The sequence below is a fragment of the Zea mays genome, chromosome 3 (assembly GCF_902167145.1).
Source record: "Zea mays cultivar B73 chromosome 3, Zm-B73-REFERENCE-NAM-5.0, whole genome shotgun sequence".
Lineage (NCBI taxonomy): Eukaryota > Viridiplantae > Streptophyta > Magnoliopsida > Poales > Poaceae > Zea > Zea mays.
The window spans coordinates 388,065-460,153 of NC_050098.1; the positions used below are offsets into that span (position 1 = coordinate 388,065).

At 47.0% G+C, this 72,089-nt stretch overlaps 1 protein-coding gene across 7 annotated transcripts; it reads right to left on the minus strand.

The window, feature by feature from the left end:
* Nucleotides 1-36,148: 36,148 nt before the first annotated feature.
* On the minus strand, nt 36,149-44,271 carry LOC100193471 (uncharacterized). Of its 7 annotated transcripts, XR_002265961.3 has the most exons (16): nt 43,799-44,232; nt 43,392-43,454; nt 43,216-43,287; nt 42,634-42,741; nt 42,478-42,552; nt 42,348-42,401; nt 41,637-41,762; nt 41,112-41,201; nt 39,922-40,044; nt 38,295-38,408; nt 37,481-37,597; nt 37,109-37,165; nt 36,943-37,017; nt 36,772-36,863; nt 36,601-36,689; nt 36,149-36,508 (listed from the first exon to the last, which is right to left on the minus strand). XR_002265961.3 is itself a non-coding variant. In XM_020546177.3 (15 exons), the coding sequence occupies exons 1-15, from the start codon at nt 43,976-43,978 to the stop codon at nt 36,496-36,498; spliced, it is 1,356 nt and encodes a 451-aa protein (XP_020401766.1). In that variant the 5' UTR covers nt 43,979-44,271; the 3' UTR covers nt 36,149-36,495. The 7 variants fall into 7 exon arrangements, 5 of the variants coding, with proteins under 5 accessions (XP_020401766.1, XP_020401767.1, XP_020401768.1 ...); XM_020546177.3 differs by lacking the exon at nt 36,772-36,863 and having other exon boundaries at nt 43,799-44,271; XM_020546178.3 differs by lacking the exons at nt 36,772-36,863; nt 39,922-40,044 and having other exon boundaries at nt 43,799-44,229.
* Nucleotides 44,272-72,089: the final 27,818 nt, after the last annotated feature.

Genomic DNA, 72,089 nt, shown 5'->3' on the forward strand with positions numbered 1-72,089 from the left:
TGTGTTCAATAGCTAGGGCCTTATCAAGCAGCCTCTGAAATGATGGAAATGTGTGTGCCACTAAAGCATACTGCAGTGGTCCATTAAGTCCTTCAATAAAATGCTCCTGCTTCCTCTCATCTTCAGCAACTTCATCAGGGGCATATCTGGATAACTGGATGAACTTGTCGCGGTACTCGCTGACTGACATACTTCCTTGCTTCAGCGACAGAAATTCCTTCTTCTTAATCTTCATTAATCCAGCTGGTATATGATAATTCCTGAACTGTGTACTGAACTCCGCCCAAGTAATAGTATCAGCAGCATCGTGGGCAGCAGTATATGAATCCCACCAGTCAGCAGCAGGACCTGTCAGACGTCCAGAAGCATATAAAACCTTCTCCCGGTCAGTGCATTATGCAATATTCAACATCTTTTCCACAGATTTAAGCCAATCATCTGCATCCAGTGGATCAGGAGAGCTTGCAAATGTAGGTGGCTTATGACTCATGAACTCCCTATGCTTATCTCGGGGTGGAACTGGTGGTGGTGGAGGAGGCAGTGGTACTTGTTGCTGTTGTTGCTGCTGCTGTTGTTGTTGCATTTGCTATTGCAGCTGCTGTTGTTGCGCCCTCCTTTCCTGGCGTATCTCCTCTCGTTCCTGGCGCAACTCCTGTCGTATCTCTTCTCTTTCTTGACGCATCTCCTGGCGTTCTTGCTGCATCTGTGCACGCATATCTGCCATGGTGTCCGCCATTTGCTGCATCATACTCATCTGAGCAGCAACCAGTGGGTCAACTCCGCTTGGTGGAGGATTAGGAGGATTCATCTCTGCAGGTTGTGGCTGGGGTTGTCTATATATCCATCGAGTGTGTCGATTAGGAGGCAAATCAATTCCACCACCCCGCCTGGTATTGACCATCTGAGTTAGATACATATGGTAAGAAAATAGCAGACAAGGCAGGTATTTACAAATCAGGTTAATTTGGGGGATTTATTAGCTAAGCAGATTAATATTTTACCTACCATAGCTAACTCAATACCTTATGGTGGTACATACTAAGATGCCCATATATAATATTTCAATCAATCAAAGAAGCAAATCAGGCATTTGTCATCAGAACAATCAACCAACATAGAGAAAATAGTTTTAATTTCGTCTTAGGTTCCCTATCTCTTAAAAAGATCATAGTGGTAGGATTCCAAGGTGTGAAAACCATCTTGTCTTAGAGTAGAAAAGATAAGATTAACCAGAGTAGAGTAGCAAAAGGTGAGACAAGATCAAGATGAGATGAGTATAGAATGAATCAGAGTAAGGTAAGTAATGAAGGGTTTGTCCATTTCTATCTAGGTTTCGTCCTACAGTCAACGTTTCCTCTGATACCACTTCTGTCACACCCGGCTTTAAGGAACAAAGCCAAGTGCATCTCATACATGTGCCAAGAAGACAACATATATAATAACAGAGTGTATAGAGATAAATGTCAATAATATCAGAGTATTTATTACATAGCGGAAGACTTATTACAAAATAAAATATAAATATAAAACAAACTAAGGATCATTGGCGCCAATGTCAACTGAGAAACGCCACCTAGATCAGATCATACTCCTCGCCTTGTGGCTCCTCCTGAACCACCTGTTCTTCTCCTGTGGGGGGGTGTGAGACAGCAAGGGTGAGCTCACACATGATCATAGCTCAACAAGTTGTGGGGAACCAGTGGACATAAACTCACAAAGGTGTGAGTTCATGTGATGTGTAAGGCTAATCAATGATAGGGGTTAAAGCTGAGCGTTGCTTTTAAGTAGTTGGTCAAAATTTTATTAGCAGTTACTAAGTGTAAGTGAATACCAAACCATAAGTAAAGTAATAGAACAAAATTAATAACAAACCCATGCAATGCAAATGACCAAATTGAATTTAAGTTCCATAATTTAAACATCAGAGAGTCCTGAGCTGCTCATGACCGTGAGCTCGGCTAGTATACCAGTTTTACACTCTGCAGAGGTTGTACCCTTTACCCACAAGTCATGTTACCCATCTGCCAAGGGATCGCGACTTCCCATACACCTCTACCTAGGAAGCGTGGCAGGGCAACACTACGAGGCCTTTACAAAGTTCCACTAGCTTCCGAAAACCCGCTACAGTTTATAGGAAGTTCCAATGCAGGGTTCTTGTCTGACCGCCATCGCAGCAAAATCAACCAAGGACCTCCCTACACTGACCACTCCCCTACTGCCCTTGCCCCTTTCGGGTAAGGTAGTCTTCCACTAGCTTTCCTAATTAGTCAGCCAAGGGCGTCCCATTAAACCCTTGTGGTGGCACGTGTTACTCAAGTTAAGCTCTATGTTCCAATTAACATTAATGATCTCAACATGAACATAAATAGAATAACAAAAAGAATTGGAACATAGAGGTAATAAATGATTATCCCAAAACCATATAAAGCAATAGCAGGCTACCCAAGTGATTCAGGGCTAAACAAGGTAATGAGATAAACAATCTAGGGTGACCTATTGGGTCCCATCAAAATTAACCTATGCATGGATAAATGATATTAAAGAACATTATTGGGTAAAAAGTGGTCAAGGGCACAACTTGCCTTCAATGAGCTCCTGCTCAGCTACTTCAACCTGCTGCTCACCAGGATCCTCGGTCACGGGCTCTTCTACTCGCCACAATACAAACAAGCACAGTGCATATAGAGAAATTAACATTACACCAAATATATAAACAAAATACACAGTAATAATCTACACATTAAAATAAAATTCTAGGAATAGGAATTATAATTTTTGGAGTTATAGATTTTAAGTTATGCATTTTCAAAGGTTTTATGTGTTTTAAATAGGATTAAGTGTGAGATTAATTTTCTTACTGTTGTCATGATAAAACAGAGGCTCTAAGTGATAGAGAATTAAATTACAAAAATTTAGAAAGTGGAATGGCTCAATTTGGACCAAAAATGGATTTTCTATGAATTTATCAAGTTCTAGTAATTATTTTCATATTAAAAACCTATTTTCCAAATTATTTATTCAATTTTAAACTGCACTAGACTGGGCCTCAATTTCAGAGAAACCCAGGGGCTAAACTACAAACTTTCCCAGACTCAGTGAACATCCCGAGTGGACGGCGGGTTGATTTCTATAAACTTCAGGGACTCTTTTGAATGTTTTCCCGGCCGAAGGGGTATCAGGATTTACTGGCCGTTGGATCGGAGTTCTACGGTTGCGATTAGATCATCCATTACCGCGAAGGGATAAGCTACGACAGCCCTACGATCTGCGATCAACGGACCGCGTTCAACATAACCGAGACCAACACTCCACCCTCAGATCCCGGATCTACGGTCGCGCGCGCTCGGCCGAAACGGTATGCACAGCATCTAATCTACGCCATTCCGCCCGAATCCAACGGACCCGAGCGCTTCGTTTTCATCCAGACAGGTCATGGCGGCGCGAGTACCCCTCGCGGCGGCGCCCTCTGATGACTCACGTGACAGACGCCGGGGAGACCAAACCCCATGGGAGACCGGTTCAACACGTTGAGTAGAACGAGGAGGATAGAATGGTTAAGGACACACCGGTGGAAGCGTTATGGTGTGGTCTGCCCACGGAAGGAGGCGGACGACGATGGCGCTCCCAGCTCCGGTGAGGAATTGCCAAGATCCCAGGGCACCATACTCCAATTATGCCCGCGAACAACTTCCTCGTGAGCAGCCCTAGCCACGGGTGGTAAGATTAGGGCTCGAATTGCCCTACTGGCGGCAATCCACGACGGCGGCTCTCTCCTCACTCGGTTTGTGCCTGCGCGGTGCCGTGCCTCTGTGTAGGAAGGAGATGGGAGGACCGCAGGGCGCCTAGAGGAGGCTTATACCCGGGTCAAAGCGGACCCCAACTGAATCCTGAAGCCTACGGCGGCGCGCGGCGTGCACGGAGGTCGTCGCTGCGCGATGAAGACGGAGTCGCGCGCCGTTGAGCGACTGCCCCGTGGGCCCGCTATCGCAGAGTTCGCGCGCGGAAGAAACGGCTGACTGCGTGAGCCACTGGCAAAGCTGGCCCACCAGTCGGCGCGTGGGAGCTGTGGCAAGCTGGGCTGCGCGTGATCAGTAGAAGAATGGGCCGAAATGGCCTTCCCGGCCCAAGTGCGGTTTTCCCTATTTTAATCTTTTTCTTTTATGCTTTGTTTTGTTTTCCTTTTTGAGTTTGCAATTCAAACTTCAAAATTCACAATTCAAATTTACCCTGTGGTAGATCTCCTTGGATTAAGAGTACAATCTTGCTCATACTATTACTACCTTCATAATATTTATTTTGTAAATACATTTTTCTTTTCTCTTATACATTCCATAATTTCTTTTAAATTCCACTTTGGACTTTTAGTATATTCCTTGTCACATTGGTATTTTATTTTGCCACAATATGCACACAAAAGAAAATCAGCATGATGCATAGTTTTAATGGCATACATTCTTTTATTAGTTATTTGCCTTTGAATATGGTGTTCACATGGGATGATGCATAAAGGGTAAACCCACATAAGGAGAAATTGTTTCTCTATTGATATTATTTCTAACCAATTACAAAGTGGGTATTACAGACCCTGACTCCGGTTGGGATTTCTCTGCCCTCAATGACCCCGGTGTCATGCGGGGCTTCGTGTCCGCATGTGACCACTGCCTCTCCGGTTGTTCTGATGATGGCCATGACCTTGACGACGAGGGTTACGACCCAAGTCGCGAATGTTTCCACGTCGATTTGGGAGGATCACAACAAAGGCAACCACCTTGGTATGCCAGAGGTTGACGATCCCCCTGGGCCCGCATCTCGCGTTGACATCCCGCGGGAGCTAGCTGTGGTCCCAGTCCCTGTGGGGGGTCAGGACATATAGCTCGAGCAAATCCGTGAGATGTAGGCCCGGGTCGACGGGGAAGTAGGCTGGCTTGTACAGCTCCGACAGAACATCGAACAGGAGTGGGCAGGCCGAACACTCGCCGGAGAAGCCTGTCACCGGCCCTAAGACATCCGGCGCTGCATCGTCGACAATGCCAGGGCAGCGCTGCCCCCAGCCGTCAGCGGGTCCGGCCAGGACCTAGCTGCAGTGGCGATGCTGCTTCGAGCCATGCTGGAGCCATCCACCACCGAGGGACGGCGTATCCAGGGAAAACTCAAGAATCTCCTAGAAGGCGCCGTGGTTCGACGAGCCGAGAGCTCCGCCTCCCGCAGGCGAGCGGACCCCTCAGAGCATCACGCGGTGTCCTCCCGGCGCATTCGGGAAGCCTCGGTCCATCCCGAGCGTACATGGGACGAGGCGCCTGCCGCCCGGGAACGCCTCGGCAACGAGCACCACCATCTCGACCATCGAGCCCGCCTCGACGAGAAGGTGCGTCGAGGCTACCATCCCAGGCGTGGAGGATGCTGCAACAGCGAGGAGGATCGTAGTCCTTCGCCCGAACCACCCGATCCGCGAGTCTTCAACCGGGCCATACGACGAGCGCTGTTCCCTGCCCGTTTCCGAGCCCCGACTACCATCACCAAGTACTCGGGGGAGACGAGGCCGAAGCTGTGGCTCGCAGACTACCGACTGTCATGCCAGTTGGGAGGGGCGGATGATGACAACCTCATCATCCGTAATCTTCCCCTTTTCCTCTCCGACGCCGCCCGAGCCTGGCTAGAGCATCTGCCTCCTGCGCAGATCTCCGACTGGGACGATCTAGTCAAAGCTTTCGCGGGAAACTTCCAAGGCACGTACGTGCGCCCTGGGAACTCGTGGGACCTCCGAAGCTGCCGCCAGCAGCCAGGGGAGTCCCTCCGAGAGTACATCCGGCGGTTTTCAAAGCAGCGCACCGAGCTACCCAACGTTACCGACTCGGATGTCATCGGGGCTTTCCTTGCCGGCACCACTTGCCGTGACCTGGTGAGCAAACTGGGACGCAAGACTCCCACTCGTGCGAGCGAACTGATGGACGTCGCCACCAAGTTCGCCTCGGGTCAAGAGGCGGTCGAAGCCATCTTCCGAAAGGACAAGCAGCCTCAGGGGGAGCCGAAGACAGACGCCCCTGAGGCGTCCGCCCAGCGGGGCACGAAGAAGAAGTCTAAAAACAAGTCGTGAGCGAAGCGCGACGCCGCAGACGCGAATCTCGTCGCTGCGGCCGAGCACAGGAACCCTCAGAAACCTCCTAGAGGGGCCGGCACGTTCGACAAGATGCTCAAAGAGTCGTGCCCCTAACACCAGGGGCCCGTCAAGCACACCCTCGAAGAATGTGTCATGCTCCGGCGCTACTTCCATAAGACCGGGCCCCCGGCGGAGGATGGCAAGGGCCATGACGACGACAAGAAGGAGGGCGGCAAGGAAGAGGGATTCCCGGAAGTCCATAACTGCTTCATGATCTACGGCGGGCAGGCGGCGAACGCCTCGGCTCGGCACCGCAAGCAGGAGCGCCGGGAAGTCTGCTTGGTGAAGGTGGCGGCGCCAGTCTACCTAGACTGGTCCAACAAGCCTATCACCTTCGACCGAGGCGACCACCCCGACTTCGTGCTAAGCCCGGGAAGGTACTCGCTCGTCGTCGATCCGATCATCGGCAACGTTAGGCTCTCCAAGGTCCTCATGGACGGAGGCAGCAGCCTTAACATCATCTACGCCGAGACCCTGGAACTCTTAGGGTTTGATCGGTCCGAAGTCCGGGCCAGTGCGGCACCCTTCCACGGGATCGCGCCCAGGAAGCGAATCCTACCCCTCGGACGGATCGACTTACCCGTCTGCTTCGGAACTCCCTCTAACTTCCAAAAGGAAGCTCTCACCTTTGAGGTCGTTGGGTTCCGAGGAACCTACCATGCAGTGTTGGGAAGACCATGGTACGCCAAGTTCATGGTCGTCCCCAACTACACCTACCTCAAGCTCAAGATGCCGGGCCCGAATGGGATCATCACCGTCGGATCCACGTACCGCCACACGTACGAATGCGACGTGGAGTGCGTGGAGTACGTTGAGGCTCTCGCCGAGTCTGAGGCCCTCATCGCCGACCTGGAACACCTCTCCAAGGAGGCGCCCGACGCGAAGCGGCACGCCGGCAACTTCGAACCAGTTGAGGCGGTCAAGTCCGTCTCTCTCGACCCCAGCAACGACGCCAGCAAGCAAGTTCGGATCGGCTCCAAACTCGACCCCAAATAGGAAGCAGTGCTCGTCGACTTTCTCCGCGCAAACGCCGAAGTCTTTGCGTGGAGTCCCTCGGACATGCCCGGCATACCGAGGGATGTCGCTGAGCACTCACTGGACATCAGAGCTGGAGCCCGACCCGTGAAGCAAACCCTGCACCGTTTTGTCGAAGAAAAGCGCAGGGCCATAGGCGAGGAGATCCACAAGCTACTCGTGGCAGGGTTTATCAAAGAGGTATTCCATCCTGAATGGTTAGCTAACCCTGTTCTTGTAAGGAAGAAGGATGGGAAATGGAGGATGTGTGTAGACTACACTGGTCTAAACAAAGCATGTCCAAAAGTTCCCTACCCTCTACCTCGCATCGATCAAATCGTGGACTCCACTGCTAGGTGCGAAACCCTGTCATTCCTCGATGCCTACTCAGGCTATCACCAAATCAAGATGAAAGAGTCCGACCAGCTCGCGACTTCTTTCATCACACCTTTTGGCATGTACTGTTACACTACAATGCCATTTGGGTTGAGGAATGCAGGCGCCACTTATCAGAGGTGCATGAACCACGTGTTTGGAGAACACATCGGCAGAACGGTCGAGGCTTGCATCGACGACATTGTTGTCAAGACGAAGAGAGCCTTCGACCTCCTCTCTGACCTTGAAACGACATTCAAGTGTCTGAGAGCGAAAGGTGTGAAACTCAATCCCGAGAAGTGTGTCTTCGGAGTCCCCCGAGGCATGCTCCTTGGATTCATCGTCTCTGAGCGGGGCATCGAGGCCAACCCGGAGAAAATTGCGGCCATCACCAACATGGGACCGATCAAAGATTTGAAAGGAGTACAGAGGGTCATGGGATGCCTTGCGGCTCTGAGCCACTTCATCTCACGCCTTGGCGAGAAAGGCTTGCCTCTGTATCGCCTCTTAAGGAAGGCCGAGTGCTTCACTTGGACCCCCGAGGTCGAGGAAGCCCTCGGAAACCTTAAGGCGCTCCTTACGAACACACCCATCCTGGTACCCCCCGCCGCAGGAGAAGCCCTCTTGATCTACGTAGTCGCGACTACTCAGGTGGTCAGCGCCGCGATCGTAGTCGAGAGACGAGAAGAAGGGCATGCACTGCCCGTCCAGAGGCCAGTCTACTTTATCAGCGAAGTGCTCTTCGAGACCAAAGTCCGCTACCCACAGATCCAGAAGCTGCTCTACGCAGTGATTCTGACACGGCGAAAGTTGCGACACTACTTCGAGTCTCATCCGGTAACTGTGGTGTCATCCTTCCCCTGGGGGAGATCATCCAGTGCCGCGAGGCCTCAGGTAGGATAGCAAAGTGGGCGGTGGAACTTATGGGCGAGACGCTATCATTCGCTCCTCTGAAGGCCATAAAATCCCAGGTCTTGGCAGACTTCCTCGCTGAGTGGACTGACACCTAGTTACCGACAACTCCAATCTAGCCCGAGCTCTGGACCATGTACTTCGATGGGTCACTCATGAAAACAGGAGCAGGCGCTGGCCTACTCTTCGTTTCACCCCTCGGAAAGCATCTCCGCTACGTCATTCGCCTCCATTTTCCGGCATCAAACAACATGGCCGAGTATGAGGCACTGGTTAACGGGCTACGCATCGCCATCGAGCTAGGGGTCCGATGCCTCGACGCTCGAGGCGACTCGCAGCTTGTCATCGACCAAGTCATGAGGAACTCCCACTGCCGTGACCGGAGGATGGAAGCCTACTGCGACAAAGTCCGGCGCCTGGAAAACAAGTTCTATGGGCTGGAGCTCAACCACATCGCCCGACAGTACAACGAGACTGCGGACGAGCTGGCGAAAATAGCCTCGGGGCAAATGACGGTTCCCCCGGACGTCTTCTCCAGAGACCTACATCAACCATCCGTCAAGATCGACGACGCGCCTGAGCTTGAGGAAGCCTCGGCCCAGCCCGAGGTACCCTCGGCCGAGCCCGAGGTACCCTCGACCGAACCCGAGGCACCCTTGGCCATCGAGGAAGAGGCCTTGCCCGTCGAGGAGGAACAGAATGGGGTCACGCCAGATCCGAACTGGCAGACCCCGTACCTGGAATATCTCCTCCGAGGAGAGCTTCCCATCGACAACACCAAAGCTCGGCGGCTGGCTCGACGCGCCAAGTCATTCGTCTTGCTGGGTGATGAAAAAGAGCTCTATCACTGAGAGCACCTAGAGGGGGGGGGTGAATAGGTGATCCTGTAAAACTTGAAACTTAATGTCACAAAAACTTGGTTAGGCGTTAGCACAATAATGCCAAGTGGCTAGAGAGGAGTCTTAGCAAAACACAATAACCACAAAGAGATCAACACAGAGATGGCACAGTGGTTTATCCCGTGGTTCGGCCAAGTCCAACACTTGCCTACTCCATGTTGCAGCGTCCAAACGGATGAGGGCTGCAATCAACCCCTCTCAAGCGGTCCAAAGACCCACTTGAATACCACGGTGTTTTGCTTTGTTCACTATATCCCGCTCGCGAGGAATCTCCACAACTTGTAGCCTCTCGCCCTTACACTTTGATGTTCACAAAGAAGCACGGAGTAAGGGAGGGATGAGCAACGCACACAAGACACAAAATCAGAGTGACAACACGCACACAAGTCGCAACAAGAGCTCACAACACAACCCGACGAGTTCACAACTCAAATAGAGCTCTAGATGCTATCACAAAGAATCAAATGCGCGGAATCGAAGTCTTGGTGCTTAGGAATGCTTAGAGAATGCTTGGTGTACTCCTCCATGCGCCTAGGGGTCCCTTTTATAGCCCCAAGGCAACTAGGAGCCGTTGAGAGCATTCCAGGAAGGCAAATCTTGCCTTCTGTCGTCTGGCGCACCGGACAGTCCGGTGCACCACCGGACACTGTCCGGTGCGGATTTCTTTCCTTATTTGGCGAATCCGACCGTTGCAGATGTAGAGCCGTTGGCACACCGGACACTGTCCGGTGCACACCGGACAGTCCGGTGCCCCATTGCGACCGTTGGCTCGGCCACGCGTCACGCGCGGAATCCTCGGCCGACCGTTGGCCCAGCTGACCGTTGGCTCACCGGACAGTCCGGTGCACCACCGGACAGTCCGGTGATTTATAGCCGTACGCCGTTAATCATCTCCCGAGAGCGACGAGTTCGCCTGTGAATAGCTCACCGGACAGTCCGGTGAACCACTAGACAGTCCGGTGATTTGTAGTCGTACACCACCGTCGAAGTCCTGAGAGCAGCAAGTCCGCCAGAGCCAGCCTGGCGCACCGAACACTGTCCGGTGCTCCACCGGACGCTGTCCGGTGCACCCAGACTGAGCAGACTTTGGTTGAACAAAGTCATCTCTTTTCTAATTTGATTTCTCCTGTTTCCAGCACTTAGACACAATACATTAGTTCTCAAAACAAAGTACTAAGTCTAGAAACATACCTTTAGACTTGATTTGCACTTTGTCCATCAATTGGCATAGATTTACACTTAAGCACTTGTGTTGGCACTCAATCACCAAAATACTTAGAAATGGCCCAAGGGCACATTTCCCTTTCAATCTCCCCCTTTTTGGTGATTTATGCCAACACAACACAAAGCAACTAGAACAAGTGCAATATCAATGCAAATAAGAACACAAATAGTTTTGATTCAACTTTGGCATATTTGGATCATACTTCGCCACCACTTGGTTTGTTTTTGGCAAAAACTCCCTTTTTTCATAATCAACTATTCTCCCCACAAGAGGCCAACTTTTGACAAAAGAGACAACAAGAGAGTTTTGACAAACCAAAAGCTCTAAAAATTTCTCAAGTGGTAGCTGATCCATTTATTGCTTTGGCCTTATTTTCTCCCCCTATGGCATCAAGCACCAAAACGGGATCAATCTTGGCCCTTTAACCCCATTGCCTCACCAAAATCTTCAATTAAGAGTACAAAGGCAATAAGAGTACATGAGATGAACTTGGAATAAGTTACCCTCTCATCGGAGTGCAGTGGAAGTCTTTCATGGTCCAAGTCCAAGCACATGGTTAGTCTCAAAGGGTCAAGTTGTAGCACATCTCCCCCTAAATATGTGCATCACTTGCAAAAGGACTTGTGAGGTTCGGGGAGTGTTTGTACAACTTGAGCACCACAAGTAAACAACAAAATGCATAAGGAACATGATCAAAGGCATAAACATATGTATGCTATAAATCAATCCAAGTTCCGCGAATCTAAGACATTTAGCTCACTACGCAGCCTGCAAAAGGTCTTCTCATCTAAAGGCTTGGTAAAGATATCGGCTAGCTGGTTCTCGGTGCTAACATAAAACACTTCAATATCTCCCTTTTGCTGGTGGTCTCTCAAAAAGTGATGCCAGATGTCAATGTGCTTTGTGCGGTTGTGCTCAACAGGATTTTCCGCTATGCGGATAACACTCTCATTGTCACATAGGAGTGGGACTTTGCTCAGATTGTAGCCAAAGTCCCGGAGGGTTTGCCTCATCCAAAGTAGTTGCGTGCAACACTGTCCTGCGGCAACATACTCGGCCTCAGCGGTGGATAGGGCAATGGAAGTTTGTTTCTTAGAATTCCATGACACCAGGGACCTTCCTAAGAATTGGCACGTCCTCGATGTACACTTCCTATCGACCTTACATCCAGCATAGTCGGAGTCTGAATATCCAATCAAGTCAAAGTTAGACCCCTTTGGATACCAGATCCCGAAGCAAGGCGTAGCGACTAAATATCTAAGGATTTGCTTCACGGCCACAAGGTGACACTCCCTTGGATCAGATTGAAATCTAGCACACATGCATACGCTAAGCATAATATCCGGTCTACTAGCACATAAATAAAGTAAAGACCCTATCATTGACCGGTATGCCTTTTGATCAACGGACTTACCTCCTTTGTTGAGGTCGGTGTGTCCGTCGGTTCCCATCGGTGTCTTTGCGGGCTTGGCGTCCTTCATCCCAAACCGGTTTAGCAAGTCTTGCGTGTACTTCGTTTTGGAGATGAAGGTGCCGTCCTTGAGTTGCTTCACTTGAAACCCAAGGAAGTAGTTCAACTCGCCCATCATCGACATCTCAAACTTCTGAGTCATCACCCTGCTGAACTCTTCACAAGACTTTTGGTTAGTAGAACCAAATATTATGTCATCGACATAAATTTGGCACACAAATAAGTCACCATCACAAGTCTTAGTGAATAAAGTTGGATCGGCTTTCCCAACCTTGAAAGCATTAGCAATTAAAAAGTCTCTAAGGCATTCATACCAGGCTCTTGGGGCTTGCTTAAGTCCATAGAGCACCTTAGAGAGCTTACACACGTGGTCGGGGTACCGTTCATCCTCGAAGCCAGGGGGTTGCTCCACGTACACCTCCTCCTTGATTGGCCCGTTGAGGAAAGCGCTCTTAACATCCATTTGGTACAACCTGAAAGAATGATGAGCGGCATATGCTAGCAAAATACGAATAGACTCTAGCCTAGCCACAGGAGCAAAAGTCTCCTCAAAGTCCAAACCTGCGACTTGGGCATAACCTTTTGCCACAAGTCGAGCCTTGTTCCTCGTCACCACCCCGTGCTCGTCCTATTTGTTGCGGAACACCCACTTGGTTCCCACAACATTTTCCTTGGGACGAGGCACCAGTGTCCAAACTTCATTACGCTTGAAGTTGTTGAGCTCTTCCTGCATGGCCAATATCCAGTCCGGATCTAGCAAGGCCTCTTCTACCTTGAAAGGCTCAATAGAAGAGACAAAAGAGTAATGCTCACAAAAATTAACTAATCTGGAACGAGTAGTTACTCCCTTGCTAATGTCACCCAAAATTTGGTTGACAGGATGATTCCTTTGAATCGTCGCGCGAACTTGGGTTGGAGGTGCCGGTTGTGCTTCTTCCTCCATCACATGATCATCTTGTGCTCCCCCTTGATCACACGCCTCCTCTTGATGAATCTGTTCATCGTCTTGAGTTGGGGGATGCACCATTATTGAGGAAGAAGGTTGATCTTGCTCCTCGAGTTCCTGTGGTCGCACATCGCCAATTGCCATGGTGCGTATTGCGGCCGTTGGAACGTCTTCTTCATCTACATCATCAAGATCAACAACTTGCTCTCTTGGAGAGCCATTAGTCTCATCAAATACAACGTCGCTAGAGACTTCAACCAAACCCGATGATTTGTTGAAGACCCTATACGCCTTTGTATTTGAGTCATAACCTAACAAAAACCCTTCTACAGCTTTGGGAGCAAACTTAGAATTTCTACCTTTCTTCACTAGAATGTAACATTTGCTCCCAAATACACGAAAGTAAGATACATTGGGTTTGTTACCGATTAGAAGCTCATACGAAGTCTTCTTGAGGAGGCGATGAAGATACACCCGGTTGATGGCGTGACAAGCCGTGTTCACGGCTTCCGACCAAAAGCACTCGGGCGTCTTGAACTCTCCAAGCATTGTCCTCGCCATATCGATGAGCGTCCTGTTCTTCCTCTCTACCACACCATTTTGCTGTGGTGTGTAGGGAGCGGAGAACTCATGCTTGATCCCTTCCTCCTCAAGGTACTCCTCCACTTGAAGGTTCTTGAATTCAGACCCGTTGTCGCTCCTTATCTTCTTCACCTTGAGCTCAAACTCATTTTGAGCTCTCCTTAGGAAGCGCTTGAGGGTCCCTTGGGTTTCAGATTTATCCTGCAAAAAGAATACCCAAGTGAAGCGGGAAAAATCATCAACTATAACAAGACCATACTTACTTCCTCCTATGCTTAGATAGGCGACGGGTCCGAAGAGGTCCATGTGAAGCATCTCCAACGGTCTTGATGTGGTCATCACATTTTTGGTATGATGAGAGCTTCCCACCTGTTTTCCTGCTTGACAAGTTGCACAAGGTCTATCTTTTTCGAAAGTAACATTAGTTAGACCTATCACGTGCTCTCCCTTTAGAAGCTTGTGAAGGTTCTTCATCCCCACATGTGCTAAGCGGCGATGCCATAGCCAGCCCATGCTAGTCTTAGCAATTAAGCATGCATCTAGACTGGCCTCCTCTTTTGCAAAATCAACTAAATAAAGTTTGTCGTCTAGTACACCCTTAAAAGCTAATGAACCATCACTTCTCCTAAAGACAGACACATCTACATTTGTGAATAAACAGTTATATCCCATATTACAGAGTTGACTCACAGACAACAAGTTATATCCAAGCGACTCAACTAAAAACACATTAGAAATAGAGTGCTCGGATGAAATAGCAATTTTTCCTAACCCTTTCACCTTGCCTTGGTTCCCATCACCGAATATTATTGAATCTTGGGGATCCTTGTTCTTGACGTAGGAAGAGAACATCCTCTTTTCCCCCGTCATGTGGTTTGTGCATCCGCTGTCGATAATCCAGCTTGTACCCCCGGATGCATAAACCTGCAAGGCAAATTTAGGCTTGGGTCTTAGGTACCCAACTCTTGTTGGGTCCTACAAGGTTAGTGACAATATCCTTAGGGACCCAAATGCAAGTTTTATCTCCCTTGCATTTTGCCCCTAATTTCCTGGCAATCACCTTTCTATCCTTTCTACAAATTGCAAAGGAAGCATTGCAAGCATGATAAATTGTAGAAGGTTCATTAATCTTCCTAGGAACATGAGCAACATTTCTCCTAGGCATATGATGAATGACATTTCTCCTAGACATATCTCTACCATGCATATAGGAAGAACTAGAAGCAATCATAGCATGAGAATTAAAAGCATCATAACTTCTATTAATATTCCTAGATTGTCTCCTATCACGATACATGAAAGCATGGTTCTTTTGAGCACTATTAGCCATAGGGGCCTTCCCTTTCTCCTTGGTGGAGATGGAAGCCTTATGGCTTGTTAAGTTCTTGACTTCCCTCTTGAAGCCAAGACCATTCTTAATTGAGGGATGTCTACCAATCGTGTAGGCATCCCTTGCAAATTTTATTTTATCAATTTCACTCTTGCTAGTCTTAAGTTGGGCATTAAGACTAGACAATTCATCATTCAATTTAGAAATTGAAACTTGGTGTTCACTACAAGCATCAACATCAAAATCTTTACACCTATTACAAATTGTAACATGTTCTACACAAGATGTTGATTTATTTGCTATTTCTAACTTAGCATTCAAATCATCATTTATGCTCTTTAAGCTAGAAATAGAGTCATGGCATGTAGACAATTCACTAGAAAGCATTTCATTCCTTTTAATTTCTAAAGCAAGGGATTTTTGTGCCTCTACAAACTTATCATGTTCTTCATACAAAAGATCCTCTTGCTTTTCTAATAACCTATTCTTATCATTCAAGGCATCAATTAATTCATTAATTTTATCAACCTTGGTTCTATCTAGGTCCTTGAATAAACATGAATAACCTATTTCACCATCATCACTAGACTCATTCTCACTTGAAGAAGCATAAGTAGTATTCCGAGTACATACCTTCTTCTCCTTCGCCATGAGGCATGTGTGACGCTCGTTGGGGAAGAGGGCCGATTTGTTGAAGGCGGCGGCGGCGAGTCCTTCGTTGTCGGAGTCGGACGACGAACAATTCGAGTCCCACTCCTTGCCAAGGTGTGCCTCGCCCTTAGCCTTCTTGTAAACTTTCTTCTTTTCCCTCTTGTTCCCTTGTTCCTGGTCACTATCATTATCGGGACAGTTAGCGATAAAATGACCAACCTTACCACATTTGAAGCATGAGCGCTTCCCTTTCGTCTTGTTCTTGTTAGGCTGCCCCTTGCGTCCCTTTAGCGCCGTCTTGAAGCGCTTGATGATGAGGGCCATCTCTTCATCATTGAGCCCGGCCGCCTCAACTTGCGCCACCTTGCTAGGTAGCGCCTCCTTGCTACTCGTTGCCTTGAGAGCAACAGGTTGAGGCTCATGGATTGGACCATTCAACGCGTCGTCCATGTATCTCGCCTCCTTGATCATCATTCTCCCGCTTACAAACTTCCCAAGTACTTCTTCGGGTGACATCTTGGTGTACCTAGGATTTTCATGAATATTGTTCACAAGATGTGGATCAAGGACAGTAAAAGACCTTAGCATTAGGCGAACAACGTCGTGGTCCGTCCATCGCGTGCTTCCGTAGCTCCTTATTTTGTTGATGAGGGTCTTGAGCCGGTTGTATGTTTGGGTTGGCTCCTCTCCCCTTATCATTGCAAATCTCCCAAGCTCGCCCTCCACCAACTCCATCTTGGTGAGCATGGTGACATCGTTCCCCTCATGTGAGATCCTGAGGGTGTCCCAGATCTGCTTGGCATTGTCCAAGCCGCTCACCTTATTGTACTCTTCCCTGCACAAAGATGCTAAAAGGACAGTAGTAGCTTGTGCATTTCTATGGATTTGTTCATTTATAAACATGGGACTATCCGAGCTATCAAATTTCATTCCACTCTCTACAATCTCCCATATGCTTGGATGGAGAGAGAACAAGTGACTACGCATTTTGTGGCTCCAAAATCCGTAGTCCTCTCCATCAAAGTGAGGAGGTTTACCAAGTGGAATGGAGAGCAAATGAGCATTTGTACTTTGCGGAATACGAGAGTAATCGAAAGAAAAGTTCGAATTGACCGTTTTCTTTTTCTCGTAGTCGTAGTCGTCCTTTTGGGAAGAAGAGGATTCCTCGCTGTCGTCGTAGTAGACGATCTCCTTGATGCGCCTCGCCTTCTTCTTCTTCCCATCTTTGCGTTTGTGGCCCGAGCCCGAGTCGGTAGGCTTGTCGTCTTTCGGCTCGTTGACGAAGTACTCCTTTTCCTTATCATTGATCACAATCCCCTTGCCCTTAGGATCCATCTCTTCGGGCGATTAGTCCCTTCGTGAAGAGAACGGCTCTGATACCAATTGAGAGCACCTAGAGGGGGGTGAATAGGTGATCCTATAAAACTTAAAACTTAATGCCACAAAAACTTGGTTAGGCGTTAGCACAATAATGCCAAGTGGCTAGAGAGGAGTCTTAGCAAAACACAATAACCACAAAGAGATCAACACAGAGATGGCACAGTGGTTTATCCCGTGGTTCGGCCAAGTCCAACACTTGCCTACTCCACGTTGTGGCGTCCCAACGGACGAGGGTTGCAATCAACCCCTCTCAAGCGGTCCAAAGACCCACTTGAATACCACGGTGTTTTGCTTTATTCACTATATCCCGCTCGCGAGGAATCTCCACAACTTGGAGCCTCTCGCCCTTACACTTTGATGTTCACAAAGAAGCATGGAGTAAGGGAGGGATGAGCAACGCACACAAGACACAAAATCAGAGTGACAACACGCACACAAGTCGCAACAAGAGCTCACAACACAACCCGACGAGTTCACAACTCAAATAGAGCTCTAGATGCTATCACAAAGAATCAAATGCGCGGAATCGAAGTCTTGGTGCTTAGGAATGCTTAGAGAATGCTTGGTGTACTCCTCCATGTGCCTAGGGGTCCCTTTTATAGCCCCAAGGCAGCTAGGAGCCGTTGAGAGCATTCCAGGAAGGCAAATCTTGCCTTCTGTCGTCTGGCGCACCGGACAGTCCAGTGCACCACCGGACACTGTCCGGTGTGGATTTCTTTCCTTATTTGGCGAATCCGACCGTTGCAGATGTAGAGCCGTTGGCGCACCGGACACTGTCCGGTGCCCCGTTGTGACCGTTGGCTCAGCCACGCGTCACGCGCGGAATCCTCGGCCGACCGTTGGCCCGGCTGACCGTTGGCTCACCGGACAGTCCGGTGCACCACCGGACAGTCCGGTGATTTATAGCCGTACGCCGTTAATCATCTCCCGAGAGCGACGAGTTCGCCTGTGAATGGCTCACTAGACAGTCCGGTGAACCACCGGACTGTCCGGTGATTTATAGCCGTACACCGCCGTCGAAGTCCCGAGAGCAGCAAGTCCGCCAGAGCCAGCCTGGCGCACCGGACACTGTCCGGTGCACCACCGGACAGTCCGGTGCACCCAGACTGAGCAGACTTTTGCTGAACAAAGCCATCTCTTTTCTAATTTGATTTCTCCTGTTTCCAGCACTTAGACACAATACATTAGTTCTCAAAACAATGTACTAAGTCTAGAAACATACCTTTAGACTTGATTTGCACTTTGTCCATCAATTGGCATAGATTTACACTTAAGCACTTGTGTTGGCACTCAATCACCAAAATACTTAGAAATGGCCCAAGGGCACATTTCCCTTTCAATCACTGCAGCCCCTCGGGCATCCTCCAACGATGCATATCTATCGCCCAAGGGCAAGAGCTGTTGCAAGAAATACACTCGGGGGCTTGCGGCCACAATGCAGCACCTCGAGCCCTCATAGGGAATGCCTTCCAACAAGGTTTCTACTGGCCAACCGCGGTGGCCGACGCCACTAGGATTGTGCGCTCCTGCCGGGGGTGTCAATTCTACGCAAAGCAGACGCATCTGCCCGCTCAGGCCTTGCGGACGATACCCATCACCTGGTCGTTTGTTGTGTGGGGTCTGGACCTCGTCGGTCCCTTGCAGAAGGCACCCGGGGGCTTTACGCACCTGCTGGTCGCTATCGACAAATTCTCCAAGTGGATCGAGGTCCGACCCCTAAATAGCATCAGGTCCGAGCAGGCGGTGGCGTTCTTCACCAACATCATCCATCGCTTCGGGGTCCCAAACTCAATCATCATCGACAATGGCACGCAGTTCACCGGAAAAAAGTTCCTGGACTTCTGCGACGACCACCACATCCGTGTGGACTGGGCCGCCGTAGCTCATCCCATGACGAATGGGCAGGTGGAGCGTGCCAACGGTATGATTTAGCAGAGGCTCAAACCAAGGATCTACAACGACCTCAACAAGTTCGGCAAGCGGTGGATGAAAGAGCTACCCTCGGTAGTCTGAAGTCTGAGGACGACGCCGAGCCGCGCCACGGGTTTTTACGCCGTTCTTTCTAGTCTATGGGGCTGAGGCCGTCCTCCCCATGGACTTAGAGTACGGGTCCCCGAGGACCAAGGTGTACGACGATCGAAGCAACCAGACCAGCCGAGAAGACTCACTGGACCAACTCGAGGAGGCTCGGGACGTCGCCTTTCTACATTTGGCACGGTATCAGCAGTCGCTGCGGCGCTACCGCGCCCGAAGCGTTCGGTCCCGAGGCTTCCAAGTGGGAGACTTGGTGCTTCGCCTGCGACAGGACGCCCGAGGGCGCCACAAGCTCACTCCTCCCTGGGAAGGGCCCTTCATCATCGTCAAGATCTTGAAGCCCGGAACATACAAGCTGGCCAACGACCAAGGCAAGGTCTACAACAACGCTTGGAACATCCAACAGCTACGTCGCTTCTACCCTTAAGATGTTTTAAGTCGTTCATGTACCTCGTTTACATACACAAAGTCTAACCATCAAGGAAGGGTCGGCCTTGCCTCAGCAAAGCCTGACCCTCCCTCGGGGGCTAGAAGGGGGGAACCCCCTCTGCGTCAAAATTTTCTTGGAAAAATTTTCTACCAAAACAACCTTTGTGCTTTCGACTTCCGTATCGATAGCGGGATCCTGAGAACAACGAGAGTACACGTAAGCGGCAAGGCCGACCAAGCCGAGGAACTCCTATGCCTCCGGGATATAGATACCTCACTCATCACCTTCCGCGAGAAGTAACTCACGCTCGGATAAGCGATCCTGCTACCGAACAAGTCCTAACACTCGGGTAGAAAACGACTTTCGCGCCTTCTCGACTGTACCAATAATGGAATCCTTCGACCAAATGAGAGCGCACGTAAGCGGCAAGGCCGACCGAGCCGAGGGACTCCTATGCCTCCAAGATACGGATACCTCACTCATCACCTTCCGTGAAAAGTAACTCTCGTTCGGATAAACGATTCTGCTATTGACAAACAAGTCGTGATGCTCGAAACAAGAGGAGAGAAGACGTAGCTTTTTAAACACGACGATAAAGTGTTTAGGCCTCGGCGGCCGCGAAAAAGCATGTGCATGCTACAGACAAACTATTCCTACAGGTTCGGGCATCGGCAGGGGGAGCAGCACCCTCGGTGTTGTTTCCACCCTCGGCAGAACCAGGCCCGGCCTCGGACGGCGACCCAGGCAAAAGGACCTCCACCTAAGGGAGGACGCCAGCACCGCGCCAGCAGATGTCTTGGCCAAGCTCCAGCGGCTGCTACCACATCTTCCTCGGCCTAGGAAACCGCCATCTCCCTGGCCAACGAAGTCTCCTTCCGAGCCGACTCTGCGTCTGTCCGTGCTAACACCGCTGCCTCCGGCTCCGGCTCAATGCAGAGCAGCCGAGGGTTCCAAAAACTGAGCAAGGGAAGCCTAGAGCGGCAAGGCCGACAGAGCCGAGGGACTCCTACGCCTCCGGGATACGGACACCTCACTCGTCACCTTCCACGAAAGGCAACCGACGCTCGGTTAAGTGGTTCGGCTAGCCAACAGACAAGTCCCGGCGCTCGGAATGAGGAAGACACACAGCTTCATTCTCGAATACCCAAATGTTTAGGCCTCGACAGCCACAAAGAACAAACACATATACTTGGGGGTAACTATGCTACACAGACTTAGACATCGGCAGAACCCTCGGCGGTTCTCCCGACCTACGACAAATGTCTAAGTACTTGAAGCGGTTACATTTTGCTCTGGCAAAAACCCGGTATATTTCCTTACAAACGGGACTCCAGTTCCGCTCCCGCGGGTATGAACAACCTCCATACCAGGGGGCCTGCGGGATGACGAACTCCAAGCGGCTTGCCGGCGACCACTACACCAGCAGCGACAATGACCCCCGCTTCGGGCGGCTAAACAGCAGCAGTGATGACCTCAGGGCCAACGCTGCTGTGACGAGGCCCTCGCCCGCGTCTCCACTCGAAGGGCGAGGACAAGCCATCAAAGCCAAACAGCCGGGGGTTCGACCGCAGCTGGCGTCGATGGTCTCGTCGGCGGAGAAACCTTCTCCGGCTGCCACCACCTCAGCACCGACGACAGCGGCCACCTGCGCGCCAGCGCCACACCGACGAATGGCGGACGCCCCAGCCTGCACCGGCAGTTCCCCACTCAGGTCCTTGCGGAAGGGCAGGCCCCGACCTCCGCACGGAGGCGTCGTGCCGGAGTGAGGACAAGACAATCCAAGAACACGAATGCCGCCCATGCGGCGTACGGCGTCTTGGACGGTCCACCGGTGCGCACGGCGCAACAGACGCCTGAGCCCGGATCAAGCGGCAGGAGGCAGCATCGGAGGCCGCAACAGAGCCAGCTGAGCCAGCGAGCTAGCACGCTGGAGCTAACGACGCTTGCGGCCGACCGGCCCTGCGTTGCCGAAGTTCACCCCTCCGCAAGGTCGGTAAGTGCCTTCTCCCCTGAATGCTGAAGGAGGAGATGGCCTGCCGGCCCATGCGGGAGTTAGAACCCCGGCTCAGATCTCCCTCCGCCTCAGCAAGGATGACGAAGATCCTTGAAGCTGAGGGCGGGGCGGAGGCCGCAGCCCGGCTTGCATCTCCCCACCAAACTGCCCATTGGTGAGGGAATGCAGCCGGGCTGCACGACGAAAATCCTTGAAGCCGAGCGATGGCTGAAAGGTGCCGATCTCCACGAGGCCGCGCTCCTCCAACGAAAGCAAGAGCAAGGCAGCGCTGGAGCACCCCATCCGGGGGCTCAAAAGGCGGAAGGGCGCAATGCATGAGGGGAGGACGAAAGCATGGCCACTGCCCAGGGGATCGATCCCCCTTTTATAGGCAGACCTCCTCGCTTGCACCCCTTAGCGTCACGGGCGAAATCCCCACTGACAACCTCCAGGGTTCTCCCCCTACGACACGGGGGCTAGGACCCACACGTCATACGAGCTGATCCGAAGCACGAAGAAGGCGAACCGCCGCACGCGAGGCATGTAACCGTCCCGCGGTTACAAGCGCTCTCCCATCTTCGCAGAAATTGGTGGTCGAAAGGGTGGGCTGCCAGGCGACAGGCATCCAACTGCAGCGCAACTATGCGCCCCTTCGGCTCCGTCCACATCCGGTGGACCGGCACAAAGGAAGCAGGCCCGCATGTCATGTAACCGGCGTGCCGGTTACGACGTGCGAGAAGTTACACCGCCACTCGCTCCAATGTTGCGCCTCCTCGACTACGGAACCGGTACCGCGACTCGAGGTAGCCCTGCGCAAGACCCAACAGTGCCAGTTAAAGGCGACGGCCACGGGCCGGTTAGCCGCGGGGTAGGCACGACGGTTGGCATGGTCAAAAGCGGGCCGGCAGTAACTGCAGCGGCAGACAAGCGGAGGCAGCGGTCAAATCGCTTGCAGGCTCGCGTCTCCTCCTGAAGCGACGGGAGAGCCCTCTCCCACGGCGTGAAGACGACGCGCCCGTGCCCCATTCCTCGAATGGCTCGCACGCGCAACGGGCGCCACGTGAATCGCCCGTCCCGTCGCATAAACTCCCCGACAGAGCAGGCAACACCTCTGGCAGGCGAGGTAGGCGTCGCTTCGCCTTCGCCATAATGACCGCGTCAAAAAAGGAGCGCCACCTTATTTAAATTCATATCCTTCCCCTCCTCCTCTCTCTTGCCACAGGGACCGGGAAAGGGGACGTTGTGGAAAGGATCCTTCTCGGCGGAGGAAGCGAGCCCCGAGCCCTCCTACTGATCAGGGGTTCAAAGGCTGGCCCCTCGAAAGGGTTTCGACAGCCGCCCCAGAGCGCTCAGGCTCCGTGCCCACTACTGATCAGGGGTTCGTAGGCTGGCCCCTCGAAAGGGTTCGACAGCCGCCCAGAGCACACAGAGTGAGGGATGACTCTGGGTACGCTCGATACATAGCCGAGGCATGGGCGTCCACTCGGATCACCCGTTAGCAGCTCACTGGAAACACCATGTTCGGCGCCCTCCGAGGGCAACATGGCGCTTTCCCCCCACCTCCTTGTGGAAAGGCGACGCAGGGGCGTATAATAAAAGTTGGGAATGTCCTTGATCGTCCTCTCGCTCCATGCAGAGGCTCGGGGGCTGCTCTCACACCCGGCTACGGCCAAAACTGTTGACAGCGTCAACAAACCAGCTTGATAACTTGGAACCTAACCATGCACCTAGGCTACTGTCGGGCCGTATGAGGGAACGATCAGACCGGCTAAAGCACCACGAAAAGCATTCAGACCTCAGAGGAGTCAAACCACTCCTCCGAGGCCTCGGGGGCTACACCCGGCGGGTGCGCTCGCGCGCACCCACCAGAACAAGGCAAAAACCAAGAAAGGCCTGTCCCCTCACCGAAAACGCGGCAAAAGCCTCCAAGCGAGTACCATCACTCCCTTCGAGGCTCGGGGGCTACTGTCGGGTACCATAATTAGGGGTACCCCCAACGCTCCTAATCATGGCTGGTAAATACCCTCAGACCAACTGACGGGTGCGGTTCGAGCCGAGACTTCGTCTACCCAAGGGACGCGATCTCACCCGAGCCCAGCCTCGGGTTGGAACAGTAGTCCCAGACGAGTTCACGCCTCACCCGAGGGCCTCCTTAGGCAGCGGGTGCCCCCTCGGCACTCCTGAGGCCCGGCTCGGGCAGGCTTCGTTGTGAAGCAACCTTGGCCAGGCTGCCTCACCAACCGACCGCTTCGTAGGCGCATTAAATGCAGGGGATGTCTGACGCCGTATCCTAACACACGCGCCTCAGACGGGCAGGCCGAAGTGACCGCAGTCACTTTGCCCCTCTTCTTTACTGTCCGATATGATAGGAAAACAGCGCCGCTCGCTCCGCTCCGACTGCCGTGTTAGCCACCCCGGGAACGACTGACAACAAGTCACGATCAACCACCGAGTTCAGCCTCGGGCGCAACAGGAAGCTCCGCCTCGCCCGACCTCATGCTCCGGCCTCGGGAGGAGGTCTCCGCCTCGCCCGACCTCAGGCTCCAACCTCGGGAGGAGGTCTCCGCCTCGCCCGACCCTCGGACTCGGCCTCGACCCCAGTCTCGGGAGGAATCGCGTCCTCGCCCGACCCCAGCCTCGGCCTCAAGAGAAGTCTCCGCCTCGACCGACCCTAGGCTCGGACTGACCGCGCTAATAGGGGATGCATCATTTCCCTATTCCTAGCCTGCTCAGGCTACAAGGAACAAGATCGGCATCCCATCTGGCTTACCCCGGCGACGGGTAATGATGGTGCCCCGCGTGCACCATGACGCCGGTGGCTCTCAGCCCCTTACGACAGCAAGGAGACGTCAGCAGGATCCTCACCGCGCTGCCAGCTGTGCTCCTACAGGACTCAGGCGCTCCTCCGGCGGCCACGCCATCACATGTATAGGGTCCAAGCTCTCCCCCAACGGCCACGTTGGCATGTACGCAGGGCTTAGGCACTCCACTGCCGGACACGTTAGCGCATAGCTACGCCCCCCGTTGTACGTCTGGACTCTCTCCTTGTCTCTATAAAAGGGAGGTCCAAGGCCACCCTGAGGGGGGTTCGCGCGAGGGAAGCGGCGAACGAGCTCTGCGTCCCTCCCTCTCTCACGCGACGCGCTTCTAACCCCTACTGCGAGCGGCACCCCTGGTGCAAGATAATACAAGGCTTGTCCCACCTCTTATGTTCCATCCCGCGCCAACCCATCTGGGCAGGGACACGCAGCGATTTCATTGGTCGGTCCAAGGGACCCCCCCCAGGTCCGAGACACCGACAGATAGACACGTACCCTAGGCAACCATAGCCTCCTACGCAAATTGGCGGTAAACTCGCCGATCTACGCATGTATTGACCGTCCGCACGTGAGCACGGACCGTCCAGGCTAGCGGCGGCCGATCCCATTTTTAGAAATGAATTACCGAGACTTGCACATGTTCTGCCACGTACTGCGCAAACCCTAGATGACCCATTCAGACAGTCCGTGTATGGTGCCGGACAAACCAAATACAACACTGGACGGTCCGGCCACATGGCCGGACAGTCCGTGCACGTGGCCGAATGGTCCGCGTACCTAACCGGACGGTCTGGCGAAGAGCTTTTTGAGGAGGATGGTTATCCAACTCCGCATCTGTCCCAGCTAAACTCCCCATCACACTATACAACACACTAGCACCATAATATGGCATCCCAAACCGGTGGGAGCGAATACTTTTTGGCCCCTCCAAGATGGCCGAAAATGAGTGGTCAGTCCTATGAGCCGCATAGGGCGAGAAGTAATGCGCCACAAAATCCAAACCAATGAGGGGGAAGACAACATGCTAATATCCAAACAATCTCACCCATATTGGACTAGAGAGCCGATGGTCTCCCATCGGCTATTATTGAAAAGTTAGGGAAGAGATAGCTGGGGCGTTCCGAGATAAGCTCGGAGTTAGCGTGATCTCTAGGGGGGCAGTCATATCGGAGGCCTTATGATAGCCGATTTGACTATCACTCATACCCGCAGGAAACTAGGATACCCGAATTCGTAAAGTTTTTGGGTGACCAAGGAAAGAGCACACACGAGCACATAGGCCAGTTCTTAGCACAATTAGGAGAATTGGCCGACACATAGGCGTTCCGTGTGCATTTATTTTCATTATTTTTAATGGGGACTGTATTCGCATGGTATGCCACACTCCCTCCTAATTCTATTTTGTCGTGGGAGATTTAGAACAAAAATTTCATGATCATTTCTTCTTCGACGACTCTGAGTTAGATTTGGTAGACCTAGTGGCCTTGCGACAATGGAAGGATGAATCGGTTAATGATTACATCCGAAGATTATGAGATACAAGAAACTGATGTTTCCCAGTTCAGTTGGCAGAAAAATAGCTAGCAGGATTAGCATTTAATGGATTGCGCTATTATTTAAAAATAGAAGGCATCCAGATTTTTACGCTAGCACAATTACACCAAAGAGTTTTGGCCTATGAAAGTCGAAGCAAAGGAACCGCCAAGACGATTTGTCACAACGTCCATATAGTAGAATGCGACCAGAGTAGCTCGGACGACGAATCAAAAGAGGTTTACGCTGCCGAAATGGTTTGGGCCAAGGAGGCTAAGTCTTCGGCTTGTTCCTCCTTGCAGTCGGTTCAAAAGAAATGGCATGAGGAGGTTAAGTTTATATTTAATGTTGGCAAATGTTATAAAATATTCGATGAGTTACTCAAAATGGTAACATTAAAATAAATCATACTGTTTCGCCCGTCGATGAACTCAAGTGTCGTGCATATTGTAAGTGGCACAACTCATTTTCTCTTGCCACTAATGACTGTAATGTATTTCGACGACAAATCCAATTGGCCATTAACAGGGGAAGATTGAAATTTCAGGAAATGTAGGTGGACACAGAGCCCTTTCCAATAAATATGATCAACTTTGATGGCAAAAAGTTCTGATTCGGCCTAACGTGGCCGATAAGGGCAAAGGCAAGGAGGTCATCATCGGCAATGCGCGAAAGGCCGATGAAAATAATAAAAACTCTTGTAGGAAAGTGGTGGCGGAAAGGACTCCTGATGGAGGTGAGACTCTAAAGGTTACCATCACTACCTCCAATGCCGAGGGCAGGTGCAGGCAGGTGGCCAGGCACGAGAGCCTATCCTACGCATCATGGACGGTCCGACACATAGACACGGACGGTCTGGGACATCGCCGGATAGTCCGGATCATTCCAGCGGACGGTTCAGCAACGCCTAGGAGCCAAGACGACCACGTACCTTCAAACCACGACGACCAGGAATAGGTACATGGAAAACTAACACATTCAAAGCAGCTGGTCGGCTGGTCAAATCTGGCCCGACCTTTGATCGATTATTGTCTAAATATATGAAAAAGAAGGCCGGCCCAAGTAACCAGCCACCAAAGCGACCTCGCTCACCTACTCAAGAGCGACAGTAGGTAAGACCGATTGGACCACCTCACCAATCGAAAAGGACGGTAGGTCATAATGACAAATTACGACCTATCATGCCTGCATGGACACCCCCGCCCCCATATCCACCTGTGCCATATCAATATACATACATACCATCACCCTATGTCCCAAATCAAATATGGGGCATGCCACCATATCCATTCGGGATGCCATAATATCCCGCTTGGGGGCAACCCAAACATATATTTTTTACAGGTTGGCACCTCCAGTATAAGATCGATTGAGTGGCCCTTGATCCGGTCACCAGGCATAGGCCCAACAAGATTGCCAGACCACTCGGTCGCAAAAGCTGACCGATTCTGCTGGGGGCATATATCTACAGCCACCAAGAGGATGACAAAAGGGGATATCATCAAAATAGGCACAACAGATGTCGTCATATAGGGGAATAATGAAGGGCCAATGAGTTTTGGTAAATCGACCAATACAGGCGAAGAAGAAGACACGACTGCTAGCAAAACAACCGACCAAAATACTCCATGCCCCAATGGTGCCCATCGGGTCTGACACGGTCTCAAAAGTGAAAATTGCAACACTTAAGAGCAAAGGAGAGCAAGGAAAAAGAAGCAGAAAAAAATATTTAATGATACACATCCGCAGTACCCACCACCACAAAAGAGGTGGAGGCCAAAGGCTGTCGAAATAAATCAAATGGCCACTAAGAACAAGGCAGTAGATTTGCAGCTTTCTGCTGGTGCGATGGACAGTCTAGCTATTAAAGATGAACCGTCCATGGATGTCGCGCACGGTCCATCCCTCGAGTCCGGACCATCCGCTCTGCGCTACAACACCTCCGACGATGTGCCAATACCTATGGAGGAGGAGGACTTGTTGGGAGAAGACTTGGTCGACTACGGAGCTACGCCGGAACACTCAGGTATGGACGTAAATGTTATTATGTTCTCTGCCGATTGTACTATTATCGGTGACGATAAACCTATCGTTGCTCTATTCGATTTTAGTCCTAAAGAGGCCGCCTTCACTAAGCCAAAAAAATCGGTCAACCATTTAAAGCCGCTCTTTGTGCGCGGTCATATTGATGGAATACCGATTGCTAAGATGTTGGTAGATGGAGGGGCGACCGTAAATTTAATGTCTTACTCATTGTACAGAAAATTAGGAAAGCAAGACGATGAACTAGTCAAGACCAATGTGACGCTTAGTGGTGTTGGGACTGATAATTCGATCAAAGCCAAGTGAGTTACGTCTGTTGGGTTAACCATCAGGACCAAGACCCTTGCTGTTGCATTCTTCATTACTGATGTAGAAGGAAATTATAGTCTAATCTTAGGCATATATTGGATTCATGCTAATCAATATGTACCTTTTACTTTACATCAAATGTTGCTACAATGGGTAGGTGATGATGTAAGAACAAGTGCATGATGATGCATCAGCCTGCATCGTCGTGGTCGATGCTCCTATACTTTGGACCTATGAAACCGCTACATGTCTAATAGGGGTTGACTTTTCTAATTATCAATTCTTAAGTATAGATAGGAAAGGCTTCACCCCTGTAATGCTAGAGACGATGGAAAATCGGCTGAATTTCAAGTGAAGTTTAAATGATGAGTACACCCATAAGGAACATGTCTTAGGTCACGAACTGTCCGGCCCCCGAGGCCCGACGATCCAAGGAGAGGCAAGAAGATTCTTAGGGTTCAGGCAGGTCGTGGACAGTCTAGCTCCTAAGGCCGGACGGTCCGGTCTTTTCCAGGACAGTTTGGCCCTTAAGGCCGGGCAGTCGCTACAGCACGGGTCCGGTGTTGCGGACTGTCCGTCCTTCGATTCCAGATGGTCCGCAGCTGTGCAGAGAGCACCTAATTCCTCTGAGGGAGGCATGATAGAGGAATTTAGGGATCTCGGTAAGTTAGGATAGGGTTTACATCGGCCGATCCTTTGGAGGAGATCGACATAGGAGATGGTAAAACTCCGAGGTCAACTTTTGTAAACAAGACTGTGGAGGCCGATCCTAGAGATGAAATGATCGGTCTGTTAAAAGAATATTCTAATTATTTTGCTTGGAATTACAGTGAGATGCCAGGATTAAGCCGATAGATAGTAGAACATCGGCTGCCTATTAAGTCTAGTTTCAGGCCTTTCAAGCAGAAACCCAAATCATTTCGTCCAGACTTACTCCCACGAATAAAGGACAAAATCCATCGGCTTTTAGAATCTAATTTTATTAGACCTTGCAGATACGCAGAGTGAGTCTCCTATATTGTGCTAGTGGAGAAGAAAGAATTGGGTAAGCTCAGAGTGTGCATTGGTTTTCGCAATTTAAATAGAGTAACTCCTAAAGAAGAATATCCTATGCCTATAACTGACATGTTGATTAATAACGCTTCAGGAAATAGAATTATTAGTTTTCTTGATGGTAATGTCGAATATAATTAGATTTTTATGGCAGAAGAAGATACGTCAAAAACGACCTTTATATGTCCAGGCTTCATTAGTTTATTTGAGTGGGTTGTCATGACATTTGGTCTAAAAAATGTTGTCGCTACTTATCATAGGGCTATGAATTTGATCTTTCACGAGATATTGGGAAACACTGTGGAAGTTTACATCGATGATATTATAGTCAAATCGGTTGAGTTTAGTTCTCATATAGCTGATTTGTGCAAAGCCTTTGATAAAATATGTTGGTACGGTCTAAAGATGAACCCGCACAAATATGCTTTTGGAGTGTCGGCTGGTAAGTTCTTAGGATTTTTCATCCATGAACATGGTATAGAGATAGACCCTGATCGAATTAAATCCATTCGGAATGTGGGACCTCTGACCTGTAAGCTTGAAATGCAGAAGTTCCTCGGTAAGGTAAATTATTTACAAATGTTTATTTCTAACCTAATCGAGAAGATTGATGCCTTCACTCATATCCTTCGGCTTAAAATTATGCCAAATTCACCTGGGGCAGAACAACAGGAAGCATTTGATCTTATTAGAAAAATATTTGTCTTCGGCTCGCGTGTTAAAAGCGCCACAAGCAGGAGTGTCGTTCAGGTTATATAATGCAGCCGAAGCTAGAGTTATTGGAGTTGTTCTGACACAAGAGACCAAAGGAAAGGAGCACGTGATAACCTACCTAAGTCAAAGGCTTGTAGATGCTGAAACGAGGTACACTTTCATCGAGAAGTTATGCTTATGCATGCACCAAGTGTAGGTGGTATTTATTATCTAGTCATTGCACCATTTCTGGTCAAACCGATGTGATCAAATACATGTTGCAAAACCCGATCATGAGTGAAAGAATTGGTAAATGGTCTTACGCACTTATAGAATATGACTTGGCCTATGAACCATTAAAGCCTATGAAATGCGAGGTCATAGCAGATTTTATTGTAGAATATCAGATTGATGATACTCGTAAACTAGACATATCATATCTCGTTGTTACTCCCTAGACTTTGTATTTTGATGGATCGGTTTGCAATGAAGGACAAGGAATCGACATCGTGCTTGTTTCGCCAAGTAACGCCTACTTCGACTTCTCTAGCCTATTAAAAACTTATTGCACTAACAACCAAGCTGAATATGAGGCCCTCCTATTTGGCTTGGAGCTTCTAAATTATATTGGAGTAAAACATGTGAACGCATTTGATAATTCTTAGCTGGTTGTCTAGCAGATATTAAAAGAGTATCAATGCTTAGATAGTACTCTAAATAACTACCTTGAAAAATGTTGGAACATAATTCATTCTTTTGACTAATTCAACATTCAGCATATATCTAGGGTTGAGAACTGCAGAGCTAACAATTTGGCACATGATGCATCAAGTTATCGAATAAAGTGAGGGAAAATTTACAACACCGAAAATCTGATAACCAGTGCCGCTTCAGATTTCTAGGTCGCAGACCGTCCAGGCTGCTAGCACGAACCGTCCACCGTAGGTTCAAACCGTTCGGGTATGGGATTCGGATCGTCCGGCGTTGCCAGGAAAGTTCTCCTGATTGATTCAACTGATAACGAAGTCGTTGCAATTGATTGGAGGACACCGATAATTAATTACCTACGAAATCCCAATGTTAGGACGGATAGGAACGTTCTACATACAACTTTCAAGTATGTTTTAATGAGTGATGAACTCTACCGCCAAACGGTCAACGACGTCCTGCTTAAATGCTTGGACCCAAGTGATGCTATATTAGCCATGGCCGAAGTACATGAGGGGATTTGTGGTACCCGTCAATTGGATCCAAAGATGAAGTGATTATTGCGAAGATCTGGATTCATTGGCCTAACATGATAGCTGATTGTTTCAAGTGCTACAAAAGATGTCAAGTATGTCAGAAATTCGACGACTTACAATTAGTCCCTGCAACCGAATTACATCCTATCATTAAACCTTGGCCTTTTAGAGGATGGGGATTAGACTTTATAGGAGAGATTCATCCTTCATCATCAAAAGGGCATCGGTTCGTGTTAGTTGCCACAAACTATTTTACAAAATGGACTGAAGTCGTTGCTCTAAAGAACATGACACACAGGGAGGTAATTAAGTTCATAACTGAGCATATTATTCATAGATTCAGCATTCTCCAGACTTTGACCATAGACTAGAGGGCTTCTTTTATGTCAAAGGAGGTACATGAGTTTGCTGAATTATATAGAATTAAATTGCTCAATTCATCTCCATATTATGCTCAGGCCAATGGACAGGTCAAGTCTAGTATTAGGACATTGATTAGCTTGATAAAAAAGAAGATATATGATCATCCTAAGCATTGGCATAAGATTTTGTCCGAAGCTTTATGGGCTCATAGAATATCTAAATACCATGCTACTAAAGTATCTCCGTTTGAGCTTGTCTATGGGTAGGAAGCAATGTTGCCTGTAGAGATAAGTTTAAATGTTGTCAGGTTCGCTAGGTAAATTGATCTAACTGTCGGTGATTATTATAATTCAATGATGAACAATATTGATGAAGTGACCGACAAGAGAGTGACAGCTTTAGGAAAATAGAAAAGAACAATATCATGGTCGCCAAAGCTTACAACAAGAAGGTCAAGGCTAAATCATTCTAGGTAGGGGACCTGGTATGGAAGACCATCTTGCCTCTAAGAAGCACAGATCGGAAGTTTGGGAAGTGGTCGCCAAGCTGGGAAGGCCTTTACAAGGTCACGCAGGTGATATCCGGTAACACCTACTTGTTGCAAACACTACAAGGCAAATACTTGCCCAAGGCGTTAAACGAGTGTTTACTCAAGCAGTACCATCCTAGTATGTGGCAAGATGCCTAACAAAACCGATGTGATCATATCGAGTTAGTTTTCAGCCTTTGTTAGTGCTTTTGGCTCGCTCAACTCTGCCAAAAGGCAGGGGCATATGTTGAGCAACAAATTGACCGAGCAGAAGATCCACGGTGGTGGCGCGGACGGTCCGCCCGCGTGCGGAATCAATTAGAATTTCGAGTTTCTTGCGGGATTTGTTAGCTAAATCTGCGGGATTAACTCGGGAATCAGTTTGCAATGGGTCCAGACCTCCCCCCTCTATATATATAAAGGGCTACGGCCGATTGGAACACCATAATCGATCAATCAATCAATATACATCTAGTTTTTTTACCTTTTGCCCTAGGAGTAGATAGTAAATTAGATTATTGTCTCTAAATTTTCACCTCTCTGGCTCTACGTCGATTAGAGACATCTTGGGTGGCCTACCGATCCCAAGACAAAGCCTAGGATCTCTCCTCTCCAATGGGGTCCCTCCCGGGAGCGAGATTCAGACGCTGTCGGCGAACTCCGTCGTCCCTGCGTACGTGCGGACTGTCCGACCACCAAGCGCGGACCGTCCGACTTGTCACGCAGGAACACCAGCCCCTGCGCCAGGTCACAGATCGTCCGGCCCCTGGCTGCGGACCATCCCCACCTCCGTAGAGAGCACCGTCACTGGTTCTCATCGCAGTGATTAACACCCGGATCGGCGCCAACACCAAGCTCTAGCACTTGATCAGTTCGATAACTTAGCATTATTCACACCTTGCTCAACTTATATTGCTCTTTACATCTTTGGTGGTGTGAGCATGACAGTCCTTATAAAGCCTTCTCAGCTGCCACACACAACTTTCATGGAGCCAACATTTAAGTTGCCTAAGAGGTAGCAACCTCCAAGAGTAACTAGCACCACCGGCTTGCAACTTATCACCTAGTGCCACTAGATACAATCTCTCAATGCAACACACTAGAAATCATTCTCACACGATTGAATGTGATCTCTATCAATCACATGTGAGTAGAGGCGTGAAGCTAATCACCACATTTGGTCAACACATCTCTGAGAGCCATGGTCGACTAACCCTTATATTTATAGCCCAAAGGGCTAAGTATCCATTGGAATCTAGGCCAGCAAAACTGCACCAACGGTCCATTCCCTATCGTCAGACGAAAGGCCCCTCGAATAAATACCACATGTAACTAGTCGTTTGATTGTAGCCGTTAGCGTCCAATGGTCGTCGGACCATCACACACCATGGTCTGACATCTTACAAAGATCTCCACAAGAGCTTCCAACGACAATGAGCATCAAACTGGTTCAACGCCCCCATCAAACCAACATCCTAAGTCCAATGACTCACTTAGAGGCACACCCCTTACTTTATCAAGTGGGACCTTCTTGTCCAATGGTATTTGGTCCAATGGTGTTGAACCAATCACACTACGGTTAGCCATCAAACTCAGCTTCTACTAGTCCTGCTCGGTTAAAAGGCCCATCAAAGGCCATCTTTTCTACAATTCTTCCACCTTCTACAAATATGCTAACTCAAAAGTGTTCTATCAATTTTGTGTAAGTTTGTATTTTTCACTAAGATTTTTAAAGGACTTTCACTCTTTTCAACCATACCACTCAATCCAAGTATATCACAAGTTAGATCTTACAAAATGACACTAGATGGCAACAAACACATGATAAGAGCTATATCACTAAGATGATACATGTCAAGAGCTCAAGGAAGAAAATAAGAGGCTAAGAACGAGCTTGACACAACTAAAAGGGAAATGCGCTGCTCAACCTTCTCAAGATAACCGTGATTACATGGTGAAGAAGCTTAAGACGGGAACAACCGTGGCATGCACAAAATCCCTTGAAGAAAATGTCAAGGACTTGAGGAATGTCAAGAGGAAGGAACAAAAGAAGAAAATCAATACCTCTGCAAAAAGCCTCAACCATGCCTCCATGCAAGGTAACATCCAAGGTAATGATCAAGCCACACTTCACACTAAGAAAAGTAAGAAGTGTAGTGAATGCTTTGAAAAAGGGCACTTGATTAGGTCATGTCCCTATATTAAAGAAAATGGCTTGATTATTAACAAGGATGATAAACATTGTTTTAGATGCTTTGAGAAGGGACATTCAGTTAAGTCATGTCCCTATGTAAAACAAAAGACATAGTCTTAGAAAAGAAAATATTTACTAACCATGTAGCAAGCAAGAAACAAGGAAAGAAGAAATCTTCAAAACATGAAGATCGCCTCTTCTACATATGCCGAAAGAAGGGACATTTATGCGAGGATTGTCCCATTGGTAACTATCCCGCTCCTAGCTTGTCAATTGATTCATATGTAACTAGGCAACCCAAAATTACAACTTGTGCTAGAAAGGTAATGAGTTTACCAAGCGTTAGCACAAAGGACATTTGGGTTCCTAGATCTTTATTGACTAACCTTGATGGACCCATCAAGAGATGAGGACCAAAATATGCATGACAAGCTTTGCAGGGGAAAGGAGATTATATGAAGCTTTAGAAGTGCTTGAGTAGGTTAATTCAATTCTTATTAACTCAAGCTATCAATCTTACAATGTTCTATATCTCTAAGATTGACCCAAAGTTATTTTGGATTATTATATCTAAAACTCATATCATCTCGAACAAGATATTGATGTTGTAGGGAATAAAGGATTATCTTGTGTGGAAAATCAAATCCTACAACATAAAGGAAAGCCAAAGGATGGTAACACTTATGTCTTTAAGTGCAAGTATCTTCAATTATCATTTCTCTTGTGTCTTGTGTAGTCACACAGAAAAAGGAAGCACTTAAAAATGTTGTTAAATGGTGTCACCATTCTTTGAAGAAAGTTCCTCTCAAATGGTAGATTGCATTTTCATCATTTCTATATTATGGCAATATACATGCTTTAAATTGTTGTAAGTACCTCATGGTATCTTTTACATTAAACATCCTTTATTGCCATGTTCTAGACATAGAGAAATATTCCAAGTTCTTAAAAGAATAAGGTGTCATATAAAGAATTCAAATCCTTAGAACTCTTATAAAGGGAATCTCTCTTTATGACTAGAACCGTGAGATTAATGCTTTTGACTAAGTGACTTAAGTAGTCTCACATTTAGAGAATGAGTTTCTCTATGGAAATGTGTAATTTAACATAAAAAAGAAAAATCAATCCATTGATTTATGATGTATTTCTTCTTGCTTAAATTGGACATAATTCTTCTTTATTAATCGCTCTCCATGTTATGAATTAGATTTGTTCCCATGATCTTGAGAGATTAACTATGCTTGTCTTATAAGTTAAAACTAAGCATAACATCATCTATGGGATAATCTAGTTCATGTTATGAAGTTTTCATGTTTTAGTAATCTACCTATCATTCCTTCTCTAAAATGTTTACTAAAAAGGAAACTAGTGCTTGTGTTACTAATGACATCTCTCTTGAGCATATTTATGAAAATCTACAAGAGAGTGAGTGCATGATCAATTTATTAAAAGACACAAGCCTGAAGGTTGCTCTTCACCTAAAGGAAGAAAGATAAAAACAAAGGTATGAGAACTCATCTCCTTAATCAATAATAGCTCTCATCAATTGGTATTCCTTCTAAACTATCATATTCTGCCTATGTGAAGATTAGATTCCTTATTGGACATTAAATCAGCTAAAAGCGCTCACAATCTTGCTTTCATATGTGTATCAGTCCACTAGAATCTAATTTATGCCTTTGCTATATCTATGCTAATATTGATATGCTTCTAAATTTAATCAATTATGTGTGAACAAACATCAATATGAAGAAGTAAACACCTTCTGATCCAAGGCTATTTGGTCCAAAGGTGTTGGACCAATCACACTACGGTTAGCCATCAAACTCAGCTTCTACTAGTCCTGCTCGGTTTAAGGGCCCCTCAAAGGCCATCTTTCCTACAATTCTTCCACCTACAAATATGCTAACTCAAAAGTGTTCTATCAACTTTGTGTAAGTTTGTATTTTCACTAACATTTTTAATGGACTTTCACACTCTTTTCAACCATACCACTCAATCCAAGTATATCACAAGTTAGATCTTACAAAAATGACACTAGTTGGCAACAAACACATGATACATAGGTGGTGTCTAAGAAACTGATGCTCTCGACAAAATATACAGATGTGCAGTCTAAAACATCGATGAAAACTTTGCACAGGGAATCGAGGTACGGAAACCTCAATTAAAACGGCCTCTTTGTACATGGGGACTCTGAATATACAAACATATACTACTCGAAGAGCTACACTTAGAATATCATAATCCAATTGCGATACACTCTGCAAATATATCCACTTAAGTCCATAGTAATTGATAACACACAGCACTAGATTATGAATGAGACCTGAAACAATTGGAGAAATCACGATACATTAGAAATGAATGATACAGGTATGAGGAAAATACAAACGATGAATATTGAGGACAAATTCTCACTTTGATAACCGGGGTATCCTTGATTTTCCCTTCTCAGTTGGAAATTTCCAGATGATATCATCTAATTTGCCGCAGTAGTTATTTACGAACTGTGACATGAGAAAAGTTGCAGAGTTAGCTGAGAATGACCCCAGATCAAAAGTAATTAAACAGGTCAACTTGTACTTTTACAATTTTATTAGAAGTTAATCTGTGCAGCAAGCATCAGCATCACCCTATTACAGGCATTACTGTCCAATGTAAATTTGTCCCTTTGGATGTATCTGGTTGCATAAAGTTTTAGGTAGTATATCAGTTGCAATCATATGAAAAGAGTAAGAAGTGCAAAAGAAAAGCTCTGACCGTGTTATACTCTGAAGTATCTCCTGCTGCTCTTTGTAGTTCTACCATGAAGATTGATGGAGCAACTTCGAAAACCTAAAACCGTAAAAAAATGAGAAAAATGGGTGTAAGGTATACAAGTTCACACCAGAAATATACTTGAGCACAAAGAGAGGGCAAAACTCACTTCAACCATAACTGAGAGATGACTAGTCTTGTCGGCATTTAGACCTTCCACCCTCATCTGAATAGTATAGCAAAACGATTATAGTGAAAAAAGGAAACAAAATCCCACAGTAGCACCAACTGACTAGCTGCCAAAAATAATTTGTAACATGATAATCTCAAAATTAAATTCTCCTGATAAAATTGTGTTGCATGGAAACAAATGGAGCGTGCACAAATTTAGTCTAACATCCTGCAATATGCAAAAATCAAAACAAAAATACAACTGACCAAATAATGGGCAATAGCCTTCCTTGTCAAGATCTAATGCCAAAACATTTGCATGAATTGTTCCCAAAAAAAGATTTGCATGTCAAGGGAAAGCAAATCTTACCTTATAATTGCGAATGTGTGTCTTAAATCCCATTGATTGCGCAACAACCTCCATGCTTGACAAGATAACCTTTGCTGGATTGCGTGATAAGAATCTATTTTGAAGCTTGTCACAGTCCTGTAGTAGGGCAAGCAATTATTAAGTCTGACAAGAAAAAAACTAAAAATAGTATCATAAAATGTCTGCAGCAATAACTATAGCATATATAGAATCAGCAGCTTAAAATGTTCATAAAAGTGAGTACCCAGTTCTTGAATGCTCTGAGTTACACAAATGCTGTCAGAGTGATGGTACCCTCAGGTGCAAGACTATCTTAATACCAGTTGCTCGCCCAGGCAGAAATAGTAATCCTTTCGGACACACATGCAATCAAACTTTGAATCTTTGACAATCAATATCTTTTTTAAAAATTTGGGTAGGTAACATGATGAGACAGTGAACTACTGAAGACATATTTCTTGCTTCCCCTCTTAATGAAAAACAGGCAGTGGTGGGCTTGTTCGTCAAAAAAAATGCTACTGCTAATATGAGCTATCATTGTTCAACTTTTCCACCAACAATTAAACATTAATATGAAATAAACTATAATTTGTGCTAGCTCCATAACACCAGAATGCAGAAGATATATCTCAACTTATGTCAGGTCTTCACTTTTCACTTTACTAACAAGAACCTACCAGATTTTCATGTTTACACAGCACAAATGCATATGGTAAGAGAACAAAACATATCTGGACGTTTTAATTATAACTATTTTATTACTGAAACTATTTCTGTCAAACCATTAATCAGCGTAAAACTACTAACATCCTACCTGTCTGCGGTCAAAGAGCGCTGCAAGATTCAATCCTTGCGAAAGAATGATTAGGTCGAATGCATTAAGTGTTAGAGGACCTGTTTCATCTTCGAAAGCATCCTCATTATCGTCCTGAAATCATATAAAACAAATTGGCAAAAAAAGAAACAATAAATTTATAGTAATACACATAAAGTACACCAGAGTTAACCGCAAAAGACTGCTTTATTATAGGTTTAGAAAGTAGAACAATGGAGCCCAATTCATCAGTAATGTCAGTTATCACCCTCACCCCACCTTTCTATTTCTATTAGTAATTTCTTCAACACAAAACAAAGGGAAGAAATGACATCGCTAGTTCTAAAAGGTGCCTAATGTAAGGTACCTAATGTAGGTCAGGAAGACATTGGCAAGCGAAAGGGTCTATAGCCTAGTGGAAGAAATGACATTGGCAAGCGAAAGAGACTGAGGCGCTTGACTTAGTAGCACCTCAGGTTCTATGTTCGACTTTCCGTGGAAGCAAATATTACAGGATTTATCGGCACAGTGCTTTCAGTGGTAGGCGATGTTCCTGTCGAGGGAGAGAGACGCCTTCGACTTCCCATGGAAGTGAATATTAATGATTTATTGGTGTTGTGCTTTGAGTAGTAGGCGACATTCCCGTCAATAGCAAGGCACCTGTAGCGACTTCATCAATTTAAAGAATTTGCCGGTTGAAGGGTGACTGTGAGTGTGTTGTGAGCATCCGCATTGTACTATGTAATCTCAAAAAAAGGGAGATAAGCAGACGGGAACATTACAATCAAATATTTTCCACTACAAAGTTTTGCAATCCCTTGCTATCAATGTCCCAATGACACATTTGGCCCACCTCAGTGACAATGGCAAACAACTAATTGGGCAAAAATACAATGTCTGTAAAGAAAACTATAAAATAAAAAATGTACAAGGTGATGGCAACCACAATACATGCTCAGATAGAGGACTTCTTTTTCCCTACATGGCATCTTTTTGTTTTTTTGAAGTGGCTGGCTGTTCCATTTGGCTGCTATGAGGGGTAGAGAACTATTCATTGTGTACATAGATGTATGGAAATACTTTTTCCTCAAACACGCAGGAGAGCAGTGTATCATTATATTAAGAAAAAAAGGAAGAGCCCTTACAAACACGCACACACCAACACCACAAAAACCATGCTACTAAAATCCGACTCACCTATGACAAAGCATGAAACGACCGGACGACCCAACCAAATCAAACACACTACATCAGCACAAAGGCATGGTAGGAGATACCTCTAGCCTGGCCAAACCCCCCAAAAGTAACTCCTCCCTAGCGAGCAGTAAGGCTCTAACCAAGTCTGAGAAACTCCATCAAACACACACTTATTACGATAAATTCACAAGGTCCAAGCACCAAGGATGACAAGGGAGTTGAGGTGTTACTGAGCTTTGTTTTGGTGACAAGGACAATTTTTTTAGTACCCACAATCACACAGCTTTTTCTTATGAGAAATTGAGAAGGGTTCACAAATGGAACATTTTGTCATGTTTTTACTAGAACCAAGTGATGAAGATTTAAGTGTGTTGCCTACTACATCTAAATGCAACATTTTCCTACCAAATGAATTCAAGAAGGTCTATACCTCAGGATCATCAAAAGCTGCATTGACATCATCGAGATTGACTTCCTCATTTTCTATTTCTTTGATAGGTTCATAATTTTTCTGAAACCATTCATCGCTTCTGATCTCTTCTATCCTGATTCGCTGTTCCATGTCAGGAAACATATTTGATCAACAAAACACCACATATTGTAGCAACGATCAAACATTTCATGTCCCTGTATAGTTGTACATTATATAGAAGGTCGTTCATGTCCATTTAACTTAAATTCATCTTTTTAAGTGCCTCCGCCATCAGTTACGGTAAATAAATTCAGGAAAAAAACAATAGCATAGTGGAATCAACCAAGCAATATGAATTAACAAAGTCAAGATGACCTGATGAACTAGGTCATTTGCTTACAAATGGAGATGGTACATCTACTTATCATGCCTGGTGCCACAAAGCCTTCCGAAGCAATGTAAATCACTGAGAAATATATGTTGTAGTGACCATATAAGTCCTAATTCTGCTATAATAGGGTATACATTCCCCCGCATGGTTACATATTTATAATCACAGTATGTCAGTCTTCATGTCATGGACTATCGTAAAAAAAAATTAAGAGCAAGACTTCCATTAGACGGCTCATTCGATTTCATTTACAAAGATAAGAAACCAGCAAGTAACAAGCTTGTAATTCCACCCATTCAGGGCTTGTTCGATTAGAAGTGGATTGAGGGGGATTGGAGAGGATTAAATCCCTTCCTAGTCAAAATTGAATAGAAAGGGATTCAATCCCCCTCAATCCCCTCCGGTTTGGGTGAAACCAAACATACGCTCATTGGTATATGCCGATCAGACCAAGAACATTACATTAAAAATCCAAGAATTTGGTTAGTATTCCTGTTTGGGATATTAGCCTTTTACAAAGTACACAAATTCATATCATTAATGATGAGAACTCATATAAGTTTCCAGCTTGAATAAAATTGGCAACATATGACATAGCAAACAGTAGTTATGCTTGTACTTGTTGAGCAGGCCTTATGGCATCATGCTAATATGTCACAATTATAGTCTTAACAAAGTTCTTAGTATCTGCAGGGATATATCAGAGCACTGCAGAATCGCTGGGGAAAGTTAACAGCATAATAATATGCCTTATATTATGATAAGGTACAGCTCATAGCAAGTTTCTTCCATCTAAATATTGTCGAGCTTAACTTACTGTCTCTGGATTTGGGTCAAGAATTCTACGAATCAGTGATTTTGCACCACCTGAAAACCAGGCTGGGAATGAATATTCTGCACTCTCAATCTGCATTAAGAAAAGAAGGCAGCAAGATATAGAAATTTCATTCCACAAGAACAATCAATTATCTAAGATAAAATTTCTTGTTAAAACCACCAGTAAATATATGTGAATTGAGTACAAAGGGTGAAAGCAACAAATACATATATACAGCTCAGAAGCAAAAGGAAATAAGAAGCACTCTTATATACAAACATCTATTCTAAAGAGCCAATGCTTATTTCCTTTGAATTTAAACAAGACACAAGTTACAAAGTAAAGTAAGAAGTGAGTTCATGTATGCCAAGTTGCAGTTGCGCTACTACCTCCCCCTTCTCTATTTCATAAGTAGTGAGTATCAAACCAATATTGGTTCTGTAGCATTAATAAAATAATGCATATACCTCTCTTTTTAAGTACCTAATCTCAAAAGAGTTATTGGCTTGTAGTTAAGAACCAAACCTTTCCATAAAGGGTAGTCAGGTCCACTTCATCAAATGGAAGATAACCTGCTAACAATACATATAAAATTACTCCACATGACCATGTATCAGCAAGTGCGCCATTATATCCCTTATGACTGAGAACCTGGTCCAGTGGATGAAATGAACAGGTGAACACAGTAAGCACAATATTTGTTATGTAAGGGAAGCTGAACTTATCATGAAAAGAATAGATAGTTATTGGTTATACATATTTGAAAGAGTCTACTTTGCACTAGAGAGATGTTTGTATTGAGTATAAGTTAGTGAATCTACAAGTTCTCTACACAATCATTAACAGAACAGAAAATTTTTTATCTCCTTTATTTGGACAGTTCGGTAAACAGATACAGGCATGGGTTTCGTTATTTCAGTGGGTCATCATTTAAACTCCCTACCTGTAGTTGATACGATACATTAAATAATCATGACACGTCACAAAGCAAAATGGCATTTTGTCACCTGCGTGCACATTAAATGCTTATTCAAGTGGCATAATTAACTTTTTTAAGATGACACAACAAAAAGGTACTAAAGGACTAAAGGTTATTCCCCTTATTAGCATTTGGTATCCACATACAAGCACCATAAGTACTAATGTCTTAAGAGGGAGAGGTTATAAACTTATAACACCACTTTGTTTCAGTGGCACATTTAGTAATTCTGAACTGAGTGTATGATTCAGGTGTACCTCTGGGGCAACATAGTTCGGAGTCCCACAGGTTGTACGTAGAAGGAAAGATCCCTACAGTTGACCGATAAGCATCCTAAGAAGGGAACAAAAAGAATAAGCTATAATGAAGCTTCACAAAGCTACACACCTGAGCAGGCCATGCACTCAGTCCAAAGTCTGAAATTTTAAGATTGCCTTGGGAATCAAGGAGGAGATTTTCAGGCTGCATGCATGTAAAATGAGATTAACGATCCCAAAATTCATGAAATGCATACTTAATACTTATTTTCTATCCAATGGTCACCTTTAAGTCTCGATGGTAGACTCCTTTCTTGTGACAAAAATCAACACCATCAATAAGCTGCTGAAAGTATCTGCGGGCATCTGCTTCACTGAGTCTCCCATGACGAATCTGAAATTTGTATGTTTCAGTGTCATTAGTTTTCTTTTCATGTAAAGGTATTGTTTGAACCAAACCTTAGTAAGATAAAGTATAATAGACTATGTGTGTCTTCAAATTAAATTCCTTGGACTGGTACATACATGTAGGAGTAACAGTAACAAGTTCAAATGAAATTAGAATCAAAACCACAAATACCATCCACAATTGATGGACATAAGGAACCTATAGTGACATGCTCTTTTTTTCACATATAAATTAAATATATAGGCTCTGAGGGAGTGAGAGAAATGTGTGTCTCTTCCACGTCCAACGAATTTCCCCTCTTACAATAAAAGCAAAGGTGGCAATTGAACATCCAAGATGGAATGTGACAGGCATATAATCTAAATAACAAATGCATGGAACTAATATTTATTTTCCTAGATTATATCGAGAAGTTAAGAATGAAAAAAGAACAGTTAATAGTTAACCAAAGCAGTCTACAATTTTATCGAATAGCTCGCCGCCAGTGATGAACTCCAGAATTATAAATATCTTCTTCCGGCTTGCCAAAACCTGCACATAACACAATGGATGACACGATACTTTTTATTAAAAAAAAGACAAGTGATAAGAAGGATGTTAAAAAATGGTTATAAGAAAGAGATAGATAAGCGTGCCTCGTGTAGCCTAACGACATTGGGATGCCTGACAAGCTTCATTATGGATATTTCTCTCTTAATCTGCAAATAAGAATTGTGTCACCCTAAGGCATCTACCAGTACAGCTAGCTTGTGCAGCTGTACATCTCAAAGTACTACAGCTATCAATGTTTAGAAGAAGATGCGAAAGAAGCAGAAGCAGGCATGGTACAACAGTTCGCGAAGCATCGATGACACCTTTTGAAAGCGAGGAGAAATTCGTCCACAGAAATGGCATAGCAAGGATTAAAATCCCAACATGAAGGTAGAGCAATCCATCCCAATCCATCAACATTATTTGGGGGTGAAGCAGGAGCAGCTCTCGATCCTGCTACATCCCAAGTACCAACCCAACGGGCGAAGAAAAACGAGGCCAGTTTGGTCACCTGTTCGGCCATCTTGTTCTTGAGGATGGAGGAGCGGTCGAGCACCTTCATGGCGACGCTCTCCCCGGTCTCGGTGTTCTGCGCGAACTTGACCTTGGCGAAGGTGCCTTCCCCGATGGTGCGTCCCACCTCGTACTTGCCCACCCGCCGCAGCGGCCCGCCGCCGCCACCGCCCACCATCTCCGCCGCGCCTCCTCCCTCTATGGATGGCGAAAGAGTCGCTAGACCTGTAGAGTAGCCGCTGCGAGGGGCAGGGGAGCTGCTCAGATGGCCGACACCCTCGTTGATGGGAAGCCTGGCTCCTTTTTTGAAGGTGAATGGGGGGCGGCCGGGCGCAATTTCTGTGGGCAGGCAGGCAGCCAGCCAGCAGGTGAAGTTTTCTACTGGGAGTTGAGAACCTGGGATAACTAGTTGAAGAAGTGGACCGCAGGACAGCAAGAGGAGAGGTGTGTTTCGTTCGTGGAGTAGGTGTGTAGGTGCCTTGCAGCCTTGGTACGGCCCGCTCCTTTTTTGACGTGGGGCCATGGGGAGGGAAGGAATTGACTTTTTTTTATAGGTACTCCTCGCTTATTGTTTACCTGTGACTAATAATTAACTTGTAAAAATTAGCAGGATATGTTTAGAGACTTAGTAATAAATATATTTTTACAATATATTAGCATCTATTAGTAAAGTTAAATGGCGAATGAGCAAACAGTTTAGTAGCTCTCTTACTAACAATTAGCAAATTTATTAGCCGGTCTGTTTAGAGCTTAAGTGATAAAATTAGTTAACAAACTGTTTCCTGATCCAAACAGGCCCTGATTTAATTTAATTTGTGGTTGCCGAAAGCTTTTGTGTGCGGCCTAAAATGGAGTCGAATGAGATGCCATGCCATATTCAGTGTGTTTTGTTTTAAAGGAAGTTTTATTAATCTTAAAAGAACTTCCACAGCTTATTTATAATCCTAGCTATTTAGGATATGTTTGGTCGATTGGTTCAGTCTGGGTCTGGTTCGGTGGGAGGGCCCATATGAGCAAGAGCCAACCCAAAATGTTTGGTTGCCTATTTAAAATGAATCTCAGTCATATGACGCATTGTTTGGTTGTCATTTTTTAAGCTTGACCCAATTGGATTGCCACCGGATTTTTTAAATACTGGTGTTTTAGACATAATTGCAAAACTGATAAGACATTTATAAAATTGGATCATAGCATAGGACCAACTTTCTCAGCATATAAAAAATAATTAAGTTTCAAAGCTGAACGTAAAACAACATCATTGCAAATCAGAATTTCTCTCAACATATAAAAATAATTAAATTCCAAGACATCATACAAAAAATATTAATGAAGGGTACAATTTTTCTCAAATTATAAGGCTGATAACAAAAACATCACTGCAGAGTACAATTTTTCTCAGATTGTAAGGATAGTAACAAAAACAATCATGACAGAGTACACTTTTTCTCATAATAAAACCACAAAGAAATTACACACGATTAGACCTAGGGGTGGGCGTTCGGGTTACCAGAAAATTTTGGATCGGTAATTCGGGTATTTAAAATTTCGGGTTTTAAGAACCGATACCCGAAATTACAACGGATTTTACAATACCTGAAAATTCGGGCACCCGGAATTTCGGGTTTGGGTTCGGGTATTCCCGAACTACCCAAACTGTTGTGTTGGCTTCGTAAAAACACATACACCCTATTAAATTAGTATAAAAATATAGTTTGAATAATGATATACATGGACATATAAAACACAAGCGATCTACAATCACAAGTTATACATACTTACACATAATTATAGATGTATAAATTAATAATTAAGCATGACATGAGTACATGACACATGAAAGTTCGGGTAATTCGGGTATTTCGGGTACCCGATTGTGATACCCGAATTACCCGAAATAAATTCGGGTTCTGCAAGTTGCTACCCGAAATTCCCGAACAAAATTCGGGTTTCGGGTATTTCGGGTTCGGGTTTCGAGTTACGGATTTTTTTGCCCAGCCCTAGTTAGACCCCCTATGCTGCCACATTTTAGTTGCTATAGCATCTCTTTGTTGGGTCCAAGTTTGGTTATCATGAACTGCATCAATGGCACCTTCCAGATTGGCAATGTTTGAAGCCCGAGTGTTTTTCGAAGGAAAATGTGAATCCAACTTATATCTAAGAATCCAGTTGTGAAGGAGGTGCATGCTAACACAAGCTTAACTTGTGTCAGATATGGATGAAAAGGCTTGTTGTATAGAATATTGAATCTATTCTTCAAGGCACCGAAAGCCCTCTCAATTGTTACTCGAAGGGAAGAGTGCCTTAGGTTGAAGAGTTCTCTTGGATTGAGTGGATGATTTCCTCCACCAAATTCTCTTAGATGATATCTTGTGCTACGGTATGGAGGTAGAAATCTAGGTCTAACAGCATAACCAGCAACAACTAAATGAAATTTTCCTAGTTCAAAGAATGCTAGTTAGTTTGGTTGTGAAGTAATTTAAAAGCATATTCAAACAGGTTATGGAATTACCTGGTGGCACAATGAGGCCATCAGATCTTTCCAATGCATCTAATAGAATCAAGGCATCACGAGCTGAACCTTCCCAGCCAGCAAGAACATAGGTAAATCTCAAATAAAAAATCAACAGCTGCTAGAACATTTTGTGTCGTTGTGTGCTTTCTACCCATGAAGGATGCTCTCATTGAACTGGGAACCCTAGCCAATACATGTGTGCCATCCATGGCACCAACGCAATCCTAAATGTTTAAGTTAAAATGATTAAAACAAAGACAATACTAATAGATTTCAATTAAATGGTTAATATTTTATCCTAAATGGAATGGGAAGTACCTTGAAGTATGGGTACCATCTTCTACTACCATGAATTTTAGGATGGGCATAGGTGGAAGGAGGGGTGATAATCTCAGTGCCCAAACTCACTCTAAATGGTGAATCGAAGAGCGGGATTCAAAGGGAGGGGGTTTTTTACGGTGAGTTATACTCGTTTAGGCCTGCGCCCTAGTCTAGTGTAGTGTTGATCGCAGTATTGCCTGGGAACAGTGTTTACAACTTGTGTGTGTGCCTGAGAAGGATGAGGTACTACCCTTTTATAGTTCAAGGGTAGACTTTACATCAGGGACTTGTTTGCTATTTGTAAGGGGTCGCTCTACTGCCCCGGGTTGAGGTTGAATTCCCGACGTCATCTATAGGGTCGTGCCTAGCCGTACTCCCGATATGGCGTATTGTCCTGTCTGCTAGCCATGCGGGTCCCTATAGCGTGTCGTTCACTGATGTCTTCGTAGAAGTGCGCGGTGGGTCCCATGGGTCAGCCTCATGATGTGGTTGAAAGCATCTAGGCCCCTGGTTGCTATTAGTGATTAATTGAAGCGTCTCGATCCTTTGGGACTCAAGTGTGATACAATTACTAGTCCCAAGAGGCTAGTAACCACATTCCTTGCTTCAAATAGTACAGAGTTCGAATAAAAGTTATTACAATACCAGAGTACAGGCTCGAGAGAGAGAGAGAGAGCCAGAAATACAAAGCGCAGTAGAAGATAAACTAGCCCAAGCCACAGGCAGAACTGGGTGCAGACACAGCCCCCTTAATCAAGCATAGCAGAAAAGAAGTCTTCACCTGCTGAAAAACATAAATAAATCTGGTTGAATACACTAGGTATTCTGCAAGCCCATCCCGCCCGTAAAGAGAAAGGGACCTATATAATAAATGCTTTATATGGTGGAGTTGAAGTCACTCTTCTTTTTAAGAGAAAGGCAATACTTTGATGGTTTTCCCCAAAGAAGGAAATAACACATTTTCACACTCAGCCACCACTGAGCTTCCCGCTCCCGTGGCATCGTTTTCATTTCCAAAAACACACCCACTCACACATTTCCTTGTTCTCGGAGGTTATAAAACACTAATTGTCATACCACACCAGACTCGTCCATTCGAGTGGACACGGACTATTCGAATAGGTTTGAACTATGCGCAGAGGGGTACACTTTACCCACTAGTCCGGTTTCTGCGATCTCACCGTCGTGAGATCCGAATGTCGAATCTCTTTCTTTCCTCGCACGTCCTTACCTTAACGGTTATACCGGAAGGAGTCAGGCCACCGCCATGTCCAAACCGGACAAAACATTCCCCCTCCTTATCCTCTCGGTGCTCCCCAGCCTTCATAACCCTAGGGTTTGGACCATATGAGTTCAGATTGAGTGACTGCCCATACAGTCTCGAGTGGTTGTACTTATCATGAGTACATGTAGTGAAGAATGACAAACCGGTCCTTATATGAGAGGACAATCCTTATGCTCACAACTAACCCGGTTAAGCCATCACCTTAGGCCCTCCCTTAAACCAGGGAGTCCCTGATCATCCCACTCACAAGGTGATGAGGGTGAATACCCTTCATCATACACTTTTTGAAAACATCGTTTAGTAAAAACACTGCCCTTTTTTCATCCCACATTTTGTACTCAAAAGATGTTTGTTAATGCGGGCTATCTCTCTGCTCACAATGCAAAAGACCCATCCCTTAATCCAGGCTTAGGTAGTGGTAGAAAGAATAGGTAATTTATGCATCAAGGGAAGAATGGACTTGCCTTCGTCGAAGTTCTCCTAGCACAAAAGATCTATTTCGGAGGGGTTGGGTTCCTGCCCTTCTTTCGGAGCTACAAATTCCGGAGGATCGAATCCCTCCTCTTCAGAGCGAAGGAAGGGCGCGGTGGCGCTGGCTCAATCGAGCTCAGGGAAGGGAAGATGGAGTGGTCGAGGCCGGTGTGGAGAAAGGGGGAGCTCTAGCGGTCCTTTTATAGGCGCCCGGGGTGGGGAAGGGGGCGAGAGGTGGCGAGCACTGGCGAGCTTGGCACGACGGGGATGGTGGCGCACAGTGGCGACGACGGGACGGCTCGGGCAGGGGGGTGATGGGATGGCACGACGGGGATGGTGGCGCACACAGCCGAGGGGGGATTTTTTTTCTTTTTTCTTTTTCTATTTCTATTTCTTATGTCTATTTCTATTTCTTTTATCTCCTTTTCTTTTGAACAAATAATTAGCTAAATAATCTTATGTGCTAAAAAAATATTCTATGTGAGGTGCTTCTAATAATCATAGTGTATGCATATGATGAGATGTCCTATGAGGTGGAGTCTAGGGAGCAATTAAGGGGGGGTAGGAGATTAGGGTTTCAAACTTGGGGTTAAATTTTGGGATGTTACAAACCTACCCCACTTAAAGGAATCTCGCCCTCGAGATTCAGACTGGGATTGAGAAAAGGTAAGGGTATTCTCTCCTCAAGGAGTCCTTACTCTCCCAGGTCGCTTCCTCTTCTCCTTCTCTGCTCCACTGAACTTTACAGAGTCTTACTTCTGAGTTGCGGGTCTGTGGGGGACAGATATCCCCTGGGTCCACTGGAAGGATAAAAGACCTCACGAAAGGCCCAAGGGTCCAATAAATCGTAAGGTCATCCCTTCGCGGGCCTGGGGAAGAACGACCAGTGAAGCAGATCGACATAAGGCCGGATCGGCGCGAGCCTGGATGGCCCAACAACATTGAGCAAGCAACCACAACAGAGACCCGACTTTCCCGCGCTGGAGCCCCGTACAATGGAACCAGGCGAGGATAAGTCGGCAGAACTATAGGAAGATAGACTCGATCAGTTCACTATCTCTTAGGTGCGCATTGTTATCATATCCGCATGTATCGCCCCACGGTCGAATATATAAGGCCTAGGGGGCACCCCTTCAGAATGATCGATCTCACTACTCAGCCATCCACCCCAACTCTCTACGTTCTAGCTTTAGAGAGCTCCCTTGTAATCTACCACATAAAGCATATTCACCAGGACGTAGGGTGTTACGCATCTCAAAGCGACCCGAACCTGTAAACACTGTACATTGTTCCTCGTGCATCCGGCACGAACCATTTAGCTACAGTCGGCGACACCGTCCTACTCCTAAAAACACCTTGAGGGCAACCTCGGGTGTGCGGTCGGACCCAAAACACCGACAGCTGGCGCGCCAGGTAGGGGGTGTGTCGCCGATCTAAGCTAGCTCAATGGCCGTCACCTTCCACCGCAAGATCACCCTCCGCCCCGGATCTGTGTTCTGCTTTGGAACTATCTCATCCGTAGCAGATGAAGAAGGAACTCTACATCGCATCGCAGATCCACCAAGGAAGAAGTCTCCTCCAACAAACTCCGAGAATATCAGAGTAAGAAAGGAAAAAGCGCAACCTCCAGCGCTCCGAAAAAAGATTGCCTTCAGCAAGCCAGGGGTCGAGGGCCCGCTGACCCGGAGAACTCCACTGTCTACTTCCCCGACGAAAGAATGGACACAAATTGCAAGGAAGAAAGAAACAAACAAAACCGGGAGGAAGCAAGTTGTTCTTTCCGTGCCTCCGCCCTCAAAGGAGAACGGAAAGAAGATCGCCACGACAGCCGCACCATTCTACCCCGACATTCTTTTCATCGGGAGAGTAGAGTCGCCCCCCCCGTCTCCGACGACGAGCCGACCGCGCCCGGAGAAGAACCACCTCAGCGGGAATCCCGTCGACGGAGGAACCAGCGCCGAAATATCCGGCGACATCACGAGGCCGGAGAGCGGGATCCAGAGCAGCCTGTCTCACGAGACGAGGTCTCAGAGATAGGAGAAACTCTGGAGGAACGCGTCTTCAGAGAACGAAGGAACTCCCGACGACGTGATCGCCGACGAGCTCAGGAACAAGCCGAGCAGGAGGCAAGGCAACGTCGGGAAAATCCACTCTTCGGGCGCAACCTGAATCCCGACTTCGCCCGAGCTATGAACACGCCGAGTGAAGTCGGAGGGGTACTAGCTTGGATAGCTGATGGACTCCCTCGGACTCCCGACGCCGAGGGCTATCGGCGACTGTTCACCCAAGCAGCCAACCATCTTCTACCTCTCGCTCACCCGCCGAACGACCTACGACACGCCATCAACAGCCGCCGGGACGCGTGAAGCTCCATCAATGCTTCGCGTGAACGACGACATGAGAACGAGATCCGCCGCCGGGAGGAGTACGACAGGGATCATGGCATCCCAGCTCGGAGTCAGGCCACCAGAACTGAGTCGGCAACGGCCTCGACTGGCGGTACTACCCGGGGACGGTCGAGGAACCACAACAACTACTCCCCTCCCCGGGACAGACATCATCCCCGACGACAAGAAGACACGTGTGGAGTGTCTGCTCTTACTCCACGCCTTAGGGCCATTCAATGGCCCCCTAACTTCAAGGTATCAAATGTCGACAAATATGAACCTAAGCAGGATCCAGGAGGCTGGTTGGCCGTCTACACCACCGCTGCTCGAGCTGCCGGGGCGTCCGAGGACGTGATGACCGCATACTTACCCATTGTCCTCGGGCAAGACGCGCTACAATGGCTGTGACATCTACCCCGACACTGCATCGACGACTGGAGCAACTTCAGTCGACGCTTCACCGCCAACTTTCAGTCCCTCTCCGACAAACCAGCGCAACCATGGGACCTCAAATCCATCAAGCGCCGGGGGACGAAACTCTCCGGTCATACCTCAAAAGGTTCCAGACCATGAGAAATCGTATCCCCGAGGTCACGGAGGCGGCCGTGATCGAAGACTTCTACAGAGGATCCAACGACTCGGCCTTCGTCCGAGCCATATTGCAGAAGGCGCCGACTACCTCCGAGCAGCTGTTCCGGGAAGCCGACCTCTACATCACCGCCGACGAGCGAGCTCAGGACATCATCGGGGGAGCGAAGCCCGCACCGGCAGCACCACGACGCGACGCGAACCAGCAACCCGACAAACGCTGGGAGAAGAGGCCTCGCGAAGAAGTGCACGCCGCCGGACCACCTGCCTCTCGCGCCAGAGGAGGACCTCGCGGAGGCGAACACACACTGGACGACATCCTCGACGCCCAGTGCCCGTACCACAAAGACATGCGCCACACCCTTCGGAACTGCAGAGACTTCAAGCACTCCTTCGGACACGGCCGACCCTTCCAACCTCTACCTCCTCCTCCGCCGCGGGGAGGACCAGGAGAATCGCGACAACCCCAGCAGCAGGAGGAGGGAGGAGGTGGAGCCTTCCCGCGCGTTGACAGAGAGGTCAACGTCATCTTCGGCGGACACGGATCGCAGGAGAACAGAAGACAACAAAAGCTCAACGATCGCCAGATATTGGTGGCGACCACCGGTCCTCCCGCTCCGTACCGATGGTCGGAGCACCCGATCACCTTCACTCGGGCAGATCAATGGCTCAACTTCGACCACCCAAGCAAATACCCGCTCCTCGTCGATCCGATGATCCGAGAGAGCAGGGTGAAGAAGGTATTAGTGGACGGGGGGAGCAGCATCAACGTCACCTTCCCCCAGACACTCCAAGGCTTGGGAGTTCACCTCAAAGAGCTCCACGAGTCAGACACTCCTTTCTTCAGCATCGTGCCGACTGAAGGAGAATACCCGCTGGGCCACATCTACATGTCGGTCACCTTTGGAACTCCGGAGAACTACAGAACCGAGTTCCTGAGGTTTGAAGTGGCGAACTTCGACTGCGGATACAACGCCATCATCGGGAGGCCGGGATTGGTAAAATTCATGGCCATTCCACATTACACATACATGATATTGAAGATGCCAGGGTCGCAAGGAATCATAACTGTGCGCGCTGACTTCCAAGGCGCCGCAGAATGTTTCCGAGTGGCCATCCAGGCGGCCCTCACCACCAAACCGGCGGCGGCTTCTTCAACGCAGGCAAACTCTAAGCCTGAGGAAGACCTTGCAGCACCCGCAAATGAAGCTCAAGCCTCAACCTCTATGCGGCCGACTGAAGAAACCAAAAGGATCAACCTGGGGTTCGCTGATGAACGCAAGACTGCCATCATCAGCTCCAGCCTGGATGACAAATAGGAAGGCACGCTCGTCCAGTTTCTGCAAGATAACCGAGACGTATTCGCATGGCAACCTACGGATATGCCGGGAGTCCCGAGAGAACTGGCCGAGCACAAACTGAAGGTCTATCCCTAGGCGAGGCCGATTCGGCAAAAACTACGTCGCTTCATGCCCGACAACAGAGAGCTGGCTCGCTTGGTCACGGCTGGGTTTATTAGAGAGGTGTTACATCCCGAGTGGTTAGCCAACCCTGTTCTTGTACTCAAAAAGAATAAAGTGGATTGGCGCATGTGCGTCGACTATACGGATCTCAACAAACACTGCCCAAAGGATCCCTTCGGGCTTCCTAGGATAGATCAGGTGGTAGATTCTACCGCTGGATGTTCTGTGCTGTCTTTCCTGGATTGCTACTCCGGATATCATCAGATTAGCCTGGCAAAAGAAGACGAGGAAAAAACAGCGTTCATCACTCCGTTCGGTGCTTTCTGCTATATCTCCATGTCGTTCGGCCTCAAAAACGCTGGAGCGACTTATCAGAGAGCCATTCAAACATGCTTAGCCGATCACTGGGGCAAGCGTGTGGAAGCCTATGTAGATGATGTGGTAATCAAAACGGAGAACTCAGAAAACTTCATCGAAGACTTACAGCTGGTTTTCAACAGTCTACGGCGATATCGATGGAAGCTTAATCCCGAAAAATGTGTCTTTGGGGTACCAGCAGGAAAGCTACTCGGATTTATTGTCAGCCACCGGGGAATTGAAGCTAATCCGGATAAGATTGAAGCTATCATGAAAATGGAGGCACCACGATCACAAAAGAAAGTTCAGAGACTTACCGTATGTATGGCAGCTCTGAGCAGATTCATATCCAGGCTGGGAGAAAAAGGCTTACCATTTTATAAGCTACTCAAGAAGGTGGATAAGTTTCAGTGGACTTCAGAAGCACAGGAAGCCCTAGATGCACTGAAAAAATTCTTGACGACACCACCAGTGCTGAAACCGCCACGGCGAGCCACGTCGACTCAACCGGCTGAAGATTTGCTGTTGTATATCTCTTGCACGACTCACGTGGTAAGCACCGCGTTGGTAGTCGAGCGAGCAGAAGAAGGACATGCCTACCCAGTGCAACATCCTGTTTATTTCATCAGTGAAGTTCTGGGTCTCTCAAAGAAAAAGTATCCTCAAGTTCAGAAGTTATTATATGCAGTACTTCTAACTGCCCGCAAGCTGCGTCACTACTTTGACGACCACAAAGTCATAGTAGTCACTGGTTTTCCGATAGGGGATATTCTTCACAACAAGGAAGCCATTGGCCGAATAGATAAGTGGGCCTGCGAACTGGGATCTCATGACATCGAATTCCAACCTCGCACTGCCATCAAAACTCAAGCATTGGTTGACTTCGTATCAGAATGGACTGAACAACAAGTACCAGATAACCCAGAAACTGCAGAAGTATGGCGAATGTATTTTGACGGCTCGTTAAAACTGCAGGGAACAGGCGCGGGGATTCTCTTTACCACACCTGGAGGCGAGCACCTCAAATATGCCCTCCAGTTGTTATTTCCAGCTTCCAACAACGCAGCCGAATATGAAGCTCTGATTTATGGACTGAATATTGCTATATCACTAGGCATCAAGAGACTAATGGTATACGGAGATTCTTTGGTAGTCATAAGCCAGATAAACAAAGAATGGGACTGTTCGAGCGATTCAATGGGAAAGTACTGCACCGCCGTCCGGAAACTAGAAGATAAATTCGAAGGTCTGGAATTTCATCATGTAGAAAGAGATCGAAACACGGCAGCTGATGTATTGTCCAAGCTAGGATCCAGTCGAACTCAGGTCCCACCTGGAGTCTTCGTACAAGAAATACCGCATCCGAGCATCTCAATGGACCAGGCAGAAGAATGTAATATCGTGAACCAACCAGAGTCAGATTCTGATGACTGGAGAAGGCCGATCATCAGATATATAAAGAATGAAGAGGAACCAGATGACAAAAATGCAGCCGAGCGCATCGCTAGACAGTCAGCTCACTACACACTCATTGGGGAGACACTATACAGAAGAGGTGCATCGGGTGTCCTCATGAAATGCATTCTCTCATATGCGGGGAAGCAACTTCTAGATGAGGTCCATGCTGGGCAATGTGGAATACACGCAGCATCCAAGACACTAGTCGGGAAGGTCTTCAGGTCGGGATTCTATTGGCCAACAGCGAAAAGTGATGCAGCCGAGTTAGTTCAGAGGTGCGAAGCTTGCCAGTACTTGTCAAAGCAACAACATCTACCAGCACAGCAACTGCAGACCATACCAGTAACTTGGTCGTTCGCATGCTGGGGACTGGATATGATTGGACCTTTCAAGAAAGCTCAAGGAGGATACACTCATGTACTGGTAGCAATTGAAAAATTCACTAAATGGATAGAATTCAAACCCATTGCTTCTTTAACCTCAGCCAAGGCCGTGGAATTCATACAAGACATAATATTCAGATTCGGAATACCGAACAGTATCATAACTGACCTAGGATCTAACTTCACAAGTTCAGAGTTCTTCGATTTCTATGAGCAAAAGAGCATTCAGATCAAGTATGCTTCGGTAGCACACCCAAGAGCCAACGGGCAGGTTGAACGAGCTAAAGGGATGATATTGGAGGCACTCAGGAAAAAGGTCTTCGATAAAAATGAAAAGTTCGCAGGAAAATGGATAAGGGAATTGCCCTACGTCGTTTGGAGCCTAAGAACTCAACCTAGCCGAGCTCTACATGGAAACACTCCTTTCTTCATGGTCTATGGGTCAGAGGCAGTATTACCCGCTGATCTCAAGTTTGGGGCACCAAGGTTGGTCTTTGAAAGCATAGCAGAAGCCGAAGCTACTAGGCTGGAGGATATTGATGTACTCGAAGAAGAACGGCTGAACACAGTAATTCAATCAGCACGATACCAGCAGACTCTGAGACGCTATCACGACAAGGCCGTGCGACGACGATCCTTTGCAGTGGGAGACCTCGTCCTCCACCGAATTCTAACGGGGGAGGGACGACACAAGTTGTCACCCCTATGTGTTGGGGCTATGCTTCGTCACGCCGAAGGTCTTGTAGGAAGAAGCAGATTCGGCTGAAGCTGTCCGCAGAAGACGACCGAATGTCCCTCTTCATGAAGCTTCGGTATTACAAACCGACTTAAAGATAGAATGACCTTTTAGTCCATAAAGGTCTGAGTCGATGTTGTAAACTTTGATGAGGGGCATAATTGTAATTCTTCACAGGCTGTGTCCTGTGTCTATAAATAGATGAACAGTACCCCCGTACTATTCACGCTGATTTGTACTCGCTCGTGCGTCACGCTTGTATTTTTGCCTTCTATCAAGCCGAAGGTACAAATGTAATTCAATATTTCTCTTATTCTTCCATGATTATATAATAAGGACATGTAATAATGCTATGTGATTATTCATGTTATTCTCTCATGTTTCATATGCTTCTCCTTCTATCAATATAAACTGTAATGATGAAGGTATGTCCTTCATGACCTTCGTCTGAAGACCGTTATATCCTAAGGGAAATAACGCTTCGAAGGACGAAGGGTACTTACCACTAACTTCTTTCTGTGTTGCCTTGTTCTTAATTCATAGCATTTGAGAACAAGTCCCCAACATTGGTGCCCACCGTGGGTGAACTTACTTCCACTTTTTTGAGCTGATGGCTTCGTTCAACAATCAAGCTGGAGCTGCTTCGGCTCCGAAGCTGCTACTCCCGATAACAGGCGGTTCATGTTCAGAACCAGCCAACAAGAAGCAGAAGAAGGAAGCACAGAGAAGGGTACAACATGTTGGGGTGCAAGGATCCTTCATCAAGTCGAGATGGTCTCACATTCCTATTACCTTCTCCCAAGAGGACCTTCAACTCAAGGACTACCCACACAACGATGCCATGGTTATCTCTTGTGTTATCAAAGGATTTCTGGTCCATAATGTCTTGGTTGATACAGGCAGTGCAGCTGATATCATATTTGCTAAGGCCTTCAGGCAAATGCAAGAGCCAGAAGACAAGATTCATGATGCTACGCACCCTCTCTGTGGCTTCGGAGGAAGACAGATTGTAGCACTGGGCAAGATCACCATGTCAGTGACCTTCGGGTTCATCAACAACACCAGAACTGAGCAAGTTGTGTTTGACATTGTTGACATGGAATACCCTTACAATGCAATTATTGGTCGTGGCACCCTCAATGCTTTCAAAGCAATTCTTCATCCTGCCTATCTTTGCATGAAGATACCTTCGGATCAAGGACCCATCGCTATTCATGGAAGTCAGGAAGCTGCCAGAAGGGCCGAAGGAAACTGGACTGACTCAAAAGCAATCCATAACATAGATGGAGCTGAAGCTTGTGAACAGTACAAATTCAGAAGGGAGAAAGCAGCTTCAGCAGATCAGCCGAAGCCCATGCTCTTATGTGAGGACATAGCAGAGCAGAAGGTGCTGTTGGGCTCTCAATTATCCGAAGAGCAGGAGAAAACCTTGATAAGGTTTTTGTTCAACAACAAAGATGTTTTCGCATGGTCAGCCAATGACCTCTGCGGAGTAAATAGGGATGTTATTGAACACTCGCTCAATGTTGACCCATCCTTCAGACCCAGAAAGCAGAGGCTTCAGAAAATGTCTGATGATAAGGCCGAAGGTGCTCGTAATGAAGTAAAAAGACTCCTCAGTGCAGGAGTTATCAGAGAAGTAAAGTACCCAGAATGGCTGGCTAACACTGTTATGGTAAAAAAGGCCAATGGCAAGTGGCGAATGTGTATCGATTTTACAGATCTCAACAAGGCTTGTCCGAAGGACGAATTCCCATTGCCAAGGATAGACTCTTTAGTTGATGCAGCAGCTTCTTCAGAGCTCATGAGTCTGCTAGACTGTTACTCAGGCTATCACCAAATCTGGATGAAGAAGGAAGATGAGCCGAAGACTAGCTTCATAACCCCAAGTGGCACATATTGCTATCTTCGGATGCCTGAGGGGCTCAAAAACGCTGGAGGAAGTTTCAGCAGAATGACTGCGAAGGTTCTCCAGTCTCAGATAGGCAGAAATGTGCTAACTTATGTTGATGACATCATTGTAAAAAGCACAAAACAGGAAAATCATATTGCTGATTTGCAGGAGACCTTCGCCAGTTTCAGACAAGCTGGCTTAAAGTTGAATCCAGAAAAATGTGTCTTCGGAGTAAAGAAGGGGAAATTTCTTGGATGCTTGGTTTCAACAAAGGGAATTGAAGCTAATCCAAGTAAAATTGAAGCTATACTTCGAATGGAGCCACCAACTACAAGAAAGGGGGCCCAAAGATTGACAGGGAGGCTGGCATCTCTCAATAGATTCATATCTAGATCAGCAGAAAGAAATTTACCATTCTTCGAAGTGCTGAAATCAGCCGAAGTCTTTCAATGGGGACCAAGCCAACAAAAAGCCTTTGAAGAACTGAAGCAATATTTGATAGATTTAACAACATTAACTCCACCAACGCCAGGGGCTCCTTTGTTGTTATACGTGGCAGCTTCGCACTCAGCGGTAAGTGCAGCACTTGTCCAGGAGAAGCTTGATGGCCAAGTCAAGAAGCAGGTTCCAGTGTATTTTGTATCTGAAGTTCTTAGTGTATCAAAGAAAAATTATACAGAATTGGAGAAGGTATTATATGCTGTTTTGATGGCATCCAGGAAGCTTCGGCATTATTTTCAGGCATACAATATTGTTGTTCCTTCTTCGCAGCCGTTGAAGGATATTATGAGAAATAGAGAAGCTACTGGACGGATTGGAAAATGGGCTGCAGAGCTCAATGAATTTTGCATTGATTATGTGCATAGATCCTCGATCCAGTCTCAAGCGTTGGCAGATTTCATTGCCGATTGGACGCCAGGGGCTCAGGATGAAGAAACAAATAAAGATGCCGAAGTGTGGACAGTGTTTTGCGATGGGTCTTGGGAACCTTCGGAGCAGGAGCAGCCGCTGTGTTGGTCTCACCATCCAAAGTTAAAACTTGTTATGCGGCAAGACTTGATTTTAGCTGTACAAACAATATTATTGAGTACGAAGCCCTGCTTTTGGGCCTTTGGAAATTAAAAGCAATGGGAATCAGAAGGGCCATCCTTAAAACTGATTCCCAGGTTGTTTCGGGTCATATCGACAAGAGTTGCAAGGCTAAAGATCCGAAGCTTGAAAAATATCTAGACACGGTCCGAAGAATTGAAGCTTCCTTCGAAGGATTTTCTGTCAAAAATATCCCTCGAGGACAAAATGAGCATGCTGATTTGCTAGCTAAGTCAGCAGCACAGGGGCTGCCCTTACCTTCGGATGTGTTCTTCGAAACAATAAAAGCACCTTCAGTGGAACTTCTTGAAAGAGCAGTCCTCAATATATCTCCTGTTTATAGTGAAGACTGGAGAACTGAGATCATCTCTTACCTTCAGGGTAATTTCCTTTCAGATGACGAAACTTATAACAGGAGGATAGAGGCAAGAGCTCGTCCATATGTCATGATAGAAGGGGAGTTGTACAAACATGGAGTTTGTGCTCCACTACTCAAGTGTTTATCCAGAGCCGAAGGCATAGAGTTGATGAAAGAAATACATGCAGGCTTGTGTGGATCTCACATTGGATCTAGGCCGTTACTTGGAAAAGTTTTTCGTCAAGGGTTTTATTGGCCGAAGGCAGCTTCGGATGCAGCGGAATTAGTTCAAAAATGCGAAGGTTGTCAGAAATGTGCAAGAGATCAAAAACAACCTTCGTCTCTATCTCAGCTGATACAACCCATATGGCCATTGCAAAGGTGGGGTCTTGACTTGTTAGGTCCGTTACCACCGGCCCAAGGAAACTTAAGATATGTTGTAGTGGCTGTGGAATATTTTTCTAAATGGATTGAGGCAAAGCCTTTAGCCACAATAACTTCGGCCACCATTCAAAAGTTTTTCTGGCAGAATATTGTTTGTCGTTTCGGAGTACCAAAGGTCATCACTGTAGATAATGGAACACAGTTCGACTCCGAAGCTTTCAGAGAATTCTGTGATCAAATCGGCACGATGATCCATTTTGCATCAGTCAGGCATCCAGAGTCAAATGGACTCGTTGAAAGAGCCAATGGCATCATAATGACAGGAATAATGAAGTTAATTTTCAACCAACCCAGGGGAAAGTGGCCAGATCAACTAATCAAAGTAGTATGGAGCCACAACACGACAACATCAAGGTCAACAGGCTTTACCCCATTCAAATTATTGTTTGGTGACGAAGCAATAACTCCGGAGGAAGCTAAAACTGGATCAATAAGAGTAGTAGCTTCGGCAGAGTCAGATCCTGAAGCTGATCATTCTGTTGAAAAAGATGCTATAGAAGGGATCAGACTTCAAGCCGTGGAGAACATCAATAAATATCAAGCCGAAACAATCAAGTGGCGTGATAGAAAGGTTCGGCTGAAGAATATTGAGCCAGGACATTTGGTGCTTCGGAGAGTCGCTAACCCAGATACAGTGGGCAAGTTGCAGTTGAAATGGGAGGGACCTTTTTTGGTAGTATCTTCATCAAGACCCGGTTCATACAGATTGAAGGATTTGGACGGCAACGACATTCCCAGATCTTGGAATGCGGATGAGCTTCGGCGATATTATGTGTAACTTGATGTAATTTTTTATGTCTTTTCTTTTTATGGCACCCTTTTCCTTTCTAAAGGGGGAGAAAGGTTTTTAATGGGACCATCATATGTAATTTCCTTTTTTTAGTTCTATAAGAGCAAAATCCCCCAAGGAATGTAAATGTAAAAGCTGAGAACGCACCATTGAGTGCCGAAAAGTAAAAAGCGAAGAAGCTCCAAAGTCGTTCCTAAGGGAATGCAGAGCTTACAGCGAAAAGTCAACGCTGATTCCGCCGAAAGTAAAAGGCGAAGAAGCTCCAAAGTCGTTCCTAAGGGAATGCAGAGCTTACAGCGAAAAGTCAATGCTGATTACGCCGAAAGTAAAAGGCGAAGAAGCTCCAAAGTCGTTCCTAAGGGAATGCAGAGCTGATGTGTGATTGTTTCTAAGGAAATAATGGCTGAGGGTATGGCTTCGGATATGTGTTTGGACACTCATTCGCACATCACATTACATCATAGCATTTGCATTCATAAACATTCATCCAGGCATATATAGGATAATCATCATCATGGCATAAGTGGTTGCTTCGGCATAAGAGAAGAGCTTCTTCGCGTACAAAAAGGAGAGCTTCGGAAGAAAGGGAAATGTTGTTTTCTATGCTTCGCTGTGTACGAAAAGAAGGGAAGGTGTTTTTTCGCCTTCGGCTCAAAAAAAGATAATTTCGTCCACAACAAAGCACTTCACATACATCAATAGAAGGGTAAGAGCATAATACAAGGTATGAACAGAACTCATTAAAGACAAGTTTAGTTACATTTACACAAGTTATCTCAAAAGTTTCCTGAGTCTGTCTACAGTCTACTCCTACTTGATCTTCGAGGGATTTTAGCTTCGGCGTCACTCTTTTTAATCATCGATTTCGGCTTCGTCATCCTACATGAATTAAGATGTTGTGGGTCAAAACCAAGATTGAAGGAAAAGGTAAGCACAAGGTATGATTTCTTACTGGTTCAAGATGACTCCGAGCTTCGTCTCCAGCCTTTTCTCGCCCGCCTTTTGTCCATATCATCTTTACAAATCTGTTAGAAATGCTTCGGGCGAGGTCAGGAATATCATCTAAAATTGCTGGTGATAGAGTGAAATTGGGCCTATTGACAATTTTTCCATGATCACAGCCAGCTTTTAGGAAAGCAGCAGCAGTGCCCCGAGAAGCTACCCAGGCACAGAAGTCACCGTGCCCGGCTATAACTTCGTCAAGCTCATCAATTTCACCTTCAATATGTTCGAAGGTCTTTGGTAAATCTTCAGCTGACGGGGTGAATTTCTCACTGCTAGCTCCAACTGAGTGGAAGATTTTTCTCAGTCATTCAATACATTTGTTGCTAAATTCCAAACATTTATCTTGAAGGCTCGCCAATAATTTTTTCAAAACTGAATTTTCTTGGACTTCGGCTTCAAGTTTCGCATTTAGTTCTTGTTTTTCTTGTTCAAACTGTTCAGATTGGCAGAGAAGCTTCGTATTCAATACCGCTATTTTAGCTTTGGCTTCTGCCAATAAGCCTTCAGTTGCCTGAAGCTCAAAGTTCTTCTTTTCAATAGTAGCTAATTGCTCTTTTATTTTGCTCTCTAAATTTTCAATTATAACCTCGTGCTTTTTGTCTTCCAGATCTTGCTGCATTTTCAAAGCCTTGCTCAGCAGCATACTCTGCACGTAAACAACCTTCGTTAAGACAGGTCTACATTATTGAAAACAATAAAAGTCAAGGGAATAGTAGTTCACCTTGAAATTGGAATAAAATAAACTACCAACGATATGTTGTCATCGGCAGCGGCTAATGTCCATTTCCAGCTTCGGAAAACCGATACTCTTTGATAGAGTACCGATGACCTTAGCTCCAGTTTGATCCCGGATGCAGTCTAATTTTTCATTGTCAATACCCCCGAAGAGGAGTGCTCCTGGTTTATATCCGCAGGATTTGGCATACTCTTTAAGCTCTTCTATTTCGGTTTTTGACAATTCTTCTCCAACCAAATTTTGGAACATGAAGGCTTCGTCCTCTGAAGCTTCGTCAGCAATTTCCTTTTCTTTCCCAGACACTGCGGCCATGGCCTCTTCGGCGGCAGCAGTAGCTTCTTCTGACTTTCACTGAAATAACCTGACTTTACCATCTTGGAGAGATCAGCCTTCGAAACGGTCGACTTTCCGAAGTCCAAGTGGCTGGGCTTACTTGGCATGGCAATACGATAATCATCTTCGGGATCAGTTTCTTCAATGTTCTCATCTTCTGCTTCGGCAGTTGCTTGTTCTGCTTCAACAGTGGGGATTTCTTCCGAAGTTACCAGTCCGGATCGTTGCATTGCTTCGGAGATGGGAATAGTCTCCGAGCCTTCAGCTTCGCCTCCTTCACGCTCAACCCTAGCGATAGACCGCACTCTGGCCATTTAATTCTGAATTTGCGGGAACTAAAAACTTTTTCTTCCGAAGTTTTTTCTTCTGACGAAGTAGGCTTCAAGCTGGAGCTTCGTTTGATTCCGAGAGTCAAGCTTCGGCTATGGTTAAAAATTTTGGCAGCAAAACAATGCAAATAGCAATGAATGCTGTGGTAACTTCACACCTACTTGTCTGTTTATATAGTGCTGCAGGTAAGAAGGCGAAACGCCAGGATTTTTACACCACGCGGACAGCCGCTTGCACTCGCTGCGCGGTGGACCGCAGAGACCAAATAGTAACTCTGCAAGGTGGGACTGCTACGCGCTCGAAAACTGAACCGTTTCTCGACAACGAGCTCAGGGAAGGTGTTTTTTGGACCTTCGGCTTCCCGAAGCTTAAGAGACTTTTTTCACGGATCAAGCTCGTTACGAAAAACGATCTAGCGCCGCGAAAGGGGCTACTGTTGGGGCTATGCTTCGTCGCGCCGAAGGTCTTGTAGGAAGAAGCAGATTCGGCTGAAGCTGTCCGCAGAAGACGACCGAAGGTCCCTCTTCATGAAGCTTCGGTATTACAAACTGACTTAAAGATAGAATGACCTTTTAGTCCATAAAGGTCTGAGTCGATGTTGTAAACTTTGATGAGGGGCATAATTGTAATTCTTCACAGGCTGTGTCCTGTGTCTATAAATAGATGAACAGTACCCCCGTACTATTCACGCTGATTTGTACTCGCTCGTGCGTCACGCTTGTATTTTTGCCTTCTATCAAGCCGAAGGTACAAATGTAATTCAATATTTCTCTTATTCTTCCATGATTATATAATAAGGACATGTAATAATGCTATGTGATTATTCATGTTATTCTCTCATGTTTCATATGCTTCTCCTTCTATCAATATAAACTGTAATGATGAAGGTATGTCCTTCATGACCTTCGTCTGAAGACCGTTATATCCTAAGGGAAATAACGCTTCAAAGGACGAAGGGTACTTACCACTAACTTCTTTCTGTGTTGCCTTGTTCTTAATTCATAGCATTTGAGAACAAGTCCCCAACACTATGGGAAGGACCATTCATAGTAGCAGAAGTCACTCGGCCGGGATCATATCGTCTCACTCAAATGGACGACATGGAAATTGGGAACCCCTGGAATATAGAACACCTCAGGAAATTTTATCCCTAGCTGTATTTCAAAAGCTATTGGGATGATAATGCACTCTGTAAAATGGGAAATATGTCATCAATAAAAAAGGCTTCAAGAATAATCAGTTTGTTCATGATCGACCTACATTCTTACTTAACTCGGGGTAACCACTATGCCCTGCTAACAGAGCAATCGGCTTAAGTCGGCAACGACTTAAGACAGTGCAACATGCTCGCGCTTACTTAACTCGGGGTGACCACTATGTCCTGCTAACGGAGCAATCGGCTTAAGTCGGCAACGACTTAAGACGGTGCAACATGCTCGCGCTTACTTAACTCGGGGTGACCACTATGCCCTGCTAACGGAGCAATCGGCTTAAGTCGGCAACGACTTAAGACGGTGCAACATGCTCACGCTTACTTAACTCGGGCTGACCACTATGCCCTGCTAACGGAGCAATCGGCTTAAGTCGGCAACGACTTAAGACGGTGCAACATGCTCGCGCTTACTTAACTCGGGGTGACCACTATGCCCTGCTAACGGAGCAATCGGCTTAAGTCGGCAATGACTTAAGACGGTGCAACATGCTCGCGCTTACTTAACTCGGGGTGACCACTATGCCCTGCTAACGGAGCAATCGGCTTAAGTCGGCAACGACTTAAGACGGTGCAACATGCTCGCGCTTACTTAACTCGGGACTACTACTATGCCCTATTAACAAAAGCAATCGATTTAAGTCAGCAACGACTTAGGGCGATTCCACATGCTTACGATTACTCATATAAGGGTGACCTCTATATCCCGTGAAGAAGTTTCAAAATCATCATACAACATTTTACTCCTGCAAATTTACGTACTACTGAATTCTAAAACAATAGGAGAGTAATAGTAGCATTCAAATGTCGAGCTGGTGTCCTCTAACAAATATCCGTGCACGATAACCGCGCGCTCAAAGCACGCAATGTTTCTCTATTTTGCAACATCCTTCTCAGGAGCAACCGACAAAGAAGGGCGACTTGAGGAATCAGGAGCAGCGTTCACATCAACCCTTATATCGTCGGGAACAATCACACCGGGTCTCCTCATCAAGATCCGCCCCGCGCGAATGGCTTTATCCATGGCTCTGTCACGCTGGGCCATCAGAGTAACAGAAGTTTCTTCAGCAACTTTGACAGCCAACTGAGCGGTCTCTAGCTCCTGGGCGATGGACTTCTTGGAAGCACGCAGTTCCTTGATAGCAGCATCCTTAGCCGATATCAACTGCCTAAGACGGATCATGTCGTCCGTGGATTCCTGCAGCTTACAGCGATGATTGTCTAACTCCTCCATGGTGAAGCGATGACTCCTCTCCAGGATGGTCAACGAATTGCTAGAGTCACGATATAGCCTGTCAAGATTGTCACGAGAAGCAACAAGGACACGTTTTTCCTCCTACAAACAAGAATCAGCTTCTTCAAACATCAAGCAAGCAATAAGAACACGGCAACACAAGGCACAGATTCATAAGTCACCTTTTCAGAATCAAGCTGAACGCGAAGAGTAGAGTTCAGCATGTTAGCGTCATTCAGAGCAGCAGAGGCCTGGGCCAGCTCAGTCTGGCTTTGGGAATACTTTTCCTCAAAATCAGAGCACCGCCGGACCAGTTCAGCCTGACTTTGAGAATGTTTCTCTTCAAGAACAGAAAACTGCCGAGCCATATCTAGCGAGAAACAATCAAGCAAAAGGGTCAAATTGAGAAGCAGTTTAATAAGGTAGACGAAGGGAGGCAGAAAAGCACTAACCAGCATTCGTCGCCTCTAATCAGAGACCCGCTGTTGAAGCAGCACCGGATTCCAACGTGCCAGAGACGAAGCTCTTTCTGGAACAGAAGCACCTTGCAACTTCAGCTGATTAGCCATTCCGTCCACCAATGCCTGATATTGAGGGCAGATGAGTGCAATGACAGTGGTTCGTCTGGTGTATAAATCAGACTAGAATAGATCATAGTACCTGGAGGTTGGAGAAGAATGAGGGGATTCCAAAATCATGAGAAATCAATTGATGGCTTGGCATAGGGTCACCATCCAGGGCAGCTTGCAATGAACCAGCGGGAACCAATTCAGTGTCATCAGCAGAGCCCAAAACTTGGTCATCAGGAACGCTAGCCTCTAAAGCGATTCCCTGACCAAAAGCTTGGGCTACCACCATGCAACCAGAGTGTGGAGGAGATCCTGCGTGAACATCCATGGAAGTACAAGAGGGAGACCCCGCTCGGACACCCTCGGGGGCTGGGTCATAGTTTGCGCTATCCACTTGAGCCGGATCGTCTCCGGCAACACCCTCGGGGGCTGGGCCGCGCCTTACGCTTCCCACCCGAGCCGAATCATCCCCGGCAACACCCTCGGGGGCTGGGTAAGTGTCAACACCATCCTCGAGGCCCAAGTTCTCTGCGGTAGCTGCCTCTAAGGCTGAAGGTCCCTCAGCTACTTCCATGGGAGCAAGACGATCCAAGTCAGTTTCCTGACCCTCAAGACCACGCTCCAAGGTCGATGAGGCACGGGACGCTGCTCGGGATGACCCCAACCCGGCGTCGAACACATCAGCACAAACATCCATCGCGTCACCATCCACTGGCTCTGATAATAGATCCTCTGGAACCATATCTTCAAGAGTCTGATCAAAGTTCGCCAGAGACAATTCTTGTAGACCAATGAGAGCAGACAGAGCAGGAGAAGGAACTCCACTACTTTCCCCACTGGCTACATATTGCCGACTGTTTTTCCGAGTCAAAGGGACCTCATCTTCCTCCTCCCCTTCGTTTTCATCAGCAACACGGACAGCACACCCATTGGGTTCAGCGATAGATGGATCACACCCATTGGGATCAGCGACAGATGGATCACATCTATTGGGGTCAGCGTCGGCAAATTCAGGCACAGGCACTTCCTCAGCAGCAGGAACCGAAGGACCAACATCCTGATCCAAGCTAGATACTCGCCGAAGACGCCTCTTCTTTTTTCTCTGCTCATCAGCAGGAGAATCAAGTTGATTGGCTCAGCAAGGGCGTTTTGGGCGAACACTGACAGACCTCTGAATATCCAAGGTAGTACCAGCTTCCGGGAGAGGCGCCACCACCAATGCCCCAGCAGGAGCAGCATCAGAAGAGTCCTCAGCCAGCATATCAAACATAGCACTTATCTCTACATCACTAGGATCCAAAGGCACCTCAAAGTGGACCTGTCGTTCATCATCAGGAATTTCTCCAAGCAAAGCAACCAAAGCACTAACTTCTTCGGCAGAGGGTCGCACTCTAAGGCCCAAACCGCCATCAGCAGCAGGAGGATTCGATACAAAATGAGTAAAGGCCTTGGAAGGAGGCAGGTTCCAGGCCGAGTATGCGACAGGGGCGCCAACATTTGATACCTTGCCTCTAAGTATCATTTCAAGCCGGTTCACCAAGTCTACAGCAGGAATTCTTCTGTTGGCAACCCGGGTTGAGTCAGCTAGACCTCGGTACAGGTAGGCCGGGTATGCCCTATCCTTCAACGGCTGAATGTTCTTGAAAACAAAATCAGCAACCATAGCCTCTGCAGTCAGACCCCTCTCCTTCAGCAGTCCAACCTCAGCCAGCAAAGCCCCTGCCTCAGCCACCTCCTGGTCCATGGGATACTCGGTCCAACTCGGAGTACGAACATCCGGCTGTCTCCCTGACCGTGGGGGAGAGAATTTCCGTGGTTCTCAACAATAAACCACTCCAAGCGCCATCCTTTGATACTATCCTTGAGTGGGATTTCAAGATAGTCAGTCTTCCTCCCACGGCGCATCTCCAAACTCGCACCCCCCACCAGCTGATGCTGCCCCCCGGCCATCCCAGGATGACAGTGATACAAGTACTTCCACAGTCCAAAATGTGGCAGGACGCCAAGAAAAGCTTCGCATAAATGAACGTAAATGGAAATTTGCAGAATGGAATTGGGATTCAGATGGGTCAAATTAAGGCAATAGAAATCAAGGAGACCGTGGAAAAAGGGAGAAATAGGAAGAGCGAGACCGCAGAGAAGAAAAGGAACATAAATCACGGATTCGTGGGTATCCTCTGTTGGAATAGTGACCCCGTGGCAAATCCGCCAAGAACAGAGCTCCTTCGGAGGAAGGACCCCGATGGACACGAGATGGAGAAGGTCAGGCTCAGAAACAACAGACATATGGTTACCTACGAAAGGCAACTGGCTGTTGGGGTCGATAGGGGGAATCACAGCAGCGGACGAACTCGAGGCTTTCCGCTTGGGCGCCATCTAAACTCCACCGGCGAGCAGAGCGGGAGTCGAATTGCAAAAGGGCAGAGAGGGTCTGAGTGCAGGAAAGCAAGAACTAGGGCACGGAAAGCAGAGGCAGCCGAAGGCGCAGTACATATGGGGCTTTCCCGGAGCAGATACCGTTTCCAAAAAAGCGCCCAGTCATCACCCGGCGATTACCTCTAAAACACCGGCGTGCCATGTCATCACCTAGCGGTTATTTCTAAAATGCCGGTATGCCACATCATCACTCGGCTATTATCTTTAAAGTGGCCAACGCAACCTGTTCTAACTCGGCTGTTATTTCTAAAACGTCGACGTTATCACCAATCACTCGGTAGTTATCTTTAAAACGCCGATGGCGTCTTCAGTCACTCGGCAGTTATCTCTAAAACGCCGACGTCGTCTTCAATCACTCGGCAGTTATCTCTAAAACGCCGACGTCGTCATAAGTCACTCGGCTGTTACCTCTAAAGGCACCGACGTGGTCATCAGTCATTCCAACGTTAATTCTAAAACGCTGATGTGGCTTCATCATCACTCGGATGCTACTTCAAAAGCGTAAATGTTGACAATAATAACTCGGCCATCACCCCTAAAAGCGACGATATGATGCCCGAGTGACTCAGTTACTACTCCAGAGGAATTGACTTCACAGATGAGGCAAACGGAGGGAATGATTCGAGAACTCCAAGTTACGACACAAGCATAACAGACAGAGAGCATCACGGACAATAAATATCGCGACAAACATCAACTGACTATGAAGCAAAATAATCAATACAGGAGGAGACGAAATCATTTCTTCATTAAGGGAAGTTACAAAACTTACAAATCAACTCGTCATGAGTTGATGCTTCCCTACTACTACTACTACTACTACTACTACTACGCTACACACTACTACTCTACACTACTAACTACTACTACATTATTTCATTATACTACTTCTAACCTATACTAACATCTAAAGACCAGTGGCATCTAGCCATTGGCCTTGTTGCTGCCCTTGCTGCTGCCGCCGCCGTTGCTGCCCCTGCTGCTGCCGCCGTTGCCGCCCTTGCTGCCGCCGTTGCCGCCCCTGCTGCCGCCGTCACCGCCATCGTCGGGCGTCGTCATCATCGCCTTCGTCGTTGTCGTTGTCTCTGCCATCGCCGCCGCCCTCCTCGGACGAGTCCGAAGAGTCCTCCTCGTCCGAGGAGTACTCCGACTCATCCGAGCCCTCGAGCCCGGAGCGCTCGACGGCCCAGATGTAAGTCCAGACCTCCGCGGCAATCCCCTGGGAGTCGTATGAATCGTCAGACGACGCCGGGGGTGAGACGGGAGCCGGAGACCCCTCGGACTCGGAGGAGAACTCCTCCTCCGAGTATTCCGAGTCGCCGAAGTCCTCCGATGGAGGAGTCGGCTCGTGCTTGCGTTTGTTACTCTTACCCATGGTGGAAACGAAGGGAGAAGAAGAAAGCAAGCAGCAGAGAGCAACAAGAGATGTGAAAAAACCGGAGAGGCAAAGGCACTATTTATATAAGAAGAAGGCAACCGCTCACCTCCTACCACAGTCACTGAACAGTCGCAAAATATTCAATATACGCTCAACCCGTCTGAAGATACGTCAGGCGGCTGACGCCGTTTCACGCAACGCAATACCCATTGGGACTCCAGTCAACTGCGCGGGCGATATGATTACACCCGCTGTCACATCACATTACTACTCAGAAGCAGCCGGCTAAAACACTCAGCGTACCAAGCCGTCCCTTGCCCACACCCATTGGGGGGACGCCCAGGAATTATCAGTATATTTTTGAAAACTGTCACATCCGTGCAGGGCATACAATGAATACCTCAAGACAAAAATGAGATATCAGTAAGGATCAAAGGAAAGCCAAATATAGCCGGTGAAGTACAAAGTCTGACCGACAGAAGCGACATGAAGACTAGCCAGGGGACGTCCATCGAACGTCCAATCAGTTGCAGATCAAATAAATTGCACCACCTAGCAAGATATGGGCAGATGACGAACTCGGCGTCAAAGACAAAATACATGCTGACCTCTAAAGCATAATATCGGTGACATATTGCTGACCTCTAAGGCATTTGGAAAAAGAAAGGATGACTCTCAGCAAAAGGACACGAAATGAAGATCTTCGAGTGGATTATTTTCAAAAATCCACTCGAAGCTCGGGGGCTACACCCATTGGGTGCACCTCAGGTGCACCCCATGAATCGCCATTTCAAGTCAAGATAATGCTAACTTCTAAAGCATATGGCAAGATCAAAAGCAAGGCTGACCTACAACAAAGTGCAAGCGGAAAATAAAATGATTTTTGATGAGGACCTTCGAGTGGATTATTTTCAAAAATCCGCTCGAAGCTCGGGGGCTACACCCATTGGGTGCACCTCCGGTGCACCCAATGAAGTTTAGGGTCCTACAGTATGAAATGCTGACCTCCAAAGCACGAGTTTGAGATAGAACACCAGTTTTCGAGCGATCAAAGCAGAAGGAGATAGTAAGAAATCATTTTTACCAAACTACCCGGAAAGCATTTCTTGTCATAAACGAAGACCGCAAGCTGGACCTAGGATCTTTGGGCCGATTATCACAAAATCAACCCAAAGATCGGGGGCTTGTGGGGGACAGATATCCCCTGGGTCCACTGGAAGGATAAAAGACCTCACGAAAGGCCCAAGGGTCGAATAAATCGTAAGGTCATCCCTTCGTGGGCCTGGGGAAGAACGACCAGTGAAGCAGATCGACATAACGCCGGATCGGCGTGAGCCTGGATGGCCCAACAACGTTGAGCAAGCAACCACAACAGAGACCCGACTTTCCCGCGCTGGAGCCCCGTACAATGGAACCAGGCGAGGATAAGTCGGCAGAACTATAGGAAGATAGACTCGATCAGTTCACTATCTCTTAGGTGCGCATTGTTATCATATCCGCATGTATCGCCCCACGGTCGAATATATAAGGCCTAGGGGGCACCCCTTCAGAACAATCGATCTCACTACTCAGCCATCCACCCCAACTCTCTACGTTCTAGCTTTAGAGAGCTCCCTTGTAATCTACCACATAAAGCATATTCACCAGGACGTAGGGTGTTACGCATCTCAAAGCGGCCCGAACCTGTAAACACTGTCCATTGTTCCTCGTGCATCTGGCACGAACCATTTAGCTACAGTCGGCGACACCGTCCTACTCCTAAAAACACCTTGAGGGGCAACCCCGGGTGTGCGGTCGGACCCAAAACACCGACAGGGTCTTTCGGACTGCACAGTCAAGAATCTTTACTCGCTTTTCTTGGTACTGAAGATCCTTCTGAATCTGGATTGTCTCTTCTTTGATGTGATTTTCTGGTACTTGCAGGCATTTGCGGAGCTGGGATACGTGAAACACATTGTGGATATCTGACATGGATTCTGGCAATTCAAGGCGGTATGTTGCGGGTCCTACTCTGCTAATGATAGGATAGGGGCTGACGAACCATGGAGCTAGCTTCCCTTTCACTTGAAACCTTTTGACTCCACGCATCGGGGAGACCTTGAGGTAGACAAAGTCTCCTTCCTCAAATCTGAGTTCTCTCCGCCTGTTGTCCACATAACTCTTCTGTTGACTCTGAGCTTCAAGTAATCTTTTGCGGATTAGGGCAACCTTCTCTTCTGCCTCTTTGACGAAGGCAGGTCCATCTAGTGTCTTTTCCCCTACGTTGGACCACATTAGCGGGGTCTGGCACTTCCGCCCATATAATGCTTCGAATGGTGACATCTTGATACTGGCCTGTTAGTTGTTGTTATACGAGAACTTTGCATATGGCAAATTGGACTCCTAATTTATGTCAAACGTCAACACACAAGCTCTTAATAAATCCTCGCGGACCTTGTTGACCCTTTCTGTCTGACCATCTGACTGGGGTGATAGGCAGTGCTGAAGTCTAGCTTGGTGCCCATAGCTTGCTGAAGGCTCAT

Excerpts from the sequence above, each read along its gene's own strand:
- LOC100193471 (XM_020546177.3), bottom strand. The coding sequence starts at position 43,978 with ATGGTGGGCGGTGGCGGCGGCGGGCCGCTGCGGCGGGTGGGCAAGTAC. Across the intron at positions 43,455-43,798 it reads AGAACAAGATGGCCGAACAG|ATTAAGAGAGAAATATCCAT; the intron begins GTGACCAAACTG and ends TCTTATTTGCAG. Across the intron at positions 42,553-42,633 it reads TCTACCATCGAGACTTAAAG|CCTGAAAATCTCCTCCTTGA; the intron begins GTGACCATTGGA and ends ACATGCATGCAG.